The sequence below is a fragment of the Microplitis mediator genome, chromosome 8 (assembly GCF_029852145.1).
Source record: "Microplitis mediator isolate UGA2020A chromosome 8, iyMicMedi2.1, whole genome shotgun sequence".
NCBI classification, from domain to species: domain Eukaryota; kingdom Metazoa; phylum Arthropoda; class Insecta; order Hymenoptera; family Braconidae; genus Microplitis; species Microplitis mediator.
Window position 1 is genome coordinate 20463504 of NC_079976.1, and position 72089 is coordinate 20535592.

General features: G+C 32.6%; 1 protein-coding gene, 1 long non-coding RNA gene and 1 other non-coding gene across 3 annotated transcripts; 2 read left to right on the top strand and 1 right to left on the bottom strand.

Annotated features, from left to right (window-relative positions):
* Nucleotides 1-11260: 11260 nt before the first annotated feature.
* On the top strand, nucleotides 11261-39844 carry LOC130673182 (uncharacterized). Its single transcript, XR_008990850.1, has 6 exons — nucleotides 11261-11360; nucleotides 11748-11876; nucleotides 12324-12418; nucleotides 38534-38680; nucleotides 38768-38914; nucleotides 39002-39844. It is a non-coding gene; the product is annotated as an uncharacterized LOC130673182 (long non-coding RNA).
* On the bottom strand, nucleotides 34887-35080 carry LOC130674083 (U2 spliceosomal RNA). Its single transcript, XR_008990978.1, has one exon. It is a non-coding gene; the product is annotated as a U2 spliceosomal RNA (small nuclear RNA).
* Nucleotides 39845-55257: 15413 nt separating the features above from the next.
* LOC130673378 (uncharacterized) lies at nucleotides 55258-56437 on the top strand. Its single transcript, XM_057478366.1, has 2 exons — nucleotides 55258-55469; nucleotides 55571-56437. Exons 1-2 carry the CDS (start codon nucleotides 55361-55363, stop codon nucleotides 56278-56280), a joined length of 819 nt encoding a protein of 272 aa, XP_057334349.1. The 5' UTR covers nucleotides 55258-55360; the 3' UTR covers nucleotides 56281-56437.
* The last annotated feature ends 15652 nt before the right edge of the window (nucleotides 56438-72089 follow it).

Here is a 72089-nt window from a genome sequence, read left to right on the forward strand (position 1 = left end):
TGTCTTTCAAAACTGAATTATCTGTGTTAGATATACCATGCCCTGCAGCTTATACTTACATTGCTTGGCTACAAAAAATTATGGATCCCATTAGGAAATGTGTGCGTGAAGAAATGCATGCGAATGCATTGGAAGAACAAAGATTAGCGCATGAACATGGAGATGCATTCGGAAAAGATAAAATTCCCTTTTGTATTGTGGTATTAGATGGAAATTACAGTAAAAGAGTTTACGGTAACGGAATGTATAACGCTTTAGGAGGAGCAGTTGCAATAATCGGTTATCGCACCCAGAAAGTAATCGACATTGTCATTTACAATAAAGATAGCTCTATATGTAGTATTGCAGCAAGACAAAATGTTGAGCCAGTGGACCATGAATGCTTCCAAAACTACGATCGCAACGTGAGTTCATCGAAAATGGAAGCTGATGGCGCTGTTGAAGCATTTAAGCGCAGTCGTGAAGTTAACGGCTTAATTTATAATGTAATGATAAGCGATGATGATAGTAGTGTTTACTGTGCTATTATTAATGCTGACGTTTACAAAGATCTAGGGATAGTTGTTAAACGAATTAAATGTTCCAACCACATGTTTCGTAGCTTGGGTTCGAAAATAATCCAAGCTTCAAGAAGAACATTATCAACAAAATCTGCTCATGGAACCATGATGATGTTACGAGAAAAAGTTAAACTTAGTGCAATAAAGATTCGTAAGGTTATTACTTCTGAAATTGATCGTTTGAGAAAAGATTTTGATGATGAAAATTTATCCAACGATGAACTACTTCAAAAATTCAAACAAAACACCGAAATATTGCAACAAAATATTATGTTTGCGCCTTGCCATGTCTTTGGTGACCATACAAACTGTCCATCTTCATGGCTTTGTGATAAATCTAAAACTAATTTCGTACCAGAGCTTAGTAAAATAAAATTGTTTGATCGAGTTATGAAAATAGTCTCAGATTTAAGCAATGATGCTGAACACTTGATGCATAAAGTGACTCTAAATATTGTAGAGCAATTTTTCTCATTAGTAAGAAAATACATTTGTGATAAAGGATATCACATACATAAAAGAGATGACTTTGAGAAAAGAGTATTAATCGCAGCTCTTCATCAAACGTCTTCTGGAGCTCCTTTATCGAGAATTTTTGAAAGTATGGACAAGGTGGTTAACAAGTCTATTATCGATTTAGAAAAATCTAATCGTGTTCATAGGCTTAGCAATGCAAGAAGCCGTATAAAATGTAAACATGCCAAGAGGTTTCGAAAAAGTCGTCCAGAAACTGACAAGGACTATGGACCACACGCTTCTAAACCTGATTTAACCGACGATGAATTGCAAAAAGCTGTTGAAAAACAGAATCAAGTTCTTCTTGACCGTCAAAAAAATCGTGTAGCATTAGAAGCTGAAACTAGAAATATCTTGAAATATGGGCAACTTCATAACTTTGAAAGAGATATGATTCCATCAAGCTTTTTTGGCAAAATATGTCGAATGGCGGAGACAACCTCTTGTGCAAAAGTTATCGAAAATATGCTCTGTGAGCCTCTTGCTTATAATGGCTTGGCATTAAATGATATGTTAAGCAATAGAAACAGAGCTTTGAAGCATTTAGAAAATGAATTCATTGGTGAAGAAATTTTACCATGTGGCTTAGTCATTTCAAACGATGAAGATAGCTTTTTTACATGTGCTCGACCAGATGGTCTCATAGAACTAGACTCAATAGTCATTGTTTTTTGTGCTTCAGAAGATAAATATATAAGTCTGGATGATGTACTAGAAAATAATAACTTGAAGAATTTGTTTTCCTCTTGTAATCCTGAACAATTAAACAAAAATCATCCATTCTATTATAATATTCAAGGCCAACTTCACATTACAGGAAGACAGTACTGTTATTTTGCCATTTATACGGCACATGAAAATAATTGGATAAAAATGGCTGAATTAATTGAAAAAGATGATGATTTTTGGTTGAAAAAAATGAAAAATAAGCTCTTGAGATTTTACAATTCAGCCTTGGTATATGAAATTGTTGATAGTAGAGCAGATCGAAGTATGCCAATTCGAGAAGCACCACATGCAATTGAAGCTAACGTCCGAGAATGACAAAAATGTAATGCACTATCTTCTGTAAATTGTTCTAAGGCTAATATTGATTATATAAAAGATAGGCCTACAAATGATAATGTGTTTGATATTACAAATGACAACGACCTTTGTGGCTTACTCAATTCAAACCAAGTTGTTAATGAATATGATGATAATTATGAGAATATTCACGTACGTAATTTTTTGGATACGGAAAACAAAAATTCAATTAAAAATTCTGTTAAAATGATTTTACAAAAAGTTGTTAACAGCAAAAATAATATGGATGTTTGTTCTGTCTGGGAAGAAAATTATATATTGATTGATAAAGTTCGTACAGAGATAAAATTACGTACTCATCAATTGTATTTTAATACGGCAGAAAATATAAATACAATGTATTCATTGAAAGGAAAGCCTAGTATAGCAAACAGCTACTTAAATAATAGCTTACTAAATGAATTATTCCAAATAGTGGATGTTAAAGGTGATGGTAATTGTTTTTATCGGTCACTCACTGAATTAATTTTCGACGATAAAGATCGACATTTAGAATTTAGATTATTTTTGATAGATCATGTTTTAAAAAATCTTGACAACTATGATCCCTTGGTTATTAATGGTGCCATTGAAATAGAAAGTAAACGAAATACTAATTCACAAGACATTAGCAAGGTTTTTGATTTTTTAAGGTCCATGATAGCATGTGAAAAAGTATGGGCTAATGAAAGTTCATTATATATTATCTCTGATACACTAAACATTAACGTTGTTGTTATTGGTGTGCAAGCAGAAACAGACAAGATTGTTTTGATAAGCAAATATGTACCTCAATCACCTATATCTAGTATACCAATGACCATAATAAATAAGATAAATTTACATTTCTTAGCAGCTCATAGAACTAAATGTTCTCCTAACTTTGAGAAAAGTAATTGGAAACATTTTAAAGTTCACAATATTGATTTAGGCAAAATGTTCATTTACCATCGTGAAGTCTTGCAAAAAAAATTACAAAAAAATAAAAAATTAAATACGTAATTGTAGTTTGAAGCATATTATTTTTCGAATTTTTCGATTCTTTAAAAACTTCTTGGACAATGCAGATAAACTCTCTTGGTAAACTGTTAGATTTTCTTAGGTTTTACCCATAAATTGTTGAATAATGGACCACATTTGACCTTTTTTTTAAATTTTTTTTTTCTGTATTTAATTTTTATACCAAACAACAAATATACTTGAATCAATATGATTTTTTTGGTTCAAGAAAATTCTTTTTGCTTCAAAAAGATTTTTGATTTATCCAAGACTGGTTCTATTCTCAAAATGATTTGTCGTACTAAATCTAGTCAACGTCTAATAATTTTGGAATGTTTTTAAAATAGAAAAATTATTAAAAAAAAAAATATTTTAAAAATTGCACCTATAGCTTTTTTAAATTTTTACTTGCCCGTATTTCTGTTTTTTTTTTTTTTTTTTTTTTTTTTCGTAATTGCCTGATAGGTTGGTGTGATAGGTCTGGGCTCGCGAAAAGTTATCATTCGTTCCCACACATAGTGGATTTCTAATACCAAAAAATTGCCAAGACCGATTAAAGTCGATGTTTTCCTTGTTAACATATTTTAGAGTATATTTTTGTAAGAGATAGGATCCAGGAACTTCATGTGCGAGTCTCATTACTTCTAACTCGAAAATCGCGTACGAAAGTATTATAAATAATGGTTTTTTTCTAAAAAAAGAAAATTTATTGACAAAGGGTTAAATTTGGTTCTTTATTCAATAAGTTATAAGCGAAATTCCAAATGTCAATATTTTTGGAGTTAATCATTGGAAAATCTGTAAGACAACCAATTTTATTATGTTGAAGGAAAATAATCATTAATGAACTTTTTTTTTTAATTGCCCAATTTAACGTGGATTTTTCCGTATATATATTAGGGTGGGTTGAAAAAAAACTTTTTTTTTGTTTTTCTTAGCATGGGGGTAGAATTTGTACCTTAGAAAAAAAAATTTTTTTCAAAAAAAAAAAAATTTTTTTACTCAACATTTTGAGGTGGCCCACTCGTTTTTTAAATAAATAATTGATTAAACGGGGTAGTTCCAACGAAAAAAAATTTTTTTTGTCCAAAATTGTGGAAAACATCTAATAATTTTCGAATGTGATTTATTTTTACTTCACTTTCATTTTAATTCATAAGAAAATGCTTTTCATTTTTGAATTTTTTACTTAAATTACAAAAATAATAGGAAAAAATTTTTTTCAACTCCTGACTTTCAATTAGCTTTCAAGGGGACACCCTACAGATTCTAGAACACCATGTAATTTTTTTCGTTGGGACTACCCCGTTTGATCAATTATTCATTTTAAAAACGATTGGGCGACCTCAAAATGTTGAGTAAAAAATTTTTTTTTCCTTAAAAATTTTTTTTTTTCTATAAGGTACAAATTCTACCCCCATGCTAAGAAAAACAAAAAAAAAGTATTTTTTCAACCCACCCTAATATATATATATATATATATATATATATATATATATATATAATATATTGTGACGTTACATTGCCGAGGAGATGGGATTTAAGGTTGGAGTAAGTGTAAGTCGGTGTGATAGCGAGAGAAAAAGTGAGTAAGTGTGTCGAGTTGAGTTTAGTGGATAATGAATAGAGAGTATTTGGAGTATAAATGTGTATGGTAAGATAAATGTGTGATAGAGTACGTGTACGGTATGGGGTATGTTTTTGGAGTGTCTGTGTGATGGAGCGTGGATTTAACGGGGGATGTCTAGCTGTGTCGCGGATAGTGGCCAATATAACGTGCCTCCCGGCCAGTGATGACGACTAGGCCCAGGCTTAGCCCTCGGGGTTGACGTGGTGATTGCGGAGGTGCGACTGAGATGTCGCCGCCCCTTCGTGGTGGTACCCGAAGTTAGCTGGGGTACGTGTACGGTTATTGGGGGGATGGCAGGCCTCGTTTGCGATGCTCGAGGAAGCCAACAATTCGCTAACTTCGGATATCACGGGGAGTGACATTACGGGAAGGCCCATGAGTCCACGGCTTGTATGTTTGTGAAGGTAAGAATGGATGGAGAACCGAGAATGTAGGATTGAAAGAGATGGAGTAGAGTAAGCGAGTTAGAGTGGGAGATTATCGTGAAACAGTTGTGCGAGTACCGTTGAGGAGAAAAGTTGAGACCTGGCGTCGCTCGTGTACGAGTCGACCCAGTAGTCGAGTTCGGAGTTTTAGAGGAAGCGGTAGTGAGTCGGAGAGTCGCCATGGTGGACCTCGACCACCACCCTAGACTTTCGTCGTTTTGGGAGCCTGTAGCCCTGTGTATGGTGCTCTTGGAGCCGTCTGTCGCATTAATTAATTATCGTGAATTATCGCATTAATTATTTATATTTTATTTTATATCTTATCTAGTAGTGTATAAAGTTTGTGATTCGTCGTCGTTGAGAGGTTCCCGATGTCTTGCCCAGGTATTTATTTGTGTGATGTACCGAGAGTACTGGACCGCGGGTCTTTTGGGCCCTCCGCGTCACTCTCGCGTTATCTTTATTGTATTTTATTTAGTTTGTTTTGTTATTTTACGTCTTTCCTATTAGTTAATTAATCGGCTTCTTTCGCATTGAAAGAACCGCGACCCTCTCTCCACAACCTAGCATACTGAGCGCACCAGGACATGCCGCTACCACCGGTCATGTCTCTCATCTCCAAAGGGTATAGTTTTTAGGTTTTAATTTACGTGTACGTTTAGACCGGTTGCCGATACCGGGGAAATAAAAGTCGGCTGGCGCCCGTCAGGATCTGGAGGAGATGAGAGGGGTGATTGGTGGGCGAAGTGTAACGTAGCCCGATTTTGAGTAATTTGAGTTTTGAGTTTTGGAGTAAATTTATCGAGTAAAAAGTTTTGAGTAATTATTGGGTTTAATTGAGTTTTAAGAAATATTACGTTACAAATTGGCGCCCAACGTGGGGCACACAGTTAAAAGGAGCCGATTCTTTTTTTTGTTAGTAACATTCATTTTATTTATTATTAGTCTAATCAATTTTTTTATATTTATTTAGTTTCGAATTTATTTTGTCGAACAGAAAATTTACTGAGTTCTGGGAATTTATTTTATTTCATGCTTACTTTTTTTTTCCTTCGAGTTTTTTTTGTGTCTCCGTTTATCGATTTATTTTAATTTTAATTTTTTATTTTATTTTGGCTCTGTGTATAGAAAACTCGAGGAAGTTAAGTTTTTTTTTTGTCTCTATTTATTTGTCGAGTTTATAATTTCTTTTGTGGGTACGGCATCGGAACCTAAAAATAATATTTTAATCCTGTGGAGAATTTTTCGGCGAATCATGACGTAACGATAGAAGTATTCCGTTGTGCGACTACGTACTCGGGCAGACCCGACTTCGGTTGGCAACAGCCGAAGGAGCGCGGGACCGGACCGAGGTGCGATACGACTATCGGGTGGCTAGCAGCGAGTCACGTGGCCCTCTAGGCCCGCTCCTATTGGCTCGCCCCGCCATTCTCGACCACCAGACTTTGGAACCGGCCCAATATATATATGCATTTATATTTCAATAGATCAGGATAATTGATTAAAATTTAGTCTGATCGCGTTCAACGCGGTCTAAGGTAAGATGTGTACATTTATTAACAACAACAAAAACAATTATGTGCTGCGCATATACATTTTATATTTTAAATGTAACTATATGAAAACCAGCCGACAGTAACCTTACTGATGAGTCCGAAGTTCACATTTAGGACGAAACTGCGGTTCGATAACGCTTCGAAATTTTTAATCGAACTAACTAAATTTAAGTCAATTCTATATGAGTCATTCTTATTTACAGACCAAAAAGTTTGTCTTACACATCTTTTCGGAAGCTTTTATTTTGTGATAACTATTGATTAATAAATTCAAAGAAAAGAAAAATTCGGTTAGTACGGCCGAGTTTTCATCAGATGTCGACGTTTTGAGGTCCTAGAAAGCTATTCTGACTATTTTCAGAATGATGATGTCCGAGTGTATGTATGTATGTATGTATGTATGTGTGTGTGTGTGTGTGTGTGTGTGTGTGTGTGTGTGTGTGTGTGTGTGTGTGTGTGTCTATGTATGTAAACTCTATATAACTTTTTAACTAATGATCCGAATTGGATGGTTAAGGCGGCAATCAAAGGAGCTTGTTAGCCATTAATTTTCCTGAAAATTTCCGATCATTTGATCAAGTAGACTCGAAACTCTTATCGAATTACGAAAAAAAATCTTTTTTTTTTAGTTTTTTATAGATTTCTCAGAAACGAGTTGAACGATCGACTTCAAAATTTCATCAGCTCTAGTACTTTATAAAACGCGTTGATTGCCACCTTAACCGTCTCAATTGGTCAATTCGTTTGAGAGATATCGTTGGAGAAAAAATGGTGAAAAACGTTTTTTTCAAAAACAACAGCATACAAAAGTATTTCCGAGCTCGAAAATGTATTCACAATAATGTTTTCGAGCTCAACAAGCTCGAAAACAGCGGGAAGTTTTGGGGCTGGCCCGCAGGGTCAACTTATAGACCGATTTTTTTGATTGGTTTTGGACTTTGAAAAAATCCATTTGCTTAAAACTTTAGTTAACAAAAAAAAAAATTCCTCTGGACGGTAGAATAGAAATTCGTTTCGAAACCAATGCTGTCGATTGGTGCTATCGACATTTTATCGATTTTTTCAATCCAATCTGGACTTTGAAGAAATTGATTTGTTTATAACATTAGTTAAGAAAAAAAATGATCTTTAGACGATCGGATAGAAATTCGTTTCAGAAAAAATGCTGACGATTGATGGTATCGACCTTTTTTTTTTTTTATTCTAAACATTTTGCTTCCAATAAACTTTCCCAACGAACCGTATCGTATTATTATATTAATTTTACTGTTCGTCTATTGGTACACTAAAATGAACCCGTGCCCAGTACCGGAACAGCCAGTCATATTAATGTTATTAATGTTATCGATAGACATTAACGGTGAGTTTTATTGACTGGCTAAATCAAGTGCAATATTATTTATTACTGGAGCCCTAATATTTACTTCAGTATGTATGATTGTTTTAAAAAATGCAGTAAATATACACTAATGCAAAAAATTAAAGGAGCAGAAAAATTTTATAAATTTTTTAGTGATTTTTGGAAGGCTGTAACTTGGTGAAAAATGATCGTATCGAGATTTTAAAAAAATCATTCTACAGCTTGAAATCTCTAGTTTTGGTGCATTTTTTTCAAAATTTTTTAAAAGCTCCAGTTATTGCGCAAACATGAAAAATACTGCGAGACAAAAAATTTCTAAATTTTTTTTTTTTTTTTCCGAAGAGCCCACGGACCGCGAAAAAATTCTTTCAACTAAACAAATGCATAGTTCGTTCAGCAAATTTATTCAGCTTCAATTTGGTTTTTTTTTTAACCTCGTAGGACGATTTGTCGCAGAGATATCAGCCTTCAAACAGAAAATGATCCTTTTGGATTTGATCATCGATATTTCAGGTACCAATGATCGCACAGAAAGTTGAAGGGCGGCGGTGAAAACTTGAATAAATTTCCTACAAGACCCTCTCATCATTTTTTGGAAAAAAAATTTTTTTTTATTTTTAACATCCATTAGAAGTAAGTACAAAAAAATGACTTTTTTTTAGTAAATCAACCGCTACTCTGCAAATATCGATAAAAAAAATAATGTTGCCCGAAACTTTTTTAGCTTAATGTGCCCCCAAGACCCCTGTAAATTTTTTAATTGATCTATCGAACCGTTTTTCGGGAATCATCAATCAAAGTTTTGCTAAACAATTAAAGGTGCAAGTTTTGTTCCTTTAATTGTGTAATCATAATCAAAATGAAAAAAATTTTTTTTTTCGACTTTTCTCAAATTTTTGCGTTGGTGACTCAGCAAATGCAAGGAAATGACAAAAAAAAAAATAAAAAATTTCCAAAAAATGTCAAAAAAAAAATTTAGAACACAAAAGAAAAGTTTCAATTTTTTTTTTTCGATTTTCTCGATACGATCATTTTTCACCAAGTTACAGCCTTCCAAAAATCACTAAAAAATTTATACAATTTTTCTGCTCCTTTAATTTTTTGCATTAGTGTAGATGAACTCTAATTTAAATCATAAAAAATAAATTTTTGTGTTCAGTATTTTTTTTTTTAATTATTTTTATAGTATAACTTCAAATGATGTATTTTGTTTCTATTCTTCAGTTCAAAACATTTATTTTCATTGAATATTTTATCGTTTAAAAATTTTAAATACATTTTACATCATGAGTGTGATATAGCAGACATCAGACAAATTTAAAACTACGAGACATAACACGCTGGCTTCGCTCGCCTTCATTCTTTCAGAAATCCCGCCATTATCTCGGTCGACCAATCGACAACCGAATAAAATAGTCACAGAAGTGACGTAAAACGATACGACATCCGGTCATCAACTTTTTAGAAGAGGATTAATAAATCGAGTAAAAAATTAACAAAATAAAATTTTTAAAAATGTGCATTTGAAAAATTTTGAAATTAAAAGTCCTTTTTTTATAAATATTGTTTTTTAAATTATTTATCTTATTTATTTCTAATTTTAAAGTTGTCTGATGTCTGCTACATTCACACTCGTTTTACATTAATATTATTTAATAATTGTTCATATTTTCACTATTAATAAATACAAAAAATTACTCTTTTTTTTTACTGTTCCGGTATTAGGACAACCGAATTCCCGTAGTGGGACAAGGCGATTTCAACGTTCCGGTATTGGGTCTTTTAGGTGTCATAAACAAAAATTTTTGTTTTATATTAATTTTAAGAAAAATTAACTAATTTGATTATTTTTGAATAGGTCAATGTCTATTCTATATGATGTAATAAATTATTTTGATTTATAATCTATTTGAATATTTTTAAAACGATAAAAATCAGTCGTATACCCTTCGTCGTTCCGGTATTGGGACATTTACCTTATTATGAAATTTCAATCGGAATTATTAAAATTCAAAATGTCTTAGAATTTTCAATACTCGGTTTGAAAATTATGAAAATAAGTATAAATGACTGCCCAAATCTCACTACTGAATTTGTAAAATACGCAGAAAAAAAAAGATTTCTTGCCGCAAAAAATTTTAATTTCCACCAAGAAATTTTATGCATTATAAATTTAATACAAAAATTGTCATGGGGCGAGAAAAGATTTTCTTAGTCAAGAAACCTTTTCTTGTATCATGTAATTTTTTCTAGTTCTAAATAAATTTTGTTTTCAATTCACAATGCAAAAAATTTATTGGGGTAAGTAAAAATTTTCTTCAGGCGAGTAAAGATTTTTTGTGTCAATTAATCCTTTTTTTTTTCTATTCACACTTTTTTGGCTTTGAGAAGCTTCCTAAAACCAAAAGGGAGTATAAAAATCTGTCATTTTGGAATAAGTCACGCGATATATATTTTTAATATAGCTATATATTCAGTGACATTCAGTTATATTTAGTGACAGAATAATTAAAGTATTAATTTATTTAAAGAAAATGAATACGATCGTCTTTTGTCTCGCGTAATTTAATTGTAATTCGACTGACATAGATAAATCTAGTTATCTCAATACTTGACAATTAAAAAGATATTTAAACTATGAAAAGGCACAAATTAAAATCAAGACCTATCTGATAATACCAATTAAAATAACATTAACTAATTCTATCATATAGATATGGCGGGAACAAAATTTTTCTTATTCTCTTAATAATATAGATAACAAGAAGGAACATAAATTCTTTTTTAAGGTTAAATTCGGGTAAGCTTATGTATCAAAAAATTATTATATTTTTCATATATTTTAAGGAATTTCATTTCTCTATTTCCATACTGTCGCATTTTTGTGCTTGCTATGACTGGCTCGTAGACTTACAATCGTTCAACACACACATGCGATACACACTAGTGCCTATATATATATGTTGTGTGTATATGTGTACATTTATGTAGAGATCTACAAGTTCTTTTGTCATTGTCAGGCAATAGCAACACTACTGGTGCTACTGTGCGCAAGCGCACTAGTTATTCTGGCACGTGGTTATCTTGGAATCACAAACAATAAGAACACAATACGGACTACTCTCGAGTGATTCCAGTGAGACATCGGCTACCGATATATGATGAACGTCACAAATAAAGACGCAAATCAGTTAAACGCCTATAGTAAAACGTACGCTTATACAAGTGAGGACAGGAGCCGACGACATAGTAAGTTTTTTACTTGTACAAAATATTTTTAATGTTCAAAAAATTTGGATTATAAAAATAAATAATGTTTCGGATGTAAATTTTTTTAATTTTAATATTGAATTATTTTTATAAAAACTTGTAAATAGTTGGATGTCGACTATTTTGAACATAGTAAAATTAATAAAATACAGTGATGCGCGTAGTTGAATGTTATATATTATATATATTGAATTAATATGTTATATTTATATGTTATATATATTTCTGCATGTTACACATTTAAAAAATGATTATTTAAAACATTAAATATTTTTATAATCAAAATTTTTTGTACGACATTAAATATATATATATATATATATATATATATATGTAAACAAACGAATATTATATTTTTTTATATAGGCTCAACATCTGAAAATTTAACTGGTGTTACTTCTACGGGAACAAAGCCGCCCTTGATTATAGATATTAGTGCCAAAAAGGGAAGTAAAACCGAGGTTTTAGCTAAAACGAAGATGGTGAAACCGCGAGGTAAAGATAATTAAAATAATAACATCTATTGACTAGACATTTAAAAATTGTCATACACGAAGAAAAATAGAAATTAAAAATCTACGAATTTTTGATATGCTGTTGATGAAACTCGAAACAAGAAGTTGAATCTCCAACATATTGTTATGCTGTACTAAAAAAATTTTTACATATGCTGCATTACCAAATCTATTGTAAATTTTAAATTTATTTTTAGACTTTAATCAAAATTATTTGTCGAAAATAATAATTATGGTATAGAATAAAAAATGTTTAGAGCCTTACAATACCAATTATAGTACAGCATTATTATTTTTTTGATAGCTCAACTTCCTGTTTTAGGTTTAGTTGACACCATAATAAAAATTCCTAGATTTTTAACACTATTTTTATCCATGCATTTGAAATTTAAATATCCACCTTGAATCTAATGTTCTCTTATTTCAGATAATAAGAAAAGAATGATTGATCCCAAAAACAAGAAAGATGTGAATGATGCCAAAAATGAAGAAGAACCAACAGTGGTATCGAAACATAAATTGGTATGCTTCATAATTTATTAAATAATCAATTTGCACATTTATATATATATATATATATATATATATATATATATATATATATATATATATATATATATATGTCGGAAAGTCATTACAACCTTGGGCGCTATCCCGAGTATTGGTCTCAATACTAATATCTCTTATTTTTATTTAAAATATGAACGAATATTAATTATGCAACACAATGATTTAATATTAAAAGTATTGTTCATAAATAACGATACTTAGACAAGTAAAAGAATTAACGTAGTGTCGCACAAACATCAAAATACACTAAATCCTAATTAATGCAATAATTGAATACGCAGGGAATTATAATTGCAATACACGACAGTCCAATAATATTCAAATAAAACCTAATCGAATAATTTACAAATACTACGGTAAACTAGGCTCGAGAACGAATCCACGGTCGACAGGAAAACTTGTACTCGCACAACGAATGCTCAATCAGAACTAACTGACTCAACTAGTACCAAACTTTGTACTTTTCGTTAAAAACCTTTTTGTCAAAATATTCAAAGAAGGACAACCGTCTCATATTATCTTACTATCTTGTCCTCTGTGTCTTACTATACCCATCCTGTGACCGTGGCTACGTTTGGTGAACAGATGTCACAGCGAGCCTAAGCCTCCCGTAATAAACATAATCTGCTTAAGTTGTAAACAACTAGAACTTAAATTTTATTATTTAATTGTTACTATAAAAACTAGTCTCGACTGTTGGAAATTTCCCGTCCTTTTGGAAAACCCCGTTTTATTCTTTCATCTCCGACATATATATATATATATATATATATATATATATATATACACTAATGCAAAAAATTAAAGGAGCAGAAAAATTTTATAAATTTTTTAGTGATTTTTGGAAGGCTGTAACTTGGTGAAAAAAAATCGTATCGAAAATTAAAAAAAAGCATTTTATAGCTTGAAATCTCTAGTTTAGGTGTATTTTTTTCAAAATTTTTTAAAAGCTCCGATTATTGCGCAAACATGAGAAATACCGCGAGCCAAAAAATTTCTAAATTTTTTTTTTTTTTCCGAAGAGCCCACGGACCGCGGAGAAATTCTTTCAACTAAACGAATGCATACATCGTTTAGCAAATTTATTCAGCTTCAATTTGGTTTTTTTTTTAACCTCGTAGGACGATTTGTCGCAGAGATATCAGCCTTCAAACAGAAAATGATCCTTTTGGCTTTGATCTTCGATATATCAGGTACCAATGATCGCACAGAAAGTTGAAGGGCGGCGTTGAAAACTTGAATAAATTCCCTACAAGACCCTGTCATCATTTTTTGAAAACAAAAATTTTTTTAATTTTTAACATCCATTAGAAGAAAGTACAAAAAAATGACTTTTTTTGGTTTTTTAGTAAATCAACCGCTACTCTGCAAATATCGATAAAAAAAATAATGTTGCCAGGGACTTTTTTAGCTTAATGTACCCCCAAGACCTCTGTAAATTTTTAAATTGATCTATCGAACCGTTTTTTGGGAATCATCGATCAAAGTTTAGCTAAACAATTAAAGGAGCAAGTTTTGTTCCTTTAATTGTGTAATCATAATCAAAATGAAAAAATTTTTTTTTTTCGACTTTTCTCAAATTTTTGCGTTGGTAACTCAGCAAATGCAAGGAAATGACAAAAAAAATAAAAAATTTCCAAAAAATGTCAAAAAAAAAATTTAGACCACAAAAAACAAGTTTCAATTTTTTTTTTTCTTCGATTTTTTTTTGACATTTTTTGGAAATTTTTTATTTTTTTTGTCATTTCCTTGCATTTGCTGAGTTACCAACGCAAAAATTTGAGAAAAGTCGAAAAAAAAAAATTTTTTCATTTTGATTATGATTACACAATTAAAGGAACAAAACTTGCTCCTTTAATTGTTTAGCTAAACTTTGATCGATGATTCCCAAAAAACGGTTCGATAGATCAATTTAAAAATTTACAGGGGTCTTGGGGGTACATTAAGCTAAAAAAGTCCCTGGCAACATTATTTTTTTTATCGATATTTGCAGAGTAGCGGTTGATTTACTAAAAAACCAAAAAAAGTCATTTTTTTGTACTTTCTTCTAATGGATGTTAAAAATTAAAAAATTTTTTTTTTTCAAAAAATGATGACAGGGTCTTGTAGGGAATTTATTCAAGTTTTCAACGCCGCCCTTCAACTTTCTGTGCGATCATTGGTACCTGAAATATCGAAGATCAAAGCCAAAAGGATCATTTTCTGTTTGAAGGCTGATATCTCTGCGACAAATCGTCCTACGAGGTTAAAAAAAAAACCAAATTGAAGCTGAATAAATTTGCTAAACGATGTATGCATTCGTTTAGTTGAAAGAATTTCTCCGCGGTCCGTGGGCTCTTCGGAAAAAAAAAAAAAATTTAGAAATTTTTTGGCTCGCGGTATTTCTCATGTTTGCGCAATAATCGGAGCTTTTAAAAAATTTTGAAAAAAATACACCTAAACTAGAGATTTCAAGCTATAAAATGCTTTTTTTTAATTTTCGATACGATTTTTTTTCACCAAGTTACAGCCTTCCAAAAATCACTAAAAAATTTATAAAATTTTTCTGCTCCTTTAATTTTTTGCATTAGTGTATATATTTATCATACGGGGCCTATGTATTTGCGGACCTGATTTTAGGGTTATGTTTTATTTCATATAATTGTTATAATTACCTAATATATTAAATGTATGCAACTACTTTCCGATTTACAATCCTAGATACCATCCCTTACAACCTTAGATACCATCCCAAACAGGTATATCTTACGGGGCTTTTGCGGACTTAACTGTCAGGCAATGTTTTGATGCATATAATCATCCTTATCAATCATAACGGAGCATACATGCTAATTTTTCGTTATAAACAAGCCTAAAAACTGTTTCTAAGTCTTAAGAGACGCGTAAGGTACACACAGCAGCCAAATGTAACCCTTCAAATTGATCGCTTCGGGTGAGGAATTCACGCCAGGAAGACTAGAATGCTTGTTTAAACACTTAATTTGAAAATTGTCATAGAGTAGAATATTTAATTAGAGAAAAGTCAGTTAATTAAAATTAGATTCAAAATTCTCAACACGAATGGTGGCATAGTGGTTTTTAATTTTCTGTACAAATAATCGGAAAATTTTACTAATCCGTCTCAAAAACACGGTTTTTGTAGTGTCATAAAAAATAAAAAAAATCATTGCCGAAAAACTTGCAATGTTTCTATTTATTTTTAAAAAAAGTGTATACATTGTTTGTGGATTTTTCAATTCTCTACATAAAAGCCAGTCTTATTGATAGCTGAATTTCTGAACAGATAATCGGAAAAATGCGATTTTATTGATTTGACTCAAAAGACGGTTTTAGTTGCGTCAAGAAAAATAAAAAAAATTATAACCTTAAACCTCCTCATATTTATATTTATTTCGAAACAAAGTATTTACATTATTTGTTAATCAGTTAATACTACATAAAAAAGCTGTTACAGTGTATTCTGATTTTCTGGACGGATAATAAAAAAAGTATATTGGTTCGTTTCAAAAATAGAGATTTCTTGTGTCATGAAATATAAAAAAACTTTATCGCCTCAAAACTTGCAGCGCTTAAATTTATTTTAGAATAAAGTTTATGTATTTATAATAGATTATTTAAATCTTTACATTAAAGCTGTGATATTGCTTGCTAAATTTGCGGACAGAAAATCGGAAAAGATTAATTTAATTCATTTGTCTTAAAAACATGGTTCACTTGTGTCAAGTAAAATAAAAAACTTTATAGCTTCTAACCTTCTAGTGATTATCTTTATTTTGGAAAAAAGTATCTACATTATTTGTTGATCATTTGATTCTTTACACAAAAGCTGTCATAGAGTTTTCTGATTGTCTGGATGTATAATCAGAAAAGTATATCGGTCCTTTGGAAAAACAGACTTTTTTTGTCTCATGAAACATAATAAAAATTTCATCGACTAAAAACTTGTAGTTTTTGGATTTATTTTGGGAAAACCCGTGCAATGAATTAGCTATAAAAAACCTCTAATTTTCTACTACTGCTGAATCTGACAGGTAACCAACAGCTGAAATCTAATAATTTAATGGGTAATTTTTAAAAACTTGCCTTTCACTTTAAACAAGTGATGAGTACATTATAAAAATGGTATATTACTAGCTTTAAAGAAGATTCAAAATTTTTTAATCGAAAAAAATTAAGACAACAAAGAGGAGTAATTCATGATAAATTTGATAATAATTATTATCAATTCAGTACGAGATTCATATTAAATTAATTATAAGAAAAATGTGTTTTATTTCATAATTGTATTTTTTGTTCATACACCCGAAATTAAAAAAAAAAAAAGAACCATGTTATGTAACTTAGATAATATTTATTACTATTTACTTAAATTTAACAGTATAAAATTGAAATTTACTCTGAAAAATCGTTATTTATTGTTAACAGTTTGTTGTTTGTGCTATTACAAAAAAAAATTTTGTTTATTGAATGAGTTGAAAAATAAATAAACTAAAAATATTTTACTCAACATTATTAAATTGAATTTATTAAACTAATCTACATTTATAATACATTTTTCTAATTTTATAGCTATATTACTCCTCTTCGTTGTCTTAATTTCTTTCGATTAAAAAATTTTGAATCATCTTCAAAGCTAGGAATATACCATTTTTATAATGTGCTTATCACTTGTTTAAAGCGAAAGGTAAGTTTTTAAAAATTACCCATTAAATTATTAGATATCAGCTGTTGGTCAACTGTTAGATTCAGCTGTAGTAGAAAATTAGAGGATTTTTATAGCTAATTAATTATCAAAGTCATATTTGTTTCAAAATCTGAATTTAATTATCAAATTCGTAATGAAATTTATAATAAGGCAAATTTTTTTTTGCACGGGAAAGTATACGCATTAGTTGTAGATTTTTTAATTCTATATATAAGAGCTGTCATACCCTAATATCACAGTCTGCTTTAGCAAAAGTTTACTTTCCAAAAGTTTCATTGAATATTCATCGAATGTCCGTCAACTTAGAACTTTTCTCTTCTGTCTTTGACAACAATTTATATACAACTTGCTTTATAATTCAACGTGAATTTACAGCCTGAATTAGAAAACAAATTCACTTCAGAAAGTGACTAGAAAAAAGTTGTCGTCAATTTTCAGGAAAATTCTTCTGTCCATTTCTTTTTAATTTGACTTGAAAAATTGTAAAGTATTTTTATACTATCAAATTGTCGATATTTTTATGTATAAACTGTCTTACCATCTGAAATCGTCATAATCATTATTACCGACTTTTTTTTCTTAGTAAAAAATTACCATTAAATTGAGCAAAAATAAACCGCAAATTTTTCTTTTCAACTTTTGCTGTTAACTTGTCAGCAAATTCGGACAGCAAATTTCAGGCAATTTCAATGTCAAAATACTGTCAATTTCAAGCTTAAGTGACTATTGGGATAGTGTTTACTGAATTTCTGAACAGATAATCAGAAAAGTTCGATTTTCACGATCTGTTTCAAAAATATGATTTTGTTACAACAAAATTGATACATCAAGGAAAATAAAAAACTTAATAACCTACAACATCAATGTTTCTGTTTATTTTGGAAAAACGTATCTACATTATCTGTTGATCGTTTGATTCGATACAAATAAACTGTCATAGCTTTTTCTGAATTTCAGGACGAATAATCAGAAAAGTATATTGGTCTGTTTCAAAAACAGGGTTTTTGTTGTCATAAAAATCAATAAAGTTTGTCGCCTAAAAACTCGTAGTGTTTATATTTATTTTGGAGAAAAGTGTATACATTGATTGTAGATTTTTTAATTCTTTACATAAAAGTTGCATAGTGTTTCCTAAATTTTTGGACAGATAATCGGAATAGTTCAATTTTATTGATCTGTCTCAAAAACAGAATTTTTTTGTATCAAGAAAAATAAAACACTTTATAACCTGAATCCTCCTAGTTTCTATGTTTATTTTGGAAAAAAGTTTCTAGATAATTTGTTGATCATCTGGTTCTCTACAATAAAGCTGTCATAGTGTGTTCTGATTTCCTGAACAGACAATCTTACAAGTTTATTTTTATCTACCACTCTCAAAATCACAGTTTTTGTTGTGTCGTGAAAAGTAAAAAATTGTCGAGTCCAAAAACCTCTACTGTTTTGACTTATTTTGAATAATCGTGACGACATCATTTGTTCATTATTCAATTGTTTACAAGAAAGCTATGTTAGTGATTTTTGATTTTTTGGACAGAAAATAAGAAAAGTTCAATTTCATTCATTGGCCTCCAAAACACAGTTTTTGTTGTGTCATGAGTAGAGCCAGGATTTTTGCGTTAATTTAAAAATAATTAAAAAGTAGTGGTGTGAAATTTTTGATATTACGGGGAAAATATTGGTCTTATGAAAAAAATTTTTCAATTAAAAGTTGTAGGAAATTCAATTTTCGAAAAAAAATGGTTCTTATAATTTTTTCTTAGGACTAATAAGAAAGCCGTAATTTGAAAATTAAGATTTTCATGATTAACAAAATTTTGAATCATTATGAATCTTAATTTTCGAATTACGGTGAAAATATTGGTCGTATAAAAAAATAATACGAGATATTTTTTTAATAATATTAAATTTCTTACAACTCTTGTTACAGAACTTTTTTCATAAGACCAATATTTTTCCCGCAATATCAAAAATTTGAACTATACATGTCAAAAATAAGGCAAAAATCTAGCCCCAAGTCATGAGATATGACAAAGTTAACAGCCTAATGACTCAGTATTTATATTCAATTGTTATAATATTAGTCTATTCATTCGAATTGTCGAATGAATATTGCAATAAAATTATCACAGAAAAAAATTGTACAACATCTTCATTTTACTATAGGTAGGCAGTGTACTATCCGAATTTCCAAATTTAACTTCTCTAATTAAGACGCGAATAATTGTGTTATTTTAATGATGAAAATTTTTAGAAAAACTTTTTCTTATACATTTTTTGCTATTAAGATTGTTACAATAAAAATTTATTAATAAATTTAAAAGAGAGTCGAATTCAAAACTTTGGTTAGTACGGTTCAGCTTTCAAATATGGAAATTTACATCTCGAAAATTTTTAATTACAAACTATAAATAACGATATAAATAAGCACTGGATTATTTATTTCTCATATTGTTGATCATGTCCTGGCAGATACACTTCAAAAATATGCTATTTATTGTTTTCCTTCAGCTTAATGTCAAGTTTATCATATATAAGTTTTGACTACAATATGAGTATAGCATAAATCACAAGTTGGGGTAAATATCTCTAGTCATATTCTGAAACCAAGAAAATTCAGCTTGTTGCCCGAATTTGCGAAAAAAAAAATGAATAAACTCAAACCAAACGCTACATTCAAATTTACAGTCATTTGCGAAGAAAAACTTAAATGTCAAGAGGTTACTTTTAAACTGACTACATTTTAGTGTAAACTATTTGCATAGTCAAGATTTTGTAGTCAATTTGTTCATTATGGTCATATATTTTCGTCACTTTTGATCAACTTGTTTAATTGGCGAGAAAACTTTTATTCAAAAAGTTAGTGACAATCTGCAGCCGTAATATGAAGGCAACTTGACAGACAAAGTTTCTGTCAATTTTTCTGCAACTCCTAACTCTCCTAACTATTGCATTCAAATTGGTGGCAAGTTGCCATCAATTGTTGCGCATGCCATCGAGTTGCAAAAATGTTGGTAACAAGTTTCAGCTGCAAGTTTATGCTAAGACTCGGATAAAATGGCTATCTGCCCTGATAGCCAAGCTGATGAAGAGTTAGTGGTGACCAATTAGTGCAACTTGTCACCAAGTTCGCCGCAAAAATTGGCATTTTTATAAGTAGGCGATATTTAAAAGCTAATTTTCTGGGAAAGTTGAAGGCAAAAGTCTGTATTTTATAAGATGACAAAAAGTTGAATTTAATTTTCTCAAAAAGATAGTGACACATTGCGGCAGTAGATTATCACTAACTTTCTAGGAAACTTGGTAACAACTTGTAGTCAACAGTTAAAAAAGCTCAAAGTTGTTGACAAGTTGTCGTCAACTTGATCACAACTAATTGACACTAACTTTTTGACCAAAAATTTGGCGATAGATTGTGGTAATAGATTGTCACCAACTTACCGAGAAACTGGGTGACAACTTGTGGTCAAAATTTGTAGTTAAAAGCTGAAGTAGTCAATAAGTTCTCATCTACTGCCGCAAACTGTCGCCCACTTTCTAAGAAAATTGAAAGCAACTTTTCGTCAACTAATGGAATGCAAAATTTTTCCATCAACTTTCTCGAAAAGTTGGCAATCAGCTGTCGTTTACTTATGGAAATGCCAATTGTTGCGGCCAACGTCGTAATAAACTGCGGCAGAAGGTTTTCGCTAGCTTGCTGCTAGCTTCCCAGAAAACCAAAGTTCCAGCTCAGAAATTGAATTGATACTTTTGACATCTCGATGACGTACAGTATATATAAAAAATCAATCCAACTTGTAAATCAAAATAATTACATATATTTAAAAACTGCTGGCCAAAAAGATACTTTACTAGGTTCGTAATAAACAATTCAGACGTTCAAATCTTTCAAGGTGCTGATACAAATTATTCTCTTTTCTCAAGTTACTCAAACTATTATCGCAAGGATTTGATGAAATAAAGTACATAAGGATATCGGATTAGTTTTTAGAAATGATCGAGTATCGGTGATGCGAAGAAACCTTAAGATCTCTGATGCCGCTTTCTCCTTCCTCCTAAAACTTTGGATCAGGAATACTTGCCAAAATTATGACTATGTTAGAATGTATCTTTTACATCACTAAACAGCATTTTAATTTCCGATGAATAAATACTCTAATGATATCCGATTTTTTAAAAAGGTCGTGATGGCAATCGGATGAAATTTATCCCAGGTCGACTCCAAATTCACAGAAAAGTCACAAAAATAGATAGACTGATAAAGTGAAAGCAAAATCTGCATGCTTTTTTGTACAGTTAATCGGTCTATCGAGGACGGTCCGCAAAAACTCTATATAATTGATAGGTCTAATGCGGACTGTCTTCAAAAACCCCGTATGCTTTATATACTTAACGCGGACCGTCCGCGAAAACCCTATATATTTGATAGGTCTCTTGCGGATGGTCTGCGAAAACCCCGTATGCTTTATATACCTACCATGGATCGTTCGCGAACAACCTATACAAAGAAAAGAAAATATAGCAACTTTTAGTTCAAAATATGAGTTACTATTGCTAAATCAAATCATAGTCTTAAAACGCTATTGAAATTGTGTCACTTTTACTTTCTTGAACACTCATTTTTTTATGTTTAGTAATTTTTATTCTTTAAATATGGAATCAAATATAAACTGCATCAGTAACCTTGGCTATTAGGGTGCGTCATTTAGCAGTAATTTTTTTTTTTTTAAGTGTATATGGAAAAAATCTTAGTTTAACACAAAAAAAAAAAAAATTTTTTGCAAAAGACAAAAAATTTATAACAAATACTGTTTTAAATTTCGCGACGGAGACGCGAATTATCCCAGTACCGTATGCGGTCACCCACGTGTAAAACAAAAAAAATTATAATGTCGAAGTCCGGAAAAATAAAATATTGATAAATCTTACTTCAATTAAATTTTAACTTTTTAAATAAATAATAAGGTTATTAAATTGCAAATAAAAAAAATAAGGTGTGCCTGGACCAGCTCCTCAGGCTGGGTTAGTGCACGTAGGCGCCAGACCGTTTCTCAAAACGGACAAAATATTTTATCAGGTGGAAAATTTGCGAGGGAAAATCCGAGCGAGTATAGCCAGTAACAAGGCGGATAAATCGAATGAAATAATAAACAAAAGAAATGATCAGAAAAGAAAATAATAAGCACAGTTGAATATATATAAAATAATAAAATAGATTAAATATAACAGGAAAAAGACCCAGGAAAATAAATATAGAGTATTTCCCCGAGAATTGTTGGATCCAATTATTTATATAAAATTATCAAGAATCTTTGATACAATATTTCACTGATAATACAAATTATAATCTTTAATAAACCCCTGGGGTTCCAAACTTAAATATAACAGGGATTTTATTTAATTTAAATTAATTTTATAATATTTGAATTTGAATTTTGTTCGACTGCGCTCTCGGCCCACGCATCACCGTTGCCCCTATGTCGTTAGAGATCGATAATATAAAACTCTAACTGATTGGTTGACACGTTTGGCCGTGTGACGAATGGGTACTCTATGGGGCCCCGAGTCCCGCCATTTCTAAAGATAAAAATTTATTTGAAATTTGGATGACATGAGCCTGAGATGGAATCCAGAGTGGGGATGCCGGCTTCGCAGCGCACCGAGACGCACTCGAGCGTCACTCACTGCCTGGTGCTATATCAGATCAGACGCATCGAAAAAAAATAATAAAATATTCTGTACTTGTTGCTAACAGCATACTAAACAAAGAACTAAATCACAATTAACGGTGAGTCGTGAGACCCCGTATTATTTAACCAAATAACCAACAGTGGGTTTTATAAAAATAAAAGCAACAAATCTAAAAAAATTTAATAATTAACTGTGAGTCGAAAAGACCCCGTGGCTGATAATAATAAAAAAAGAAAAACGGTGAGTCTATATTTGACCCCGAATACACCTGTCTCGAAGTCCACGACTGTTGTGACTTTTATCGAGATCTTGTTTTTTATTAACAACTAAAATTACGCTGAGTTTAGCAACCGCGTAATTAATTAAGGAAAATTATTTAAAACCGCAGCAGAAAAAGATCCGACAAACATCAGCGGCTGGCGTCAGGAAGTACGAGCGGCGTCCATTACATCTCATGGCGTCATCATCAATACCTGGTACTTCTTTGGTAAATGTGGAAAACATCTTGGTCAATTAATTAATTATTATTTGTTAATTTTAATATAAGATATTAATTGAGAAAATCGTATATTATTATACGTATAAGTTAGAGATAAAATTTATCGTTTTCGCGGCGTGGGTTCGAGAGTATTCGGTCGCCATTTTGTATAAGTGTCTGGGTTGACTTTGTTAGGTAGCGTCAGATTAAGTAATTAATTCAGTCGAGTCTAGCGACCACTGATTAATTAATTAATAATTAAAAATCTTAAAACTTAAATTACATTTAATTTAGCAGGTATTCTCTTAGAGATACTGAGTCCCACAGACCGTTCTCTAGGAGGTGCTGAAATTTAGTTTAGTAGAAATTATTAAACATTGTGACCTTGGTGCTGAGTCTCATCGACCGCATCACTGGAAACTTTAAGAAAATCAAAACCCAGAACTTAGGTGATAATAAATTTTATAGTTACGAATATATTGTATGTGTGTGTGTGATCTGGTATTAAATTTTTCCTCGCCAGCAAATTGTTAAAAATAAAGGAAGTGATAATGATTTTAGAGATTTAAGAAATTTATATGAAAATTTATTAAAATTAAAAACACGTTAAAATTGTCGGGACACTTAAACATTCATTATTGTTAAAGATAATTAATATTAAGTAGAAAGCATATCTGTTTGCCACCATTTTGTTATAAATAAATTTGGATATATTTTATATAATTTATTGAAATAATTATTCTCGATCGACTAATGATGTTGAGTCTGACGACCACTCATTAAGTGATTGATTAAATTTAAAATTAGAACCTAACTCTGCAGCTGTGTGGTCCAGCCTTAATAAGTAGATTTTCGGACTCATTCTCGAGATTTCTTTTGTCCTCTGCTTTGTTTTGCCTTGCACACGATACTGAGAGGTCGTGCAATTTTACTCTCGTCCTTAGAACTTTTGAGTTCAAAAGGTGTCCAAATTGTGACCTCGTAAGCCTCGTCATCAAGACCACGGAAGTCGAGGGGTACCCGGTTACATAAATCCAATATTTAAATTAATAATAAAGTATGAATATATCACAATAATTCACTTAAATAAATAAACAATCCTTCAAGATTAATTAATGTAAATAAAAATTTATCACTACCTCAAACCTTGGGTTACCCCTTTACACTATATAGGGGGAGAAAGATACGGTGCACTCTCGCTCTCATTCACCGAATTTCCAAAATTATAACATAAATTATTTAACATAAATAAATATCACCCTTTCAATAATTATAGATAATAAAAGAAATATAATATAAATTGCTTGATCACTGGGGTACACAAAGACTGCAAGTTATGCACAGAAAGAAAGAAAAATATAAATAATAATTACTCGGGATTAATTGACTAAATAATAATAATAACTATAATATAATAAAATTAAATAGTAATAATAATCCCACTTTATAATTATTATTATTTGCTCAGGAATTTTTCCTCTGAACGATTACGTCGTCGGCTTAGGAATTTTTTTCTCTTAGCCGGTGTATAGTTATAGCTATAAGTATAGATATAGGTAGCTATCGATATATCGAACTACCGCAAACGCGCAATTCTCAATGTTAAATCATAAATTAAACAAAATACAATTAATTTATTATCCCCAATTCCTTTTATATATGAAAATGTATCATTCAGGGGTATCTAAACACAAAATCAGCCAAATTATTCGCGTCGTGATTGCCAACAATTCCCGGGGAGGTTATAGGTAACAATGCATGGAGAGAAATCAAAGTACTTACTAATTACTGCTTCAACTTCCAAAAGAAAACCCTGATAACCACATACCCAGTGAATTTGACAAATAAACTTTTTATTAGTTAGACCACAAATGATGACGAAATTAATTAATAGACCTAAACGTATTGACAACGTAAAATGAAAAACAGCGTCTGCTCAGTAACACTTTCCGTACCTTTCTGAGTACTTAATGGGCCGGCCACTTGTTGGCCACCCACGTGGCGCAACAATCGCCCTTAATTATTATTATCACTGTTACCTAGCCCCGGGCCTTTGAATTAATTAAATAAATTATAAGAATATTTTTACCCCACCTGAATGATACATAATAAATTGAATATATATGTCGGAGATAAAAGAATAAAATGGGGTTTTCCAATAGGACGGGAAATTTCCAACAGTCGAGACTAGTTTTTATAGTAACAATTAAATAATAAAATTTAAGTTCTAGTTGTTTACAACTTAAGCAGATTGTTTATTACGGGAGGCTTAGGCTCGCTGTGAGATCTGTTCACCAAACGTAGCCACGGTCACAGGATGGGTATAGTAAGACACAGAGGACAAGATAGTAAGATAATATGAGACGGTTGTCCTACTTTGAATATTTTGACAAAAAGGTTTTTTAACAAAAAGTACAGAGTTTGGTACTAGTTGAGTCAGTTAGTTCTGATTGTGCATTCGTTGTGCGAGTACAAGTTTTCCTGTCGACCGTGGATTCGTTCTCGAGCCTAGTTTACCGTAGTATTTGTAAATTATTCGATTAGGTTTTATTTGAATATTATTGGACTGTCGTGTATTGCAATTATTATAATTCCCTGCGTAATCAATTATTGCATTAATTAGTATTTAGTGTATTTTGATGTTTGTGCGATACTATGTTTATTCTTTTACTTGTCTAAGTATCGTTATTTATGAACAATACTTTTAATATTAAATCATTGTGTTGCATAATTAATATTCGTTCATATTTCAAATAAAAATAAGAGATATTAGTATTGAGACCAATACTCGGGATAACGCCCAAGGTTGTAATGACTTTCCGACATATATATATATATATGGTATTCATTTACACCAAAATAATAATTGTAAAATATATATATAATTGAATAATAATTAATTAAAGCCGCATGTTATCCATCGACATTGCAGGAGAAAATATCGATTTTTCCCCTCCTCTGCGGTCAATTAAACTTCATCTCCTGAATACCTGGACATGAAGTTTAATCGAGATAAAGTAAAAACAATCATTGGGGCATAATGTGACCACACATTATGTCCCCTGAATAACGCCAAATCATAAATATTCCCTTATAAATAATAAATAATAAATGTAATTATTTTTAAATTAAAAATTAAAATTCTGGCACACATGTGCTCTCAGTCACACTGCGCGCATGCGCGAGCAAACGCTATCTCACCGGCGTGGCAACGAAATGCCCGCGTAATCATTCCAATTTGAATTTAAATATTATTTTTAATTCTCAATACTAATTACTTATCAATTTATTTGAATGGTTACGTGACAAATTCTATGTCGATTACAGACCTAGCTCACTGAAAAAATCGTTCTCCCATTTAAATAACTCAGGAAAACCTTTTTTTAAGCATTGAGTGTTTTTAACTCGTTAACAGATTAATGGATCTAATAGACTAATACATACATTTGCAGAAAATCGAACGCTCTACAAAAAAAGTCTCCGATGATTTTCGAAAAATCCATTTGTCCAAAAGTTATTAGAGCTCGAAGTAAAGTTCGAGTTTTTTTTTCTTTTCTGGGAAAACTATCAGACTTATCACAAAATATTCTAAAGTCTTTTTTGCTAACAATTTTTTTATCTACAAATTTTTACCAGTCAATTTTTTTATATTCCACATTGTTTTCTAGTTATTATCATTTTAATTTCAAGCTCTTAAAAAAGTACTGTTCTGATCGATTTCAAGAGCTCGACATTAAAATGAAAATAACAAGAAAACAATGCGGAGTATGGAAAAAGTTGATAGTAATAATTTGTACATAATCAAAGTGTCAACAAAGAAGACTTCAGTATACTTGTGATAAGTCTGATAGTTTTTCCAGAAAAGTAAAAAAGATCCCGAACTTTACTTCGAGCTCTAATAACTTTTGAACAAATGGATTTTTCAAAAAATCATTGGAGACCTTTTTAGTAGAGCGTTCGATTTCCTGCGAATACATGTGTTAGTCCATTCGATCCATTAATCTCTTAACGAGTTAAAAATACTCGAAGCTTAAAAAAAAAAAATTTTTCCGTATTATTTTAATGGGAAATCGAATTTTCCAATACGCTAGGTCTGTAATCGACATAGAATTTTTTTCTTGAGCGAAATTTTTTTTTTGTGTTGAACTATGATTTTTTTTCATATGCACTTGAAAAAAATAAAATTTACTCTGAAATGACGCACCCCATTGACTGTATATTTAGTAAATTTTATTGTTCCGTTTAGGAAGTTTTACTATATTAGAATGGAAATAAATAAAATAAAATTTTAAATTGTTTTCCAACTTTTATTATTGTTATTGTTATTATTATTTATGCCATCTGTATTGGTGTTGGTGTCAATTTTTAATTTTAAACAGTCACTTGTTTCAACCAAGGTTCGAACGCTGATCTTCCGCGCGCGAGTCCTTTACTATGTCTGACAGTCCGATGTCTCCTTTGAACAAAAGTTTCTAAACTTGTAATACATATTGGTATATGCTATCCCCAGCAACTTTTAATTTTATCGATCTGCTTCGGAATAATTACAAGCCGTTTAGTAATTTTTAGTTGTTATACAATCACTTTATTAAGTCATATAAACTTCTCGGTGGAGGCGAACCTCCACCGGGTACAGCAAGTTTTTTTTTTCCATATGAACTAGTTTTTTAAAAAACATACAAAAAATACTTATAAAAAAAAACAATAAATAATTAATTCGTGTGGCGGGAGTCACAATAAATAAAATATAAAAATTAGCATATAGCAGTTAATAGAATCATTACAATGTCATATTATCATACCCGCAGTGATGCAATCACAGAGTATATATAAAAAAAGAAACAATGTACATAAGGTATAGTCAAGTAATCAATATTTACGTCACCCCTTTCCCCATATGGCAATGGTCCAGCATTGCATATGGTGAAAGGGGTGAGTTTAGTCGCAGAATAATAAAATACATAAAGTTTGTAATTGTATATATACATTTTTAGTAAATAAATATAGTTGTAAGTATGTATATATGTAAATATGTAAATACGTTTTATAGCGCGCAGCAACGACGATAATGACAGCAAACGTCGAGTGCAGTAGCTAGCATGCGAGTGTGAATGACTATAGAGGTTGCGGTGGCGGCGATCACAGTGGTGGAGGCGTTAAGAAGGACGACAGTGGTCCATAGGTCAGGTCCGCGTCAGGACGGACGCACGAAGCATCCTCGTTTGGCGCCACAGTACCGACATATTGTCTTTGTCCAGACACACGCTCAACATATATGTCTCTCGCCCAGCGGATGGTCTCCGACACAATGAGTCGTCTCATCAGGCGAGCATAGTATGATGACACACCAAGCGCCCTCAGAACCGGCTCATTGTTAGGGTCCCACCCACCTAGAGAGCCGACGACGATCGCGTCAGTACGCACCTGATATCCCTGTGCCTTTAATGCAGTCGCGAGCTCATGATACGCATCAATCTTGGATTGACGCGCATCATCAAAAGCCACGCACTGGTTCTCAAAGGCCACAGTGACATCAACAATGAGTACCGACTTGGCCCGTTCATCCCTAACAACAATGTCAGGTCTGAGACGTGCCAGATCCCCATCAACTCCCTGAACGCGCTTGTTGACACGCATCTCTCCCGCCACCCTCGAGGCCCGTGGTATCCTGTTTAGGATGGAGTTATGCCTCAATTGGTATGCCGCTGAATGTGTCATACAGTAATTCAAGACGTGGGGGAGGGATTCCAGGTTATATCCGCACACTCTGCAGCGCTTATCTCGCTGCCCCTAACGAATTGCTCCATTAAGAGGCAAGACGTCCAGGCGCGCGCGAGGATAAAACGCCACTCTGCGAAACGGATATATTTACCATCCCGCAAGCAGAGATTGCTCTCACGATTGCGGGCAGTGACCTGCCATACCTTTCCCTGGTCCTTCTTCACCGTAAGGGTCTCAAAATAAAATTGTTGGGCAGCCTTTCTTAGGCGCAAAATTACTTGTGAACGTGAGCCGGGCCCAATTAAAGCATAACGCCCCTCAACGTCCTTGCATTTGAGTGCGAGCTCCTGGTTAACATCACTCCATTCCCACGATAGGCCAAACTGACTAGATTGACGCCTTATAGCGACCCGAACCCTCGACCATAGACTGGGGTCACCTTGGTTCCGCGCGAACGGTCCTCCCAGTGAACCCGAAAATTACTGCGCAATTTCTTGTGGCGAAGGTTGGTGAATCGTACGTCTCTGGACCGCTTGCTCAAGTGAAGACTTCGCCATTTCCGCCACTTCAAGGTCTTTACAGGATAGCATCCTAAAAGCCTGAGCGATGACAGAAATATCCGCTAGGTCCGCAAGCGGGAGGATACCACCTTCACCCTTCCAAGGTTGCAAGTACACTACTTCGACACTTGCGCGCTGTGGAAGGTACATCCAGCCCTTCACCAACTTTCTCAGCACTTTATCAGCCATGATCAAATGTGTCTTGTCGACCTTTCCTCCCCGCAAGATACAATCAACCCGCGGCATAATAAACGTCCGAAGAGCGTCTATTTTTTGCTACGGGGCAAGAAGAGACCGGTCGATGGATCTAGCATCAGCTAGCATTTCACCGATCGTAGCAATGGGGGTCTGATTAATGTTGAACCCCACCGGGACGCCCCGGTAATCATAAGCCTCACCCTCTACCAATGACTTTAACTGCCCACCGTCAATGTTGAACTTGGTATCAAGTACATTGCGCTTGTTACCCTTGCCAGAGACGTGCAAGGTAACGCATTTAGAGGCGTTGAACTTAATGCCAACCCTTTTCGCGGCAACACTGACAGTCAGCAGCATCTGCTCCATGTCCTCCACGCTATCAGCAACAAAGCAATAATCGTCAGCATACGCTCGTGGAGCGACCCGCTTGGTATTTAATATGTAGCCCCGATTAAGCTCTTCTACCGCTCGAAGAACAGAATCAGTTCCCACGTTAAATACAATCGGACTAGCCGGACAACCTTGCTTAGTTCCTCTCATGAGAAGAATAGGATCAGTAAAGCCCTCGACGGTGCGAACCCTCGTCGTGCACCCAGTATAGAAGCTCTTTATCAGGGCTTGAAACACCACAGGTGCTCCAATCCCTTCAATAGCATCGTATATCACCTCGTGTGAGATGGAACCACAAGCATTGGAAGCATCCAGACACGCGATGATAACATCCTTACCCTCACGAGCTCCATCCGTCAGGACCTCTTGAATAACGTTGTTGTGCTCTAAGCAGCCCTCGTCCTTCAAAAAGCCCTTCTGAGACGAAGTTAGCCTATTCCCGTTGACAACGAAGTTCGTCAGGCGATCGGCAATCAAGGCGGCAAAGAGCTTATAGATGGTATTGCCCATCGCGAGAGGTCGCCAGTTCGACAGGTCGATTCGGTCTCCTTTCTTGTAAATTAATACAGTGTTGGAGACTTTCCACGACACTGGTATGGCCCCTAGACGGAAGCACGCATTGTATATGGCGGTGAGCAGTCCGGAACCAGGATCTGCCTTCTTCAGGTCACTGTATTTCAAGCCGTCGGGGCCAGGTGCAGTGTCCTGCATCCTAGCTAACCTCCGGCTGACCTCAGTGGCCGTCAGAGAGGCGATCAAGGCCCTAGCCAACTCATCGCCCTCGTCCAGTGGCCATACTTGCCTTGCTGGCAACTCCTCATTAAAGGGGGAATCGTCGGAATACAACGTTCGGAAGTACTTGAGGACATCATCCTTAGGCACCTGGCAAAAGGGTGATGGACCCTCAAGCACCTCCTGCATTGCTTTCCTCCGATTCTCCCGATATAATTTCTGAATACGGGTGGCAGAACGAATTCTACCACCGTCACCCTGATCTTGTGGGCCTTCGCGATTATTATTACCTCCTTGATTACGGTTCACCGTTCGTCCTCCAGGTTGCCCCCGACCCACTGGCCTGGATTCTGTGGTGCCCTGAAAGAACACAGACAGTTCCCTGTCCATCTCTTCCAGTTCATCCCAGGATTCAGTAGCATTAGCCATCGCAATAAGGTCTCGACGCTTATTATCGCGTGACACCCTTTGCGTAGGCCCAGCCAAATTCCGTTGGGCCGGTTGTCGCTGGTTGTTACGGCTTTGTGGGGGGTGGGGATTACGACGCGTAGAATATCTATTGGTTTCGCGCCGGGGGTTTGGCAAAGGGGGGTTTTGGGAGCTATGCGGTCGGCGATTGGACATATATGTGTCGCGCTGGCATATGCGGCCCGAGGCGTCACGCGGGACACCCGAACGACCGCCCGGGCGCGGATCTAACCTGTGGTTTTCATCTCCACTGTCGTCGTGGTTTAAATGGGTGAAGACATTGGAGGTGTTTACAACCGGGCTATTGTTGTTGAGTTGACTATTGTTGTTAATGTTGCGTCCACCATTGCGACCGCCGCGACCGCGCATAACTCGCGTCCATTAATTATTACTAGCTACTTTGTTATTAATTTGGTTGTTATTAAAATTACTGCTGCTGTTGTTCACAGTAGTAGTGCCATTAGTATTGCCGCGACTACTTGAGTTATTAAAAATATCAGGTGTGATGCGTCTTCCACATTCACACCTGATGCAAGAGTTGTTGTTATTGTTATTATTATTGTTGTAGTCACGGCAATTGACACCACTACTGTTCCCAGCAGCAGCAGTGTGTCTGTTAGGGTTAAAAATACTAAAATGTTTGTTATTGCCGTCATTATCGCCCCTACTCGCGCTATTTGGAGTGTCCGCCCTGCCATCACCAGTCATGGGACTATTGTTTATGATTACCGGGTTATTGACTAGACTATTGTGTGAAATAGGAGTACTTTCATTATGTAATTGACTAGTGTTGGGGCTATTGAATGTGTTTGAAAGATTAATGTTGAGTGGTGAGTGAGTGGTGGTGGCAGGGCTGACAGTCCTAGGGGCAGGAGGCGTAGCCATGTGGGGGGGTGACTTTATTAAAATTTGGGGGAACAGGTGCTGCTGACGTTGGTCCACGTCGCCCGTAGATGGTGTTGGAGTAGACGTGGACTGCTGCTGATGTTGACTGTTCCCCGTGCCCTTGATGTTGTTGTTATTATCGTCGAGGGCTCCTGTAGCCCCTGTTTGCACCCTTTCTGCCTCTCTGATGGTGCCCAGTCTGCTTGATGTTGGTGGTGGTATCATCGTAGGGCTGCTGGAGATACAGAGCGAAGTAATGGAACCCCGTATCGTAGTGTTCGTGACCGTGGCAGTGGTAATAGCCGCTATGTCAGTCGATGTGACAACGGCTGCGTCTTTTCGTGGACGACCAGGTCTCTTCCGTGATGGAGTTGGAGTTGGTGGGGCAGATTGTGCCCTTGTACCCCTGGCGACGGTAGCAAATGACACTGCTGGTGTCACCAGGGCAGCTGGAGATGACGGTTTGCTGGTTACTGTTGGAGGGGGCACACTGCCTGCCCTCATTGACCTGGTCTGGACTCGTGCTGGTGGTGAAGGGGCCTTGGAGACGGCCCCGCCGTTAACTATGCTCTTCTTAGGTGGTGGTGAGAGTTTCTTATTATTTGTAGGCCGGACTATTACCTTCTTCTTGGTTAACAATACATTGGAAGCCACGGTCGGCACGCCTCGCTTTGGCAAGACTGAGCACGTGTAGCTTGTGGTAGTTTGAACAGAGGGCGTTGTTGTTGTTGTAATTATTGTTGTTGTTGTTGTTGTTGCTACTTGTGTTGGGGTGCGTAGGCGACTACGAGGAGCGTTGCCGGCAGCGCTGGAGCTTACCGGTGGGGCACTGGTTCCCGTACCCGCTGGACTTCTGACAGCACGTGGGATGGTGTTGGTTGAAGTCGGTTTCGTGGTAGCAGGCGACGGACGTGTACTGGGCCTGCTAGGGGGGGTGCGAGTAACGGGACTTGAACTATTGGGGATGCTACGCCTCTCGCTTCCGCTTCGGCGGATTCTGTTTTTTACGACGGGGAGCTCGGACTCTCCGGAGGGAAGGTCAACATCTTTCGCGGAGGCACCCGGATGGGCCTTTTTATGGTGGGCCTTGACGTCTTTCAACGCCACGGCCTTAGGCTTGAGGGATTTATACCCACACGTTCTACAAAAATATTTAATTTCAGCATCCGGGTGCTCCCGCGCAAGATGTTGATTGAGACTCGAATAATTATTGTATTGTCGCAGTGTCCTTCTTACGGCTTCAGCGCAGAAAGGACACTGCACTGGGAAATGAAATGGGAATTGGAGCTCAATCTCCATGGCAAAAATCGAAGGAAGTCCCACACAAAGAGATATATGACTATCTCTTTAGTCGCAGGGGAAACCCTCGGGAACGGAAGAATACGGAAGAACCGGTACGGGATAAAAGGGGAGCAAATTTGTATTTGCCACCCTCTTACACCAAGGGACCGTGATAGGAAAGAGTTCGGTACGAGTTGCAAGGGGAGCAAATTTGTATTTGCCACCCCCTGAACCCAAGAGACCGGGATAGAAAAGAGTTCGGCACTGGAGCAACGGGAAGCAATGGGAATTGCAACCCCCTGCACCCAAGGGACCGGGATAGAAAGAGTTTTCGGGAACTAGAGAACCGGGAGAGCAATTGGTATTGCCACCCCCGATATCTAGTCACCGGGAAAGATAAAGAGGTTTCGGTACGGGAACGAGAGAAAGCACACAGGTGCCCGCTCTGAACCCAAGGGACCGAGAGAGAAAAGCTGTGGCTCTTTTATTACGAAGTGACAGTGTATTGCTGCCACTCGCAGTTGGGAACCACAGGAGGGAGCGAGAGAGTGACCCGGATAGATCACTAACCCGAACAGAAAGAGATAGATGGGTAGGTAGTGGGAAGGATGGAGACCGTAAGCGGGCAGTTACCAGTGGAACTGGTTAACTTGTTGTTACAAGTCTCCGGAAACGGCTTTCGCCGCGGGGAGTAAGTTAGGAACCTACTTTACCAACTCACGTCAATTGTAGGTAACCTAACCCGGATATAGGAGAGAGTGATGTTACCGACAGTTGCCAATAACAATCACCCAACTCCAAGAGTAGGTACTTGAGAAAATTTCTCAAGTGACCCAGGGTAAAAAAATGGATAAAGGGGAAGGTAAGTAGAAGAATGAAGAGAAAGAGAGGGGACCCCGTAAACTAATTAATGTGCAAAACTTACCCACGATGTCCACCACGGGTTGAGTCCACTTGGTTGTGATGTCCTCCGGGGAATCCGAGCTGCTCGTCGTAACACTTATTAACTAATCGCTTCTCGGCGGTATCACAGAAGGTGGTAATTATTAAATAAATAATAAGAATATTGCACTGGTAATTTAAGTTTAAATAAATAAATAAATAATTTACACAATAAAATACCGCACAATGTAAAAAATAAATAAATAAACTCTGTGACTATAATTTTTCGTAAATATAATAAAAAACTAAGGTCAAAGTGTTTTTTGACTAGAAGGGATCTGATACTTGACTAGATGGATAAGTTTAAGTTCGTCGTGGGGAGTTGTTACACTCCCCGCAAAAATGTCAGGTATATCTGACTTTTGGAAAAAGGTTGATTGAGCTGCTCCCGCCTGTACTGCAATGACAGGGCAACTCGTGGTCAAACCGGAGCAAGCTCCGGGACTCGACCAATTTCCAAAAATCAGATTAATATACTGGGTTCTCAATAAGAACCGTATCAGATATTAAGCTGATAATTGCAATATACAATACAATACTACACTATTCATCTGGCTTAGAGAAATTACTGAACAGATTGTAATTTTCGTATACAGCAGGTTGTCTAATGCATTTTTTTAGCTAATTTTTATATTTTTAGAAAGTTAAAATCATTGAATCGTATTATCGAATGTAGTATTAAACGTTAAGCAATGATGTGATATTTTCATTATAAAATTTGCTATACAATTAATACAAAATACAGATCAATTAGTTATATAAGTAATAATATAGCAATTTTTCAGAGAAAAGTATATTATTAATTACTGATTTGTGATCTTACTATACTCTCTAGAAACAAGTTATTGAAATTCACGTGACACTCACTATTGGGCAGTGAATAGTTACTTATTGCTAGTGAAACGTGTACCACTATTTAAATTAGTGACATACTTTTCACTAGCAAACAGTGAATAGTCACTATTTCGAATTTAAAAGAGTTCATTTTGTGATAAATAGTAAAAGTAATGAACTCATTGATTTGCGTTAGTATTTCTTGCTTAAATAGATTAAATATTAAAATATTTTTGAGGCTCCTTTTCTTCGTGTGTATTTGATAGGTTTAATGCGGACGGTCTGTAAAAATCCCGTGTGCCTTATATACCTAATGCGGACCGTCCGCGAAAGCTTATGTATTTGATAGGTCTAATGCGGACGGTCTGCAAAAACCCCGTATGCTTTATGTACGTAACGCGGACCGTCCGCGAAAACCCTATTCATTTCAGAAGTTTAATGCGGACGGTCCGCGAAAACCCAAAACGTCCGCAAAAGCCCCGTATCATATATATATATATATATATATATATATATATATATATATATATATATACATACATAAATTTTTTAACGAATCGTATTTTGGAACCCTACTCAACTAATTATGATAGGTTGTGACAAAATTCCTTGAAAAATCGACTATGAGGACAAATACAATAGTTAGATATTAGAAAAATCTACCTAAAAATATCGTGTACAAAAAATTGAAATTACATTGAAATAATTAATAACTGATTCTGTTGCATATAATTGATTTTTGTATGAATCTAATAAGGATATAAGAAAAAATAAATGGCTTACTACTTGTAAAAAATGAATCATACATGTCTCAATATAGACCACATATAGAGCATAGATGAAAGTTGACCATTTGAGCTCGATGTATGAGACCCCGTACGAAAAAAGTATATACACGGGCAAAATTGAATATATGTCTCATAAATACGGCATATATTCAGATTTGCCCGAATATATACGGATATATACTTTTTCCGTACGGGACATATGTGCTTCATGTATGAAGCATAAATGGCCAATTTTCATAAATGATCATATATGATTTTTTTTTGATGGGTAATTTCACCTGGATGCCTACACAGACAAGCGATAATTAATTTACTCGAGACTTTAGAGTCCACGTAAAATTTTATTTATTAATAGAACCGTCAGATCCAAAGAGTATCTTCCCTGATTAAACAAAATGATTAAAAATGATTTCACACGTTAAATGTCCATAAGAGACAGGATTAGAAATGATTTGAAGGATTAAAAAGTATTTAAAATGATTAAAAAACAAATTATTTTAAATCATTTTTAATTATTTTGTTTAATCAGGGTTATCAAGTATTTATATACCTGTTTATCATCATTCCATGTATGATTGTGGGGACAAAAATAACATAACTTTTAACTGACTACTAAAGCACTTCAAATTGTCATTTGTATAATTTTTTAGTTCTATTCGAACAAAGAACACTGATTATTTTTACGTGGCTATCAAGTTTTGATCCGTCGATTTGAAGATCACTAAAATCAGAGGATTATAGTTATGGTATAAATATAGCTATTTTGTAATGTATTTTTTGGGTGACAAATATGGAACACTTCTTTTTTTAACTATAGAACATAAAAATTTAAATGGAAAGTCTACTTCTCAATTCCATTGCTCATGATTAATTTTCCCGTGCAACCGTGGATATAAGACAGATGAATGACTCATAAATTTAACGTGGATGTCTATACAGAGCGAAAATAAGTAACTTACTCGAATTTCAGGCACCCAAGTTAAATTGAATTTACTTTCGGAACTATGGGTTACCACATATAGTCGTTCTTAAGACAGAGGGGTAATTGTATCATTACTTACTGACCCGTAGATGCATAAATATAACCTGCAAAATTATTATTGAACCAGCTATTTTAATAAAAAAAAATATCAAGATTTACGAATTATTGACTTATTTTTCCATTTACTTCAAGAATGAACACTTTTCAGAATATTAATTTATTTTTAATATTAGTAAGCTTATGCAATACAGAGAACAAGAATATCAATACTATTCACCAGTTACTAGTTTATTACTTATGTCTCAAGGTGCTTGAAATATATTTATTAATCAATATAATGATTTTAAATAATAATCCGAATTACTTTGCATCGAGAGAATCCACCCGTAGATATATGCAGTCGTCATGAAAAACGATAATGAATTTTCGTGTCTAATATCTACGTCATTATTGTGTAATTTTTGCGACAATTATAGTTATTTTCATAACGGATAGAATTTTAATCATAATCGTTTGACTCAATTAAGAGCCTAATTATCACTTAAAATTCATAAAATATAGGAATTGAGCCAGCCCGTGGATTTAAGAAAACAAAATATATTCTTGGAGCTAACAATTTAATTAACACAAAGTAAATGTATTTATCAAAATAGAAAATACTTGTTTTTTTGCAGACGTCAGTGATTGATTTCTTTAGTTATTTTGAAACACATGACATAAGTACTGTTTTTTTTTTAAGTTTTGATAAATAATAATTATGAATGGTATACAATTGCCATCATTAATGCCTGGTACACAGAGTGGACTTTTTAATTACGACTTTCTAATTCCATCACCAGGCATTGATGATGGCGAAGTTAAGTTATAATAATCAATATAAAATTAAGAATAATCTATATAAAATAAAAATAATCAATATGAAAACAATAGATTGCTCATATTTCGTTAAGGTACTGTACTGATCAATCGTTTCATTTCTTTTGACAGCTTTTACATAACCAGTCTTTACTTTCATTAAATGGTTCACATACGTGACAAATCCATCTTAAACAAAGCTCACACTCAATACAATCTACATTTTTCAATGATCGGCGGCAGCAGCTGCATGTCCACAATTTCTTTTTTTTTTCGTTCATTTATCAGTTTCGTAACATATTTATAAGCATCTTCGTCAAGACATTTCTTAACTAATTTTATTCGACTAATAATCAAAGAATGATGTAACTGCTCAACTGATATATGTCGAACGTCGATTAATGCTATCTTCAGTGCATTATCATTTTCAATATCATCCGGGCCAAATATTTTATCAAATTTACCCTCAAAGAGGAGACAGTTTAGTAAAAATGTTTTTTTTTTTTCGCTAATCGATAAAGTCTTGAACTTCATTATATCGGGTATTTTTATATCTTGAGTTCCAGCTACTACTTCAACATCGGATACACTGGGATCTTCATGGATACCTTTATCTGCAGGTAGGTCAGTTTCTTGCTCGCAAATATTCTCGTGCTCAACAACAATGGCAGCGGCTGCAATGGATGTAGTCTCGGTTACTGAATCGAGTAAGTCAGATTGTAAATCAACTGTCTCAGCTGCTGTATTCGCAACTATGTCATTTTCAGGTTCACATAATTCAACTATTTTTTTAGATCCAGATGGTACTTCCACAACAAGTTCAGTCGGATCTTCGTAAAGTCCTTCGTCTACAGGTAGGTCAGTTTCAGGTTCGCGAATATTCTCGTGCTCAACAACAGTGGCAGCGGCTGCAATGGGTGAAGTCTTGGTTATTGGATCGAGTAAGTCAGATTGTAAATTATCTATGTCAGCTGCTGTATTCGCAACTATGTCATTTTCAGGTCCACATAATTCAACTATTTTTTTAGATCCAGATGGTACTTCTACAACAGGTTCAGTCGGATCTTCGTAAAGTCCTTCATCTGCAGGTAGATCAGTTTCAGGTTCGCGAATATTCTCAGGCTCAACAACAGAGGTAGTGGCTACACTGGGTGTAGTCTTGGTTATTTGATTTTCTTCTGTTAATCTACGACGCACCAGGTGAGGTACAATATTTTCAATTCGTCGGACTATGCATTTTTTTTTTTTTTGACGTGTTAAATTTCCATCAGCGGTCTTATGTGTGATGTTATTATCTCTTCCTTGGTGTGAGTCAAGATGTAATTCACTCACCTCTATTTTTCCAGGACCAGAAGCTGTATCTGATTTAGATATCGTTTGCTCTGTCTTTTTCATCAAGATTGATACTTCTTCCATTGATAATTTCCGTATCAACACTCGAGGTTGCCTACATTTAATTTCTTGTAGTGTGCGTGATGATATTCGGAGACTCTGTCGTCTGGGTTGTTCGTCGATAGCACTTTTTTTTTTATTTTTTCCTCAACTTTTTTACAATGTCGAACTTTTGTTGCAGTTTTATTTTTTTTCAGGTTCGGATAGTTTACCTTGAATTTTTCCGTTGGAGTCGAATCCTGTTGAAATAAAACTCTTAATACTTTATTTTTAGTTCTTAGCATGTACTTTTTAAATTTTTACTAACCTTAGTTTCATGTTTGTGTTTTAAATTTGCTTTTTTCACCACCAGTAATTGTTTCTCTTCATCGGCAGCTAGTTTCACCACCATCGGATATTCGCACTTTTGAGGGCTATTCGAAATCATATTAAACATTTAAACATTTAAATTATCTTATTGACTGATAGTTATTAGTAAGGCATGACGTTTTATTTTATTCTTAACATATATTTGTTAATTTTTCTATTTTTATATATAATTTATGCGTATACTTACAGTCGATTACGTTTATTGTTTCCTTTTGATTCAACAGGATTACCATAGAATGGACGCTGATAACGAACTTCGTTATAATGAATTTCCTTATTATATTTTCTACTTTCTCCCCAAACTTGCGCCAACGTCTTTGAGTTACCTACTCTCAATTTTTCATTCGTATTTGTTTCATGTTTTTTTATAATTCGCTTTACTGCATCAAGAGAACTAAATTTATCACCGACTTTAAAATATTTCATTGTTATGACGATAATTATAAAGACAATGACTACGCTACACAATTTAATATGGGCTGATGCAACAATCGATCCCAATATCTTTCTTAAAAGACAATGGATTTCAGCGAAACTTGCGGATATAACGACCTCTATTTAATCACTTCTGACATATGAGAGGGTGCGCCATATTGAAGAAAGATATACGACTAAAATATGAAATGCATTGAACACCAACAAAAACGTGTTTATTTTAATTATTTATTTACAAATTTTTCAATATTGTTAATAGTCGATATTAGTAGTGTAATTTAAATATACTCTTTACTTTTGTTACATTCTGGCTTATCAATTGATCATACAGAATATTTTTAATTTGACCAGGTTGACGTCGTTAGGGTGTCAATAGACCCCAGGTGCGTCAGCTGTTGACCTTCTCTTATTTTAGGCAAAAAGTTCAATGACTTACCATGGTGGAGATTATGGGCCCCATAAGTCAGCCCAAATAATCCCTTTCTTGCGTAACTTCTTCGCCTCCGCTGGTGCGTACGCGTCTCGGCCGGTGGCCTTGAAGTAGGCCTCGGAGTAATACCCGTAACGAGGGTCGTGAAAAGGGATGCTCCCACTGGGTGGATGGACGGATGGAACGTCCACTGGATCCAACTGCCAACCCTCACTGATACCAGTCCAGAAGACTGGGTTCGCCCGTGAATCCTCCTCTGCACAGGAAGAGCTTTGAAGGCTCGGTTCCTCCGTAAGGACGAGCGACTCCAGCTGTTGGACCACACCACAAGAGCTCGACAGCTCAACGACACAAGAGCTCGATGGCTCAACGACACAAGAGCTCGACGGCTCAACAACACAAGAGCTCGACAACTCCCGAACCTCACTTAACGCGATACCCGAATTTGGAATAACCAACGTCACTGGATCGAGAAGAACTTCCTCGGCAACGATTTCTAGGCGGCGGCGTTGGTGAACTGAACGACCGAGATCCTAATGGATCGTACGAAGAATCCGACGTAATTGGGCCTTTTTACCTGCCCTTCGGCTTCTCGGCATGAATTTTGGAAGTCAGGAAGGAAGTGCTTGGGCTGCCAGTGTCGGCGCCCAAAGCAGGTGAAAATATTAGGCTGCCGGGGGCGGCGCCCAGTATGAGGTGTGTATTAATATTGGGCTGCCAGTGGCGGCGTCCAAAGTTAAAAAGGAAAATGTATTTTGAAAAAAATACGGATAGATATATATATATATTTTGCCTTTAAGTCCGAGTGACAGGATCAAGCCAGCGGATTTGTACAGAGTTCTTAGCTCTACTAGATCTTGTGATCGACTGACTTGATTCTGTCGCTCCTTGGTATAATACATTATCAAAACTGTTAACGTTGCATCTCAGGTTTCCTATGAGAGAATCGTCGTGGCCCGGGTCTCATGCATCGTCATCTGTTTAGACTATCCGCGAGCCACGGCGACTCTCTTATCGCAAGAGATTTCCGTTACACTGTTGGCGGTGAATAAAAATAATATCGCCAACCAAGTAACGATTTCTTAATTTATTAATTAATTATGATTATAAGAAGTGTCGAACCGTTTATTCGCCCACTGTGGCGAATAAATAATTCGAGACTTCAAAAAAAAAATTTCTAAAAATTTTTATTTAAATTTAATTAAAGCCAGAACGTAACACTTTATTATTATTTACAATAATTGATTATTCGTCTTATAAAAAACAGATATATCTTGAAAAGTTCAAATAAAAAATTGTAATTTAATTGTAATATTTATTTGTAATTAAGTATAAATAAATAAATAATAATAAAAAAAAATTTATCAAAGTTATTGACATTTTTTACATTCACAAATGAGTTAATTAAAATTCAGATTCCTGCTTGGCAGTAATTTAGCTAATTGTACTTATATCCACTGGTTAATAAGTGATAGTACACAATTATTTAACGTCCTATTTTTAATTATTTTTTTAATGAATAAAATAACATTGAGTTTTTACTACTCTTCTTGTGTCGTTATTTTGAATAAGTAATTAACAGCAGTTAATGATTAGTAGATATTACTTCTATTATTACTAAAGTTAGCCAACATTTAATAATTTTTGGATTTTTTAAAAGACGATAAATTATTAAAAAAAAAAATATTTAAAAAAAATTGCACTGATAGTCTTTTTAATTTTCTACATATGCATTTTTTCAAATTTAATTGTTCAAAATAAAATCCTTAAATTTTTAATTGTCTGCTAACTTCAGGATCATTTGAATGAAATGACTTTATTTTATATTAATCACTTTTCACATTTTGTTGCATACTGTTATTTAATAACAATAATTTGATTTTTGCTGCTATTTTTTTTTTAATTATTTAAAACATATGTCGACACATTTTTAATTTTTTTTTTAAGATTAATTCAAGTTTCGCGGTTGCTCTATATAGATTGTTCGATTTCCTTTGTTCCCGCACAAAAAAATATACAGATAACATATATGTCTCGTATAGCCGATACATTAATGCATATGGATCATTCCACCAAAAAAAATTATTTTTACGACGCAATCCTCGTCGATTTGGTTCAAACTTTGTGGAGTCGTTCTATATATTAAAAAAAAAATTCTCTGAAAATTTGAGCCTTTTTTATGCAGCTGTTTCCAAGTTATGATTTTTTTAATTTTTTAAAAATTTTTGTTTTCAACTTTTTCATTAATTTTTTTGAAGGAAAAAATTTTTTTAAAAAAATTAGCACTCAACAGTTTTTTGTAGGAAAAATTCTCAGCTTCCCAATAAAAATATCCATTTTTTATTTTATGTTACAGGAGACCTTTTGAAATTCGATTAAAGAGGAAAAAACGATTTTTATGACTGTGCGGTGCTTGATACATCTAATTTGATATTTTTTTCTGATAGCTGAGACTTTTTCCCACACTATATGTAATTTTCACGATGTGCATATTTTTTGTTTTAACATAATCAATAATTATTTAAATGCAAGTCATTGATTTTATGGTTTTAACAAACTGTAATAGTTTATTGTGTGGCAAGAGATGAAACAAAACGATGTCAGACGAGAGTAAAGTAGGCTGCCCGAGCCATAGGCAAAAGTTGACATTAACTGCAATCTGAAGTCGTGTTTCATCTAGTGTTACACACTATTTTTTTCATGATTACCTGCATTGAAAACTATTTTCAGTGTCAGCAGCCAGTTAGAATCAAGTTAATTTAAGACCAATGGTGTGATCAACCATTAGTGTACGCGTAACTTATGATTTGCAATTTATAATTAAACAGAAACCATAAATACTATTTATTATTTACACAAATTTTTATAAAACTTGATTACAAAGTCAGAACTGTCATTAACGCAGATGACATCAATAGTCTGAAATCACTATTGAACAAAACACAAAAATCAAAGTTAAAATTACTAATTCGTACACTTGAAACATTGATCCTGTATTATGAAAAATAGTTTTATAATTTTTGTTTTCAGAGCTTTACTGCAGATACATACCAGAAAACATATCCTCACACCGCAAAATTTATATATCCGGGCTATTCAAAATTTTACCAGCGTTGAATTCACTGTTATAACCAACCCTTTTTAAAAGAAACGACTTAAAACGATTGGAGAAAAATTTTAAATACTTTTTAATGCTTTTGAATACTTTTGAATCACCCTTTTTATGGCATTTAACATTACAAATCGTTTCGAAACGTTTCGTTTAATCAGGGAATGATGACTTTTTATAAAAAATAAATGTTTTAGACGTACGATACTTGGAGTCAAATACGGTGAAAGAAACACAAGCAGTGCACCCTATCTCACCTATTGTTGATAGCTTAGAATATGTTTGTGTTAAAAATGTATCAACATCCTCAAAAAAAATAATAATTAAAGTTTTTTTAACATAGAGAGTTTATATTTTATTGAATTTTGTTCAAACAAAAAATATGCATATCGTGAAAATTACATATAGTATGAGAAAAAGTCTCAGCTTTCAGAAAAAATATCAAATTAGATGTATCAAGCACCGCACAGTCATAAAAATCGTTTTTTCCTCTTCAATCGAATTTCAAAAGGTCTCCTGTAACATAAAATAAAAAATGGATATTTTTATTGGGAAGCTGAGAATTTTTCCTACAAAAAACTGTTGAGTGCTAATTTTTTTAAAAAAATTTTTTCCTTCAAAAAAATTAATGAAAAAGTTGAAAACAAAAATTTTTAAAAAATTAAAAAAATCATAACTTGGAAACAGCTGCATATAAAAGGCTCAAATTTTCAGAGAATTTTTTTTTTAATATATAGAACGACTCCACAAAGTTTGAACCAAATCGACGAGGATTGCGTCGTAAAAATTATTTTATTCGGTGGAATGACCCATATATGTCACATATATATTTTTTTGTGTGGGTTTCATTTTGTTGATTTTTTAGTATTGCTGCTACTTTTATAATCTTTTGTTATGTTTTTTATTGTTGTTGTGCATGATTTTCATTAATAATATCACATAATGTCAAAAATCAATTGCGTCAAAACACCCCGAGACGGTAAAAAAGGCGATGGTCGTTGGATTGATGACGATGGGTATTCCTACAGAAAGTGCAGTAAAGGGTTGAGTACCAGTGGAAAAGTGTAAGCTTCTTTTTTTATTCATATTTTTATGTGGTTATTAATGGTCTTCTAATAACATCAATTTGTCATTTTTTTGCATCCTTTTAAATGATAATTAAATTTTCTTTCTTCATAGACTAGTGAAGTGCAACAAATGGCGTGGTAACCCTGTGGAAAAGGTCATAAAATCTCATAAAAAAAATTGGCTATGAGAAAACGAGCAGTATTTGTCCACGCAACATCTCAAAAATTCTGATACAATCATTTTTTCATAGATGGTGCATCAAAAAAATTTTTTTCTTAAAATTCTTATATAAATTATCAGAATCTATAAGAAACAGAAGCTGTAATATTGTGATTATAAGTATTTATAAGTTTTCGAAAAATGTAAAGTTTACAATTGAGTAGATTTTGAAAATGAATACGATTGTATGAGACGATTTCTGAAGTAATCATACAAGATTTGATACTGATTAATCAATGTGAGTACAGTTATTTTCCATATAGTTTAGATGCTAAATTATTGAATTTTTTAGCATGAATTCAAAAAGTTTCTATTATGAATACTCAAGAATATTTGTATGAGTATTTACGCGGAAAATCTTTAGCAATCTATTCACGAAAAATCTATGGAATTGAGTCCGTTTATTTATTCTTCAAAAATTACTCAAGTAAACATTAATATTAAATATTAAAGTCATGATGTATTATAGGATCCCGAGTCGAAATATTAAAACCCCATCTGAGCCTTGTAGCGCCTGAACCTTTTGATGTGGGTATTTGCCGCCTCGATTTTAAAACCTTTTTCAACCTAACTCGCCTGAAATCCAGTTAAGGAGGAGTGAACTAGGGTTTAGTTTGAAGTTTAAAACTCTGTTTCAACCTAGTACGCCTTAAATAAGGTCGAAAAAGAATGAACCGGGGTTTAATTTGAGATTCAAGACTCTACTTCAACCTACACTAGTCGAACCTGTAAATTTTTGTTTAGGATGAAAAGGGGATTAAAACTTATAAATTATTTTTTTTTATAGTAAGGTAAAACACCCAGTTATTGACCCTGGCCCAGATTCTGACTTTTTCAACTTTTTTCTTATTTACTTAAAAAACTATAACTTTAAAAAGAAAATCAATTTATTCTTAATTTATTGTAATTTATTCTGAACCTAATTAATGGCAATTTAAAAAACATAGAAAGTATTAACTGAATAAAAACAAATATTTTAGCCATAAGCGGCTGAGAAAGCCATTTTTGAAGTAGAGTCTAAACAGTTTACGTTAGGAGGTACGATGATTGAATCTGTGCACTAATTATTATGTAAGTAAAAAAATTTAACAAACTTACAAAAACAATTTTACAAATTTTAAACTAGTCGATAGAATTATTGTTTTTCTCATTAAATGAAATTTTACATTAATTATTATAGTATAACCTCAACCGGAACTCTAAAAAGGTCAGAAACTGGGCCTTTTACCTTATTGATAAGAAACTAAAATTTTAAAAATATACAAGAAATTAATAAATAAAAAATACAAAAAAAAAAGTACATAAAATAGGAAGTACATAAAAAATTTTATTTTTCAAGTCAAAAATGTTGATTGGCTTGATTACACTGATATTGTGATAAAGTATATGTAAAAATGTTATGAGTGACAAGTGTGATGAAAATTTTACTCAAATTCTTTTGAATTAATTGGCTGTGATAAATAAATTTGATCATCGATTGAAATGAAAAAGCATACGTGTTCTAAAGAAGACACTGGAATAGTAAAATAATTATTTGTTTCTTCACATCTGTGAAGGTAAGGAAGCGCACAATTTATATCAGTATCATTATTTACCCTAAATTGATCGACAGATAAAATTTCTTGGACAATCGCATAATGTACATAATTGCAGTTGCAAGCATAAGCATGGTCACAATCATTATTTAAGACACGTATCAAACAAAAGATAGATGCAAAACACAGCTGACCATTATTATTTTGATACGCAACATATGAAGACTCAGTTTGTAAACTTCTCGAGTATTCTTTCGAGACATAAATTTTACTATCCTTCAAAAGTCTTAAATATCTTTGAATACGACGAGCTGGTAATAAAAATCTAATCGCTTCTTGTACAAAATCGGGTAAATCTTCAGGAATAAATGTTTCATATGTTCCAACTGTATGACAATTATTAAATATACGTTCGTTGATTTTAGCTTTCCTTTTCTTACCAAAACAAAAGTCCCGAACATCGCCCTCTACAAGTTGATTTTTGTATTTTTGCATTTTGAGTAGCTGGTAATGAGCAGAAACTATTTGTGAATCAATATGTGTTTTTCCATTGATAAGTGCCAAAATTTGGCCATTCAAATCTTCATACTTGTAACATTGATATCCCCACAAAGGTCCTAAGTTTATAACACATTCATGAAGGTGCTGTATCAGATGTAAATTTATGGAACAGAACTGAAGTCCGTATAATTCCTGAAATTCTCTGACAAATTTATTAAGAAAATTCGCAGCTAATTGTAGCATATTCTGATCGATTGAATCAGCACTTAAAAATGCTACTCCACAAATTAGCAATAAGAAATGATTAAAAAAATCATTTCTCATTATTCCATTTAATACCGGGACTGAATAATAGAAAAACCATGCTTTCATCTCAGACGCTTTCCAGTGGGTAAGGTCTTCAATTGCACGAGGCATGCGGTGGATAAACTTAGGTGGTTTAATAGCTAAAAGACGCTGGTTTACTACATCTTTAACATGATATAAAGAAAAAGGTAGCGCACGGTAAGAGCTATCAAACCACAGTGTCAGCAGCTTTTTAACCACTCCACCATCTATGCAGTGCATTCTGTCAATTGCTGTGCCAATAATGAAATTTGGCATGAACTTTGATAAAGCACAAGGTCCTTTAACACCCATCACCGTAACACCTGATTCGAAAGCAACGGTTCCATAATCTACCGTTTCTTGAGACGTTCGCAGAGGTAAATCCATATTGTACCGGTATACATGAGTTGTTCCACCAGACGGTAATTGAAAAGATTCACCTGGTACTTTACAAATGTGACAACCAAACTCCCCATTAAACTGAACCATGTTCAACATTTGGCATTTGGCAACCATGTCACAAGTTCCCATCAATAAAATTGCTTTTACGTTGATAATTTGATTATCTGATAGCACAAATTGATGGCCGTTGATGAGCTGTCGAAATTGAGACTGTAGTTTATGCACAAAATAATTCATGTTCGGCTTTAATTTCCCAAATGATAACCCAGCTAGTAACATATTCTCTCGATTCATGCGCTCTTTGTATGGCAACTCATTAATAGTCAAGTAAATTGGGCATATGCTAACACCAGAAGATTTAAACACTGGCACACCATCAGTATACCAGGTGAACGACACATTATTTGAATTTGCCAAAAAGTCATCATTGTTCCATTCTTCATATAACTTTCCATCATATATATCACTTATTGTATTCGGTTGTAAATTATTTCTTTGAAAACGTGATTGCAGTTTATCGTAAAAATGTGGTCACCTAAATAATTCTGCCAATTGCTCAATAACAGAAAGCTCAATAAAATATAATGCTTTATATCCTTTTTTTCCTTGACAATCAGCACATACATCTCGAACCGAATTTAAACCATTTAAGCATAGAGAACAATAATAATGTTTTATTACCGTTTGAGCTTGATTATTTGTTAGCATGAAAAACTTTTTAAATTTGTATAAACTGTTACGTTGTAAATTCTCTTCAATACAATGCATATTAATTACTGCAATCATGCCCGACAAACATGACAGAGAAATGTTATGATTCAGGAAAATAGTTAATATTAGCAGCATACTTTGACTTAATGTCAGCGGTGAATTTGTATATAATGGCGGATCGTAGTCATGTTCTATATAATGGCGATTATTGTTCATACCATTATTATTACCGTCATCATCATCATCGTCATTATCGTCATCATTGGCACCGTCCAACACTCTTTCTTCTTCTACTAGTCCATTTTCTTCAACAAGTTCTTCTTCTTCTTCTACGCGTTCCTCTTCTGCTACCGGTTTCTGCTCTTCTATTGGTTCTTCTCCTTCGACTCGTTCCTCTTGCTCATCTTCTCTGATTATTTGGTCTTCCATCTGTTCTATTCTTTCCTCTGGTTCATAGTCAGATTCTTCATCGTCTATTCTTTCAGGTGAGGTATTGTTGTGTGGTAAATAATGTCCACTCTAAAATCATACAAATTGATAATGAAATAAACACACTAGAAATTATTTTACTTCATTTTTTAGATCGAAAGTAAATCTTAACATGAAAAGTCACGATAGCTTTTCACGTCAAATACGCGTTTGAATCGATCAAAAGTGAACCAATATAATACAGTAATCAGCACGTAATAATGAAGGAATATTTCCTAATAAAAATGTAATGACCGCCATAAAGAAACCATAATGATAGTAATAATAACTATAATTTAACAATAAGTATTAATTTACAATTATTCACAACGTTATAAAGGTTGACCGTGCAACCCACACTAGGATTAATTATTAACCAATTATCTTTGCAAAAAAAAAGAAACATAATTTTTCAAGAAACAATCCCGTTAAAAAAACAGTTGTACATTCATGTCTTGCAATTATTACAAATATAACATATTTCCCTCAGACAGTGAAAAATAAAACAAGTAAAGAAATGTAATTGATATATCATGTTGAAATTAAAAAAAATCATTTTTTGATAAAGTTAGAATAAAAAAAATTTCAATATTTGTCATGTTTTACATTGATAACTTTCCAAAAAAACATCTATCAGCCAGCATTTGGAGTAAGTATTAGGGTGGGTCAAAAAAATCGAATAATTTTTTTTTGACTTTATACTCTGAAAAATAGATTCGTAGACACCTAAAAAGAATTCTCTCAAAGTATGAGCTCTTAATTATAACGGGAAGGTCCTCCGCTTTGCGGGTTTCTATTTTTTTCGAATAATCAGATAAAAAAATTTATATCTCGCTTCCAACTGCTTGGAAAAATATTCCGTGGCATAGACTTTGTAAGAAATTGAACGCTCTACAAAAAAGGTCTCTTATGATTTTTTCAAAAACCTAACCGATTAAAAGATATTTCTAGTTGAAGTTTGGCTATTTTAAGGAAAATATTCGTTTTTATTATGAATTTTATAAGTCGATGAAAAAAAATTATTTCGGATTGCGGAACTCATGATTTTGTAGGAAATTTACTGCTCTACAAAAATGGTCTCTTATGATTTTTTGATTAAGTGAAGCCGTTACGAGATATTCATCGTCAAACATTAACGAATATCAATATTTCCAGTTTTTGATCAATAATTCGATAAATTTTAATTTAAACTATGAGTTTCAGGAAAATTTACATAAATTTAAATTTCTATCATAAAAGTCACTCCTACAGGAGTTATTTGTTCAAAAATTCACTAAGAAGTTTTTGTTCTAATGATATTTTTTGTAAGCTTTATTTGTAATAATTTAAAATGTCAATTGCATTGGCATTTCATATTATTACGGTTGTTTAGTATGTATTTTCAAATTTTATTCTACCAATTATACATAAATTTTTTTGTGAGAGAGGCTTTTTGTTCTGAATTACATTACTTCTTCTGTTGGTACTCTAACGCTAGCGCCACCTATGTTGTTTTTCTTAACTATCTTCGTTGTCTACTTTTTTATCAGTACATTTTCAGTGCTCCAAAAACTCATCATTTCGTATACATGATAATAACAATTTTTTCGAAATAAGTCATTTTCTCATCATATAAATTCATTTATTATCAATAATTCTACAACGAATAATCAATGCTTGACAAAAAATGAAGAACAATTCCAGTACTTATTGCAAGTTGTCAAAGAACATCAAAAAACATTCGAAATAAGTCATTTTCTCATCATAAAAATTCATTTATTATCAATAATTCTACAATGAATAATCAATGCTTGACAAAAAATGAAGAACAATTCCAGTACTTATTGCAAGTTGTCAAAGAACATCAAAAAACATTCCCAAATTGTAATAAAAGAAATTATTTATAGTAATAGCGTACTGTTATGTTAAAAATATAGACAATTATATTGCAATTGATAATTCAATAAAAAATTTATCTATAAAAAAGTTAAATACTGGTTGTTTCTCACTTGATTCAATACTTTTCATATTAAATTTGACAAAGAAATATGTCATTCACTTCAAATTAAACTAATCATCGGCTATATGTCGAAAAAAATGCTCTAATTTCTTGTTTTAATGCAATCAAACAAGCTCAAGACTGAAAACAATATTAAAAAAATTGTTTATAACATTTCTTTATCGATCGAAACTCAAATTTATGTAAATTTTCCTGAAACTCATAGTTTAAATTAAAATTTATCGAATTATTGATCAAAAACTGGAAATATTGATATTCGTTAATGTTAGACGATGAATATCTCGTAACGGCTTCACTTAATTAAAAAATCATAAGAGACCATTTTTGTAGAGCAGTAAATTTCCTACAAAATCATGAGTTCCGCAATCCGAAATAATTTTTTTTCATCGACTTATAAAATTCATAATAAAAACGAATATTTTCCTTAAAATAGCCAAACTTCAACTAGAAATATCTTTTAATCGGTTAGGTTTTTGAAAAAATCATAAGAGACCTTTTTTGTAGAGCGTTCAATTTCTTACAAAGTCTATGCCACGGAATATTTTTCCAAGCAGTTGGAAGCGAGATATAAATTTTTTTATCTGATTATTCGAAAAAAATAGAAACCCGCAAAGCGGAGGACCTTCCCGTTATAATTAAGAGCTCATACTTTGAGAGAATTCTTTTTAGGTGTCTACGAACCTATTTTTCAGAGTATAAAGTCAAAAAAAAATTATTCGATTTTTTTGACCCACCCTAGTAAGTATATAAGTAGAATTGCCGTAGAAATTACGGTTGCTAATTATTACATTTAAGAAGTAGTGGGTTATTAAATAAAAGTAATTATTTTTTATAATTTTATACTTACTTGACATACAAATTAATATAAATATTTTTACCTGCACTGGCATTTCTTCATGAGCTGCATTACGATCTAGCCTCAATTGGTTGGTTACTGTTCATGAACCGTAAATTTTCTCGTTTTTGTTTCGAAGAAAGTTCGCAGAACAACTTCCGTGGAATTGGTAGTCGATCACTCATGTTTCCAAAATAAAACAAATTGTTAATAAGTTGTGGTTTTTATCTTTCAAAATAACTTGCTGGTTGTATGTAAACATAAACAGTAAAGTGGCGGCCATTATAATAATAAGTTTAGTTACATACGCAGTCACAGCGCTGCATTCTCTTTTTAATTATTGATAGTCGATAAAGGTGCACAATGTACATATAACTATGAGTGTGAACGTAGCAGACATCAGACAAATTTAAAATTATAAACAAAGAGAGCAAATAATTAAAAAAATAAAATTTTTTAAAAATGCACTTTTTAATTTTTTAATTTTTTAAATGCGCATTTTGTAAAATTATATTTTATTAATTATTTACTCTATTTATTTATAATTTTAAATCTGTCTGATGTCTGCTGCATTCACACTCATATATAATTATATGATTAACGAAAGTTCTCGAATAGTTAGTAAGCATCTGTCATGGCGGCATGTGCTGTTTTATTTAATAATCAATAAATAATTTTTATATTTGTTGATTTTTGACTACCCAAAATGATTAAAATGCCACCAAAAAAAGCTTCAAAAAAGAGTCCAAAGAAGTCAAAAGCAAGTGGTGAAAATAAATTCACCAAAAACTCTTTGGCTTTAATATGGTGGATCAACGAAGGGTCGAAAGATATTGTATCAGTGTCTCGATTATCAAAAAAAAATCGAACCGTGGGGTCAATAGTAAAGTTACTTTGGGAAAATGCAGAAACTAAAGAATCCAAAATGTACGAGGCTAACATTATTGCATTTGACAGTAAGTTATTAAGTTCTTATTTTCAATTTTATCTTTGACGGAATATGTTGATTTCTAACCTCCAATATATTATGATCATTATGTTATAATCAATATTAGTAATACATTTTAATAAAGTAGCTTCGAATTATAATTAAAAATTTTTATTTTTTGCAAGCCAATGACAGTTAAAATTTTTTTTCAGCAAATTATGATAAGTTAAATAATATTCTTCTGGATGACAAAGGTGAAGTTCACGACTTTAATGATAAATTGTTTACCGAAAAGGTATTACAACAAAAAAGAAAAGCTACTAGTGACAATATAACTGTAAAAAAATCAAAAATTGACCAAAAAAATCAGCTTGAAGATCAGTTACTCCATACCCCGTCTTTATTTTCATCTTGTAAACCTACCGGACCAATTTTGAAGCAAAAAAATTCACAAAATGTTCTCACAGCAACATGCGTCTCAAACTATACCCAACAACCGACTTATACTTCTACTTCAAGTAGCATTTCTTCAAATGTTGAAGATGTTGAATCATATTTTCGCCCGAGTAAAATTCATAACGAGTTCGTAAAAACTCATCATAGTGCTGTGAGACATGATGTTTTTAGTCTTAAAACTTTAAATTCTCCGAAGATTTCACCACCATTATCATACCAATGTAATAATTTAAATACCCACGTACAAAAGTCCCAAAGTCATAACTATAGTCAAGCAGGAGTTGAAGACAATAATCAAGATTCTGGTCCTTTAGACTTTTCCAAAAGGCAATGCCGTACCAATCACATCGGTAGCCAGCAATACTGAATCTATTTTGACAACGTCAGTTATTAGAAATGAAATTCCCGATGAAGCCGATTTAGCTCAAAGTGAAATTTCAGCTAACATTGAACCATCTGCACTTACAAATGAAGACTCGAGGGGATCAAGTGATTCTACAGCTATGATTTTTAACAATGAAACAGAGAAAATCGACAACATTGAAGAATTACAAACCTCTGAAGTCAATGTTGGAGCATTACATACATTTTTCCCTAAAGAAGGTAGTAAATTTTGTAATAATGAGAATCTAGTTAGAAAGATAAGAGATTAATGAAACATTTTTTTTTAGTTACAGAAGGAACGATTAAATTTTTTGAAAGCGTTCACGCCGGAATACAACAAGCATATGAGCAACAAGTGAAGAAAAATTCTCATTTAAGCAATACTCCAAAGGTTAAAATTTACTTTTTTAGAATATAAAAAAAAGATAAATAAGCAATAACAATAAATCTGCGACTAAAATTGTATGAAGTAATTTTACAACTTTAATAATTACTAAGGAATATCTAATATTTGGGTGCAAATACTTAAATACTAGAAACAAAAATAATTATTCAAGTTTATCGAAAAATTCGTTAATATTTTTCCATATTAAAATTTTAAAAACATAATTAATAATGAATAATACTTTTTTTACAGATACCGCAAGAGTTTTATATACCTGGAGATAATAAAGTAATTTATACTATTTGCTAGTCATAATGAATGAAAACAATGCACTCATAATTTTATGTATGAATTTATTTTTAATCCGAGAAATCTGAGTTTTGTGAAATAATGTTTACTTAAAAACTACTAAAAATATACTAGAAATTGAAATATTAGCTGGACTTCAAATAAAGTCCTAGATATTGATTCATTTTAAATAATTTTGCATTGGTTTCTATTTCAAAATTATTGTTATAATTGAAAACATTTATGAATTAAAGAATCACTTCCTTACAGGTTGAAATTTGGGTTGATTCTGGACTTTATTTACCAACAGAGAGAATGACTTTTATCGTTAATAATTCTGTTGACAAGAAACAGAAACCAAGCTGGAAAAAATTCGTAGGGTTAGCAATGCTAGAAGTATATGGAGAGAGTATCGGGAATTTTTCTGCAAAGGGTTTACGAGGAAATCAACATTTAGGCATTGATTCAAAATTGTTTGCTGCTACATTCGGTAAGTTTGACGAAATACAATCAATTAAATAATATCGGTAATTTGACTATTCTATTTTTTAGATTTGGTCAAATCAAAATTTACTGTTGATAAAATCACAAAAAAAAACTACATATCCGTCATCAATGCTCTTGCATGGAAAAAAAGAACCAAAGAAACGTCTATAGCTCCAGATGAAAGTAAATTCCGTATTTTATAGCTGAAAGTTATAAATTTAGTAATTATTTATGTTGTTCAATAGTTTCCGAAGAAAATCTCACGTTTTTCCAAAAAATTATAGTTGCTATGAAAAAAAATCTTGTATGGCAAAGTAGTGGACAATCTATAACTGAGGTAATAATTTATGGATTTCATTAGTTTAATTGGTAGTTTGTAATTGTTCTTTTTTATTTTAGTCAGAAAAAAACCTTTTGGATCCTGGTTTGCGTAAGGTAAGGCATTACACGTCATGATAATTGTAAAGTTACGACTAGACAATTTTCCAATTATTTAATCTTATAGTTAGTATGTACATTTCACATTACATAAAATTTCATCTTTTACAGACTAAAATTTGTGATAAATATAGCATCTACTTTCCGACAGATGTTGTTTCGTACATTGAAAGAAAGTCAACTACTAAGTTTGGCCAGTCTGATTGGAAAATAGTAGTGAAAATGGCTCTTCTGGAAGTTTATGAATCAGATATAGTGAATTATTCAGCAAAAGGTACCAGGTGCAATAAAAAAACGGGTATTGATCCGTCAGTGTATAATGCAATTTTAGGTGAATATCTAACACTAAGCAAAATATAAAATAAGTTAATTAAATCTATAAGACAGTATCATATAATGAGAGTTCACAATTAATGATACAATTTGTTATAGGTTGGGCACGTTCTAGGACTTCAGAAGAGATCAAAGAGAAAGACTTCGTTTATTACGTAAATAAATTTATTTATAATAAGAGGCAATATCCTGGAGACACTCTTTCGAAAAATAAGCCGACACCAGAAAATAAGGGAAACATCCAGTTAGACAATCAAGAAGAATCATCAAGTGGCAATACTCTTCACAATCCTCCTGAAAATATAGATGAAGTACCATTGGACAATATGCCACCGTGTAATTTAAATGCCTTAGACCTGGCTCACCATAACGTGCATAAGGAATTAGAGCATAATAGAAATGTTTCCATCGACTTGGACAATCAACAGATATCATCGAGTTGCAATACTCTTCGAAGTTCTTCTGATAATACTGTTAAAGTACAATCGAAGAACATGTCACCGTATACTTTCAATTCCACGGACCAGGTTTACCATAATATGAATAAGGACTTAGATTTCGTATCTCAAGGTCGTAAGTATCCATTAAGCGTTGAAAATTATGAAAATCTGATGGATGTACCATCAAGCTACGTGCCACCATACAATCTACATACTGTAAACCAATTTCAAAATAATTCGAATTGGAGCTCAAATTATGTATCTCCAAATGGTGAGTATTCACCAAATGTAACTAGTAATCACATCCAACAGTCGATAGATATACTCCAATATGATTACTTGCAAGACCGTACATACTACAACTTTTAAAGTTGTAACTTAAATTTTTATACTCCCAAGATGTTTATACTCCAACTTAATTTTTGTCTTTACTATTTTTTAAAATATTACAGTGTTTTCAAAATCTTACAATTTCTTTTATTGTATTTTCGTGTGTTTGTACCATTGCATAAACTTAGTAATAAAATAATCAACCAATGAAAATATATTGATTATTCAATTGTAATTTTCAAAGAAGTAGACATTTAAGAATAAATATGTTATTAATATTTATACATTTAAAAATGATGAATCAACATATATATATATATATATATATATATATATATATATATATATATATATATATATATATATATATATATATATATATATATATATATATATATATATATATATATATATATATATATATATATATATATATATATATATATATATTAGGGTGATCCAAAAAATAAGAAAGTTTTATTTTTTTCTTCCAAACAGGTTCAAAAGTTTCATTTAGATAAAAAAAGACGCCTGTGAAAATTAGAGCTCTTAATATTAACATTAAGAGGTTCCTCATTGCACTTTTCTATTTCCCATAAGAATAACATGGAAAAAATTTTTTTTACGTCTCTTAATTTAATAAGTAGCTAACGATGCGTCATAGGAATAAATGGCAGACATATTTTTGTAGGGAATTGAATGTTCTACAAAAAAAGATTCTTATCATTTTTTGAGGAATCTATTTGTTCAAAAGTTATTTTAGGTTGAAGTCGAATTCATATTAAATTGTGAGATTTTCTACTTTTCTGGCGAAACTATCAGACTTATTACAAAATATCATTTGACCTTTTTTGTAAACAATTTTATTCCCTAAAAGTTATTTCAAATAAAGTTTTTTCGAATTCCACATTGTTTTCTAGTTATTTTTATTTTAATGTCATGCTCTTAAAAAAATAGTCTTCTGATCGATTTTAAGAGCTTGACATTAAAATAAAAATAACTAGAAAACAATGTGGAATTCGAAAAAACTTTGTAAGAAATAACTTTTAGGAAATAAAATTTTCTACAAAAAAGATCTGATGATATTTTGTAATAAGTCTGATAGTTTCGCCGGAAAAGTAGAAAATCTCAAAATTTAATATGAATTCGACTTCAACCTAAAATAACTTTTGAACAAATAGATTCCTCAAAAAATGATAAGAATCTTTTTTTGTAGAGCATTCAATTCCCTACAAAAATATGCCTGCCAATTATTCCTATGACGCATCGTTAGCTACTTATGGAAATCAGAAGACGTAAAAAAAATTTTTCCCATGTTATTCTTATGGAAAATAGAAAAGTGCGATGAGGCACCTCTTAATGTTAATATTAAGAGCTCTAATTTTTACAGGCGTCTTTTTTTATCTAAATGAAACTTTTGAACCTGTTTGGAAGAAAAAAAAAAATTTTGTTATTTTTTGGATCACCCTAATATATATATATATATATATATATATATATATATATATATATATATATATATATATATATATATATATATATATATATATATATATATATATATATATATATATATATATATATATATATATATATATATATATATATATATATATATATATTGTAACGAATGTGAAACTGATCTTTTAAATATTTGAATAGCTAGAAAACAAATGCCTTCTTCTCTTGTTTTATAGATACGCGACAAAAGTCAGTCTTATATTGACAACTAAACAGCAAACATTGTATCTCAATAAACTATATTGCTCTCTCTTGCTTTCTTTACTGCTGTTAATTGTGGTGTTGTTATTTATAATTTAAGTGTGTTATCATTGTAGTGTATAAGTGATATTAATTTAAGATACCAACCACTACAATTTGGTGTCAGAAGTGCGCGTAACCTTCGTGTGGATTTACAAGTATAAAATAAAAATAGCTGTCAAAATATTGCGACGCGACGGGAAAGGCAAAGATTTGAAACGATCGTGTTTTTGATATTAAAAAAAGACGTAAATTCAGTGATCAATTAAACGAGTTTAGTGAAAACATATTTTTTTTAAATTTGTGATAAAGTGCGCGTGTGAATTTAAATAAATTTAGTGATGAATTAAATAAGTTCTGTGGATATGTGTTATAGTGTTAAAGTTCGCGTAGTAATATAAATAAATACGGTGATGAATTAATTAAAATTTGTGAATATATTTTATAATATAGATTTCAAGTGCGTGTAATAATTTAAACGAATTCAGTGATTAAATAATTAAGTTTTGTGAAAATATTTTTCTTAATCGGTGTTAAAGTGCGTATTTGAATTTATTTGTGTGATGTACTATATATAAAAAAAAAAAAAATTCAAGATTAATGAATTAGTGTTGTGAAAATATTTCTATTAATTTGTGTTAAAGTGCGGGTATGAGTAATTACGTGTGATAAAAATATAAAATAAAAGTGATCGAAACATTAAACGACGGATAATCTTATTTTTTTAAAAATAGGAAGAAGTAAAGACGGCAAAAATTTTCGTAGAATTGATTAAGAAGTTAAAATTGAACTTGTGGACAAATTACAAATGGGAAAGGATAAATTTGGTGATGTATCATTATTTAATAATAATAGTAGTTAGGTAAAATTAAAAATAAAAGAAACATCATTTTATTAAACATAAATTAACAAGAAATATCGTGACATTTAACCGCTCTTTTGTTTTGTAATCGATTGACGTAATTAATAAACCGGGTATATTTAATGATTTTGTGTTGAAGAACAAAAGATAACAAATTTTGTATAGATAGTCATTTTTGAAAATTTTTATCTGGGCTATGTAATACCTCAAGTACTTATCGAGTTAATAAAAATAGTTTTATACAAATGAATAGGAAAGTTTTATGAAACTGCTGAGATTACTATCATGAGTTAAATTTAAAAAAAAAAAAAAAATAGTCGATATTAACGGAAATAATTAAAATTTATTTACTTCAATGCGATTGGAAGGGTCCTTATGAAATTGAAAATAGGCTAAATAACGTAGTTTATAGAATCAGAAAAAACCCCAAAGGAAAATCTAAAATTGTGCATGTAAACCGTCTTGCACCGTACTGTGATCAATAAGAAAAATAAAAGAGAAGTCCGGCTGGGACCCTGAACGATCTCAGTGTAGACGTTGTAAAGGGTTCCCGGGATTCTGTAGTCAATTAGTGAGTCTAGGATATCTTGCAAACTGATAGAATTGAAGATGTCTGAACGACTGCTAAAGACTGGTATAGTCCTTAGGAGAAGTCTGGCAGTGGACCCTGAATAACCACACTGTAGACGTTGTTGAAGAGTTCCCGAGATTCTGAAAGAAGTCTGGCTGAGGGCTCCGAACGATCTCGGTGGTAACGTTGTTCGAGGGATTCCCGGGATTCTATAAGGACTGGAATGTTCTAAGTTCGGTTATTAGCTTGAGGGAAGTCCGTCTGAGGACCCTGAACGATTAGTCGTTGTAAGGGGTTCCCGGGATTCTTGGGCCTTTGATGAGAGACTGGATATTTCTTTTGGTTTAAGTGAGCTCAGCTCAAATCAAAAGTTTGAATTCTTAGGACTTATCATTGGTCAACAGTATCCTGACTGGAGCTTTGGGATCCATCCGGAGTTGGCATAGTCAACATTTCTCTTAAGTAGTGCACGACTTCTGAGAGATAGGTGGATGCCCTGGAGAGTTTCCGAGGAACTTTTAGGGAGAAAAATTGAAATTCGTTGCAACGTGTATTATTCAGTAATCATTGATGTGTTAGCTCGAGATAACATATCGGCATATGAGCTGAATGGACCGAGTGGTAGAACATTGAGCATTTAAGATCGAAAATTATTGAATTGATCACACTAAAAGTTTATAATTTAAGAACAACTGATAAATAATAGAATGTAATGATGAAATATGTTTAAATATGAAATTTAATAAAATGTTGGAGATACTCGTTTTGTTTTTTTTCTATTATGTGCAGATAATATGTCCAATTTCATTGGGGAAGGAGAGAAGGAGTCCATTCCTAGTCCTTCAAGGAGGAGAGGAAGGAGTTCCTGTTCCCATCTCGTACCTGATCCCATTCCCATTGAAGGTCCATTCAATCAAGAGGAGGGTTACATTTTTGATTTTATTTATTTTGATTCGTTAAATAGAAAAATAGAGTCACGTACACTGATTAACTTCTTAGCAGAATATTTTATTTTTTTATTATTATCAATTCTTAGCTCAATTAATCTATAGACTATTTTTTTTATTTTTTTATTATCTTTGCGTTAGCCTACAGGGTTGTTTTTGGGCTATGGTGTTTTTTTCCCTGTAGGGTGATAGATAGGGTGTGTTGGGACCATAGCGGAATCGAACGAAGATTGTAAATAGTTTTAATTTCAATTAAGTTCGATTCTTCCAACACAAATTTTATCGGGACGATAATTTTATTGAGAAGGGGGTAGTGTAACGAATGTGAAACTGATCTTTTAAATATTTGAATAGCTAGAAAACAAATGCCTTCTTCTCTTATTTTATAGATACGCGACAAAAGTCAGTCTTATATTGACAACTAAACAGCAAACATTGTATCTCAATAAACTATATTGCTCTCTCTTGCTTTCTTTACTGCTGTTAATTGTGGTGTTGTTATTTATAATTTAAGTGTGTTATCATTGTAGTGTATAAGTGATATTAATTTAAGATACCAACCACTACAATATATATATATATATATATATATATATATATATATATATATATATATTCACGAATATCTTAATCCATTTTTCTCTAAAAATTCATGAATAACATGAAAAAATTATAAATATAATTATACTTATAGATAACAACAAAGTCAATTGAATAATATCGTAATATTTGGATTTTTTTTAAATACAGATTTTATAAATAATATAAGCATGTTAAAACTATAAATATCATATTAGAAAAATATATATTTATAAGGTAATTTATTAAAGGTATATCTTAAATAAATTGAAAAAAAAAGAAAAAGCAAAATACTGCGATATTATTCAATTAATTTTGTTTTAATTTCAAAGTATAATTTTATTTATAATTTTCTTATATTATTTATAAATTTAGTGGGAAAAATGTAGGTCATGATATTCGTAAATATAGGTCATTAGACGAACTAGGGTCTAACGGGGTTTTCATCAAAACCCTTTCTCAACCTAACTCGCCTGGAAACGAGCATGAAGAGGGCTGAAAGGGAGTTTGAATTTAAAACCTTTTTCAACCTAACTCGCCTGAAAACGAACGTATGTAGGCGCTACTGGAGTGAAATAGGGTTTAATTTCAATGGAGTTCTCTATCGTCTAAAACCCGTTTCAGCCTGACGTTCAGACTAAAAATTTTACTAGGTTGAAACAGGGTTTAATTTAAAAAAAATTTCGACTCGGGATATACCATAGTACAACCCAAACAGGCACTTGTTGGTCTGTCAAATGACAGAGGAGTACTCGAATAAAATCGTATTGAAATTTGGAATATAACACTTCTGAAATAAATGTCTTACCAGGGACACTACAAATCGTAGGCGCGATCTCGTGGCGAGCACCGAACTACTCCCGCTGCTGCTGCCTAGCACCGGTGACTTTCCCCTTCTCCATATCGATCTTTTCTCCCGAGAAATTTTTTCTCTTTAAACAACTTTTGTTATTTTGGGCGGAGAATACAAAAAAACTTGCGTGAAAAGAATAGTACTTGTTCCGAGAAATTTTATTCTGTTTAACCAAAAAAATGCAATATCACTACAAAATAGTATATTACACTACAAGGGAAGAAAGTTTAAATTCCTGCCCTGTGTGATAAGATGCCCGAGGCGAAGCCGAGGGCATCATGACACACAGGGCAGGGCTTTCAACTATCTTCCCGTGTGGTGTATACGATTTTTCTTTATACCTGGTCGAAAGTACGTTTATTAATTACATTTTTGAATACTATGAACAATACAACCACGTTCTGCCTTCAGCTGACAGGTCAGCCATGTTTTTTTATTTGCTCCCTATTGACGCGCCTCTTTCGGACATACATAAAACTTTAATTTTTTTCCGTCTCTCTTTTTTTTTTTTGTTGCGTTTTTGCTGCCTGCCCCGCGACATTTGAAAGCACGAGCGAAGCGAGTGCGTCTGGTCGGCGGGGGCAGGCATCAAAAACAAAACAAAAAAAAAGACATAATTATACTTATAAAAAATAAAAAATAACTATTTTTTTTCGAAAGAAATAAATTTATGCCTATAAACAAGATTTTTTTCCTGCCAATAAATAATATATAAATAAATACATAAACTTTCAATAATTAACTTCGCCTCTGCATCAAAATCTTTTATCACCTCATCCTCGTCCATAGATTCATCCGATGAAACTTTTTCATTTATCTTATCATTGTAATTACACTGTTTAATTAAAATATTACGTACAACGAGACACAAAAATACTGACGCATATATAAAGCAACGATCTACGACGTTATCGTGAAAAATTTTATTTATAAAGTGGTAGACGATCACTAGATGGCAGCAACCGGCTGTTTCTGTAGGCCCGAAAAAATTTTTTGCTCCCGGCGACAAAAGTGACGCGCATGTAACTCCACCAGGAGAGGGAAATAAGACTTTAGGCCTTAAAATTAGGGAGGGAAGTGCGTACTTTCGACTAAGGGATAAAGAAAAAGTAATGTATCTTGCACCAAAAAAAAAAAAAAAAAATGGGGCAAGATACATTACTGGGTTTGTAAAAAATCACATAAAAACTTATATTTTCACTCATCTCCGAACAGTTAAAATATTTAAAGTACAAGAAATAGTGATAATATTAGGATTTTTGGTGTAAATTCTTACAAAAAAAAAAAATGAAGTTAAGCAATTATTTTTGAATGAATCTGATAAAATTAATATTTTATGTGAATGGAAATCATTTATAAAATCTCATAAGTACTCCATAATATTTTATAAGTAATAGCCTTCTAACTAAAACTTACAAAAACTCATAAATCACATAGCTTTTAAATTAAAATTAAATCTTTTAAGTTTTTACAAGTTAATTCGATTATAGATTTTCTTACTAATTCTCATAAAATTTTTATGAAAAAAAGGTCTGCATTTGTCCATGTGATTCCTGATTCAGTCTCATAAAATTTCGAAGAAATACATGTTAAATATTTTCTCATAAAATATGACAAATATTTTATGATATTCAATAAGATTATCTCCTAGGATAACTCTTACTAAAACTTATAAATTCTGAAAATTTCGTATTAAAAAATAATCTTATTGAGATTTTGTAAGTATTATAACATCGGAATTCGCCTGATCAATTCTTATTGAAAATAGATTAGAATAAACTGTAACAATCTTATAGAAGTGAAAGTACTTATTCAATCTCATAATTGTTGGTGGAATTCAAGTCACAAAATCTCATAAATTAAAAAATCTTACTCATTGTTTTAAAAATCTAGTACGGAAATCATGATAGGAAAACATCAAAAGCTTTGACTCATAGGTTCTCATAAAAATTCATATGAGAATTTTTTTAAATCTCATAGATATTTTCGTAGCTCATCGATTCTCATAAAAAATATTCAATATCTTATCAGAATTTATGAGAGCTTTTCCACAGGGAAATGTAAGGCTCAAGGTTTTTTCTCAAATGGCACTTATACTCCCAACCCAAATTTCAGTGTTCATAATCACGAGCCGACCGATAAATTAAAAGATAAAACCCGGTGGTACAATGAAGCCAAGAAACTAAGCGTTGTAGAGGGTATCACACCCAAACAAATATAAGATACTCTAGCTTTACGGTACGTATTAATCCTACCAAAAACAGATTCTCTGTATAACATCACGTCAAATACACGTTTAAAATTTTTTACAAATAAAAAGAAATTCTTTTTTATAAAAAAAATAAATCAAATCGAAAAAATACCAAGTACCTAAGTAGTCAAACAGGGAGGCTTTTGGCCCCGGAATCAAAACAGTATCCTACTTTACCGACCTAGGGTAAGTACCTAGTGTCGGCAATGTCGATTCGTTTTTATCGATATTTGGGCCTGATGATGGTAATGTAGATTTATTTTATCGATATTTGAGGCCTTTTTTCATTATTTATGGTAATGTAGATTTATTTTATCGATATTTTGGGGTCTGTTTTTTATTGATGATAATGTGGATTTGGTGGGGACTTGATCATGATAATGCCGACTTGGATGAGGCCCAACCATGGTAATGCAAATTTTGAATGGAACCTGATCATGGTAATGCAGGTTCTGTTTGGGAGTCTGTTTTCACTTATCGATAAAAGTAGATTCTGGGACTTATCAGATAAATAAGGACTTTTTACTATATATTTTTCAATTTTACCGTTTTATGCAGGATCGGGATGGGGGGCTTGGTGGGAGGCCGAACATTCGAGAATGTTCTCGAATTTTCTACGCACATATTGGTGGGGAGTTTATTCTTCAATCCTGATTATTCTAAATTTTTTAACGGCTGTAAGGGGGTGGGTTATGGGCAAAATTTGAACGTTTTTCCAAGAATATTTTTATTTTATTAGAAGTAGGGGATTTAACGGTTGATCTAACCGGTTTTGGACCAATCATTTTTTACTTTATATCCCCCAAAAATTTTTTTTTTCGTAGAAATCCCCAACACGAAGCATTTTTTAAGTGGGGATCATCAATATAAAAACTTGAGTTTTTGTCATAATCCGCACAGTTATTTAGAGATTTTGTTCTGTGAGAAGTGTACTATAAAGTCGTGTTCAACAGGTAAGATTTTTTTAATTGTAAAACTATTAAATATATTCAAAATTTGATAACTTAAATTTAATATTTGGAATACTTGCTTAGCGAATAATGGATTTCTCAAAAGTAAACAAGGCCATCAAATTACCCATATTTTTACCAACCAAAACGCTGAATGAATTGGAAAGAGATGGAGATTATCAAATAACCGCTTTCAAAAATGCCAATACTAAATTCGGATTAAGAGTAGTTGCAACAATCAATGAAGAATCCAATGTATTTTTGCTAAAAAGGACGTCAGCATTGATAACGAAGAACCCTAGTTATTTCGAAGAGTTGCTCAACCCCATATCATATCATAAGCTTTACCTCACTTACTTTGGTGGTAAATATAATGACTTTGAAATGGCTTATCGTGATTAATATATTACCAGTCATCATTATTTCTAAATATTAGATAAATTGGATAGTTAACAGTTATTTCTATAGATAATTTAAACTATTAAAACTTATAGCAATGTTAAAAATATATATTTTTTTTTTTATTCGATCAAAAAGAAAAATCTCAATGTACTTTTACGGAAATATATGTATGTATGTATAAATTATGAAATAAAAACAACATTTAATTAAAGTATATTTTTTTTTATTCAATCAAAAATCTTAATATACTTTACAAAAAAATGTATCTATAAATCAAGAATAAAAAAAAATCTTTAAATTATTCACTATTTAGTAATTGGTCTATTAAAATAATATAAAAACAAATGTTTATCGCAGACTTAAATGAATTAAGATATTTTTGAAAACTTCCGCCGCCTGTTTCTGCAATCGGTAAAATACATTGTACAATAGCGGACCTTTTATCTATATATTTATTATTTCAAAGGATCTTACATAAATTATTAATGAAATATACGTATTTGCTCAAAAACTTTATCTTGGAAAAATTTAATATATGTATGCTAATTTTGTCCATCGAGGCCTTAGAAAAATTAAGATATTTTTGGAAACTTCTGCCGCCTATTTATGCAATCTGTCAAATACATTATGCAATAGCAGACCATTAGTGTATATATATATATATATATATATATATATATATATATATATATATATATATATATATATATATATATATATATATATACACTAATGGAAAAAATTAAAGGATCAAAAAAAAATTCTAAATTTTTAGGCGATTTTCAACAGGCTCTAACTTTGAGAGAAATGGTCGTACAAGAAAAAAAAAAAGGAAATTGTAGCTCCAAGTGTCTACTTTTTGGATTGGAACTTCAAAATTTTTTAGCGTGTTACGTTCTGGCTTTAATTTAATTTAAATCAAAATTTTTAGAAATTTTTTTTTGAAGTCTCGAATTATTTATTGATTAATCAAGTCAGTCGTTAACAAGTCAGTCGTTTACAGTCAGTCGTTTACAAGGCAGTTGATCACAAGATCTAGTAGAGCCAAGAACTCTACACAAACCTGCTGGCTTGATCCTGTCACTCGGACTTAAAGCAAAATATATATCCGTATTTTATTCAAATACGAACTCCTTATTTAAATTTTGGGCGCCGCTACGGGCAGCCCAAAAATCACATACCTCGTATTGGGCGCCGCTACCGGCAGCCCAATACTCTCACCTGTTCCGGGCGCCGATACCGGCAGCCTGAACGCTTCCTTTCCGAATCCGAAATTCATGCTTCGAGGCCGATGACGCAGGAGGTCAGGATGAGCGGCACAGCTCGGTCGCGGGATTCGAGATGTTATCGCGGACCTCACCGAAGGTCATCCGAAAAGTAAGTCGGAGGAAGTTTTTGTTGAGCTTTCAAGCTCATGTATTGTTGAGCTTTCGAGCTCATGTGTTGTTGAGCTTCCAAGCTCGTGTGTTGTTAGGCTTTCGAGCTCATGTGTTGTTGAGCCTTCGAGCTCTGGTGGTTGATCGACCGATTGGGATTACTTTCCTCTACAAAGGAACCGAGTCTTCAAAGCTCGTCTCGTTTGCACCCAGAGGACGTATCAAGGGATTATTTGGGCCGATTTATGGGACCCATAATCCCCACCATGGTAAGTCAATAAACTTTTTTGCATAAAATAAAAGAAGGTCAACAGCTGACGCACCTGGGGTCTATCGACACCCTAACGACGTCAACCTGGTAAAAATTAAAAATGTTCTGTCTGATTAATAGATAAGCCAGAATGTAACAAGCGTCCCCGAGTCGAAATTTAAGTCGTAGATTCAACGTTTTGAACGTTGAAATCTTAGATTCAACGTTTTGAACGTTCAAATCGTAAATTCAACGTATTGGACGTTGAAATCGTAATTTGAACGTATTGAACGTTGAAATCGTAGTTTGAACGTATTGAACGTTAAAAACGTTAGTTGAACGTATTCAACGTATTGTGAGCGTAAATCAAACCGATAAGGAGTGTAAATAAGTAATATCAAAACTATTCAGATAACCACATGCTTTCAACTGGAAGTACGATAAAAATTATTTTTATAATTCAGTTAGGAGAATTTCAGTTTTTTGGTTGAAATTCTACCATCTGTTCAATGAAAATACTTAGTCCGAATTTTTTATTTGTGGAATTTTCTGTTGGGATTTTCTATAAGTGATGGAAAAATAATTTATGAACGAATTTCACGATATTCCACCCCTCAGCGGGTTGCGGGGGTGGGTATTAACAATGAAAATTTTCAAGCTATAGCTCCTATCGACTTCAAATTCGGTAGGAATCTTCTTTAAGTGATGTAAAAATAATTTATATACAAATTTTACGATAGCTCACGCCACAGGAGTTGCGGGGGTGGGTGTTAACAATGAAAATTTTTAATTTCTAAGGTGTAGCTCTTATATGCTCTAAATTTGGTAAGAATCTGTTATATGTGAGGTAGAAATGATCTAAGAGCGAATTTTATGAAAACCTACTTCCAATATGATCTGCGGGGGTGGGTGTTAACAATGAAAATTTTAAATTCCTAAGCTATAGGTGCTACATACTCCCATTTTGGTAGTCATCTTTTATATGTGATGTAGAAATAATTCGTAAACGAATTTTACGATATCTCACCCCGAAAAAGATTGCGGAGGCTTTAACAATGGAAAATTCCTGATTTTAAACTATAGCTCTATAGGGTCCAAATTGGGTAGGAATTTTCTGTGAGAGATGTAGAAATAATATACAAACGAATTTTACGATAGCTCACCTTACAGCGGGGTTTGCGGGGGTGGGTGTTAACTATTAAAATTTTTAATTTCCAAACTATAGCTCTTATTGTGGCCAAATGTAGTGACAGTTTTATCTTTTCTGTATGTGATACAGAAATGATCTAAGAGCGGATTTTACGACGAACCACCCCTAATAAGGATCGCGAAGGTGGGTTAACAATAAAAAATCATAATTTCTAAAATATAGCTTCTAAAAGCTGTAAATTTGGTAGGAATATTTTATTATTCACGAGGAGATCATCTCAAAACAGATTTCAAAAAATTCTACTTCCGATAGGCATTGCGGGGGTAAGTGTGTTAAAATCTAAAATTTTAATTTCCAAACTGTAACTTTTACAGTCTCAAAATTTAGTTGGAATCTTCGTGGATAATGTCAAGTTCAGCTGAGAATGGATTTTCTCAAATTCTAACCCAAAAGGGATTGCGGCGTCGTTAACAATGAAAATCTCTCATTTTAACATAATAGTTTCTATGGACTCGAAGTTTTGATGGAAGCTTTTATTTATAATGTAGAAATCATCTCGAATAGGATCTTACGAAATTCTTCTCCAACATAGGAGTGCGGGAGTGATACCCAGGTAGGAAAGAACAACTGGGCAAGCCTTGGCCAAGCGTCACTAGGATTATGCAAGGCTTGGCACGTGCCTTGGCTGAGCATTGGGCTAAGGATTGGTCCAAGCCTTGGATGATAGCCATGTCCCCAGCCTTGGGGAACGAAATATCAAGCCTCGGCCGAGTCTTGGGAAACAAAAAATTGAGTCTTGGCCAAGGCTTGGGAAACAAAAAATCAAGCCTCGGCCAAACCTCGGGAAGCAAAAAATCTAAGGCTCACCCAATGCTCGATCTAAAATATTATTATTTAAATTAATAAATATAATTAAAAAAAAGTTTGATCACACTTTTATCGATATTACATTGGAGTGTAATTAACTAATTACTGAATTAATGGGAAATAACGAATAAAATTATTTGGGGGCTACCGGGGTTCGAACTGAGATCCTTCTGATTACTAGGCCGGGACGCTATCCACTGTGCTAAATCTGATGTCCAAATAATCATGATTTTTTTGCTTGTTAATTATTTTAATACAATTTAATTCAAAAATATTAAATCGTAAAGATGAGGTGAACTGTAGTTTTATTTAATGAACAAAATTGTCTGATGAGTAATGACATATTTTTATTAGCACACCTAGGGAAGGGGGGGGGGGGGGCAAAAGGGGGTAGGGTAGGCAAAACGGAGTACCCCCAAAATATTAAAAAAAAAAAATGTTTTTTTTCGTCTAATTGCTATAAATCCGATATATTTGCGCATTTTTAGCACTACGCATGACACCTGGGGCAAAATGGACCATCCAAAAATTCTGAATAAATGATTCTTTCATATTTTTATCGTCAAATTAAAAAAAATTTAATATATTAATTCATTTTTCGGCTGATTCTCTATAGCTGTGGCAAATTCGGCCACTAAAAATATTCGAAAATAATATTTTATTTTTTTATTGATAAAATTTTTGAAATAATGCAAAATAATCTGTAGTCTAAAAAATCAAAAAACACGTTTTTTGGGTTCGCAATAATGACAAATAAAAAATATAGAATTGTTTTTTTTTATTACATAACAATTAGTAATTAAGCTAATCGAGGGGAAACGATTTATTACACCTAAAAAAATTTTTTTACAGTATTGTAAAACCAAAAATAATTGTCAAGAGAAAGAAATACATTCTTAATGATGAAAACAATTTAATAAAAAAAAAAATTATCATTTATTGGAGGGGGGCCTCTCTGCCCCACAAAAAAATTTTTTTTTTGCCTTTGAATCCACCAATGATGTGAAATGTAATTTTTCTTTATGTATATTACATATAAAAAATTTGAATTTAATGAAATTTGATCAACTTTCAGAAATTTTTTTTTTCAACTTTTTTAAAGGATACCCCATTTCGCTCGCCGAAAATAAAAATTTCATGTTAACTAAAGTTTTGTACATAGCAATAACTAATTAAATGAAAATTATTGTATATCAAACAATTTTACTTTTTTGAAAATTTCAACTCTTGATATTAATCGTATACTCGGTAGACCGTTATGCCCTGGTCTTCTCTATATACATATATATAGATACATGTAAAGTTGATAACTTTAATATTAAATAAAAATTTAACCCATGCTGAGGCATTGACCAATGGTCAGCTGCCAAGGCTCGGCTTGACAAAAATTTAACTATCGGACCCAGCCTCGGCCAATCCTTGGGCCAATGGTCAGCGGCCAAGGCTCGATTTAACCAAAATTAAAACATAGGGCCTGGCCCTGGCCGAGGCTCGGGCCAATGGTCACCACCCAAGGCTCGGCTTAATTAAACGAAACCATTGGACCAAGCCTCGGCCTAGACTTGGGCCAATGGTTAGCTGCCAAGACTTGGCTTAACGTAATCAAACCATTGGGCCAAGCCCTGGCCGAGGCTTGGGCCAATGGCCAGCTGCCGAAGCTTGGCAAGTGACAACAGGGCCAAGGCTCGGCCTATGGTCAGCCTTGGCGATTCCTACCTGGGTAATTGTCAAAAAATTCATATTTTTCAAATACAGTTCCTACAGCTATAAAATTTGATAGAATTTTAAGAGAAACAGGAAATTACAGGGATGACCTTCGAGGTCAACTGATTTAAATATTTCTTTCTTTATGTCAATTATTATTCATTTTTGGAAGATAGCCACGGAGATGTTATAGAGGTTGCACATTGAAAGTTACAATAAATATTAGCTCGAATAATCACATGAATAAAAGGTACAGGCCAATCGAATGGAATTTAGAATCTGTGCAAGTCAAAACAATACTCCAATTAAATTTCAAGTCTAGATCTAAAAACACAATTTTATTCAATTTAAAATACAATTCCCGGGCGGGTAACAGCTAGTAACAATATAAACTCCTTTTTTTTTTAAACAGTCAATGTAAAACTATCTTCAGAAGAATAGTCTAAACTTAGTTTTTCATTATTTATCCCGTCATCTCCATTACTGTCTTTGTCTTCCTCAATCTCATCATCCTCGCTACTGATGCCATCTTCTTCGACTTCCATTTCTTCATCAGAAATGATCTCACGACTCGTTTTTTTTTTCTAGAACATATCATATTTATTATATAGTTCACAGTAATATATTTATAGTTTCAAAGATGTGTTGCAGACTATATGGATTTTTCCACTTCAAATTAGATAGTTAGGAATATTTTGATTTTTAATTTTTTGATATTTTTAAGAATCTCTCAAAAAGTTTTCATTAATTAATGATTTTTGTTATTACTGGTTTGAAAGATATAATTTTCAAAATATTGTTTTTATTTTGTTTTTTTTTATTCTTAACAATCTTAATAAAGGTCAAAATTGAAGCTTGTATTTTAAACATTGAACTTGCTATATTATGTTGTTCCCAATAAAAATATTAATTGGTTACGATCATTTGAAATCAACTAATAGTAATCAAATCAAATACAATTATAAGTCTCAAAGCAGTAACGTTAAAATTTGTGTTTTTGATTTCAAATTGTTTCAGAAATTATTTCAAATTTTAGTCTCAAAAATTTCGAAATTTTTTTCGAAAATTTTCTATTTTTTTAACAGATTATTCAAGTATTTCCATGTTTATTGAGTAAGACTCTGACAGATACTCAGAAATAACTAAATATTGAAGAAATCAAAAATCAAAATTTTTGCAAACCGCCTAATTCAACGTAGAACACTGCCTATACTTTCTGTTTCGTACCATTTTTCTTTGAAAGATTATTCTGCTCATTTTCAGTTTACCGTTGATTGCAGGCGTAATCGTTAATGGCCTTAGTAAATATTTTGACCGTCACAGAA

Coding starts and splice junctions, on each gene's coding strand:
- LOC130673378 (XM_057478366.1), top strand. CDS start 55,361: ATGGCTCTTCTGGAAGTTTATGAATCAGATATAGTGAATTATTCAGCA. Junction 55,470..55,570: donor AGTGTATAATGCAATTTTAG/GTGAATATCTAA, acceptor AATTTGTTATAG/GTTGGGCACGTTCTAGGACT.